The following is a 72089-nucleotide window of genomic DNA, read 5'->3' as shown; positions in this document are numbered from 1 at the left end:
AAAAAGATTGAGAATGAGTTTCTCAAATGTATTTGATCAAGGAATCCTTAATCCAAACAACATTAACTAAGTTAGTCTTTCGTACATTACAGTTTTGAAGAAGCTAGTATGCAAATACAGAAATCCTGCAGGCACAAAATACCAAAGAGAAAACATGAAAATTGCACCAGAGCCCTTCCTAGTGCACAAGAAAGTTTTCAGATGTCCAGGGCTGAGTGATTCCTGTAACTGCCTCTTCTGTCCCTGCCCCCAAGAGCTGAACTAATCAATTCTTCATGATTTTTCTTTAGACAACCTTGTTCATCTACACCAGTGAAAGGAACTAGTACAGATAATGCTAAAAACTGAGGATTTGCAAACTTCTAGCACCACATTTGTATGCCCCAGTTCGGTAATTCACAAAGTCATTTAACATTCCCATGACAAAAATTAAACTCGAATCTCATTGGAGAGATTGACCATCTTAGATTTTCTCTTGTCCTGCCAACCAACACTTTATCAGTAGATTTCGCCTAACAGGTTTTTGGGGAGTTTTCTTGCTAACATAGTTCTCTGCCACGTTAACATTTTATAGTAAGGTTATAGTGTGATGAATACACAAAACCTTTTAGAAATCTACAAAGAATTTTTTCATGAGTTCAGATTCCTTGTAAAATAGTGACAATAATCCATATCTCATGGGGTTTCTTGGGGATTAAGAAATGTGCATCAAGTACAATGACTGGGACAGAGTCTACTCAAAAAATGTCTTTCCTACCCCTTTTCCCTACACACACACATATTCCCCTTTCCCAGCTGGCCCCTTGCAATTGGTGCATAAGCATATCAGCATCAATAATGTCAAGGGACTTTATTGTCCCAAAATTTCTCAAAGCCAATTATCAACTGGAAATATTTCTTTTAAAATTGCACTTTCATTCTGAGTATTCACGTATTAAATATACTTACAATGCAGATTGAAAGTATTTAGGATATTTCTGGAAAAACAAAAAATGTAATGAGTAGTTTTTGGGAAGAAACACTAAACATGGAATCCTTTAATCATTTTTAAATAACATTAGACAAATGGAATTCTTAATAATGGTTCCAATGTCCAGTCCTATAAATTAGATTATTCATGTGGCTCTTTAGTTATACTACCACATTTAAGAATTTTTTCATGGCTACAGTGTAGCCTGGATCTTAAGAGACTGGTGTCTTAATCATCTGTCTGTGCTTTTAAGCAAATAGCTCCTCCAAGCCAAAGATTTTGTCTATTTAATATTGACATAATAATATAATGGAATAATAACACCAAGTACAGTAGTCCTCCCTTATCCACGGGGATATGCTCTAAGACCCCCAGTGGATGCCTAAAACCCTGGATAGCTTTTTCCTACATGTCCTATACACATATACCTATGATAAAGTTTAATTTATAAATTAGGCGCAGATTAGCAGCAATAACTAATAATAAAGTTGGCTTTGGGGCTATTCTTAAGTAAAATAAGGGTGACTTGAACACAAGCACTGCGATACCAAGAGAGTCAACCTGATAACCCAGATAGCTACTAAGGGACTAATGGGTGAGCAGTATGTATAGCATGGACACTCTGGACAAAGGGATGATTCATGTCCAGGGCAGGACAGAACAAGATGGCACAAGGTTTCATCACACTACTCGGAATGGCAGGCAATTTAAAACTTGTGAATTGTTTATTTCAGGAATTTTACATTTAATATTTTTGGACTGCAACTGACCATGGGTAACTGAAAACTTGGAAAGCAAAACCATGGATAAGGGGAGGATCAAATTAGATAATTGATAAGCTTATGAATCTAAAATTCCAGACAAAAGAATCTGATTTACACAACTTGATAAAGAGGACTACTTGTAGTCAAATCCAGCTAGTCTCAGGGTACAAGCATAGTTATTGGCAATGACAAGAAATTTTTCACATATTAAGGTATATGGGGTAGCTATTCTAGTTTAAAACCAATTCGACTTGAACTAAAGAAGCCTGACTTATGGCCTATCAAACATACATTGTAGGGGCCAGCCCGGTGGCGTAGCAGTTAAGTTCTCGAATTCTGCTTCTGCAGCCAGGGATTTGCCAGTTTGGATCCTGGGCTCAGACCTACTCACCACTCATCAAGCCATGCTGAGGCAGTGTCCCATATAGAAGAGATACAACTCTACAACTATGACACACAACTATGTACAGGGGCTTTGGGGAGAAAAAAAAAAAAAGAGGAAGATTGGCAACAGATGTTAGTGCAGGGCAAATCTTCCTAAAAAAATTTAAAAATACATTGTACATCTGCTTTAGCCATTGAAGTAAAAGAATGCACTCTTTTATAAGTGAATACGGTAAAGTTGCGGGATACAAAATCAACATACAAAATCAGTTGTGTTTCTATACACTAACAATGAAGTAGCAGAAAGAGAAATTAAGAATACAGTCCCATTTACAATTGCAACAAAAAGAACAAAATACCTAGGAATAAAGTTAACCAAAGAGGTGAAAGATCTGTACACTGAAAACTATAAGGCATTGTTGAAAGAAATTGAAGAAGACACAAAGAAATGGAAAGATCTGTGGCCGTGGATTGGAAGAATTAACATAGTTAAAATGTCCATACTTCCTAAAGCAATCTATAGATTCAATGCAATCCCTACGAAAGTTCCAACAACATTTTTCATAGAAACAGAAGAAAGAATCCTAAAATTTATATGGAACAACAAAAGACCCCAAATAGCCAAAGGCATGCTGAGAAAAAAGAACAAACCTGGAGGTATCACAGTCCCTGATTTCAAAATATACTACTAAGCTATAATAACTATAACAGCATGGTACTGGCACAAAAACAGACACAGAGATCAGTGGAACAGAATCGAGAGCCCAGAAATAAACCCAAACATCTATGGATAGCTAATGTTTACAAGGGAGCCAAGAACAAACAATGGAGAAAGGAAAGTCTCTTCAATAAGTGGTGTTGGGTAAACCAGACAGCCACTTGAAAAAAATGAAAGTAGACCATTACCTTATACCATATACAAAAATTAACTCAAAATGGATTAAAGACTTGAACGTAAGCCCTGGAACCATGAAACTTCTAGAAGAAAACACAGGCAGCACGCTCTTCAACATCGGTCTTAGCGACGTATTTTCAAGTACTGTGTCTGACCAGGCAAGGGAAACAATAGAAAAAATAAACAAATGGGACTACATCAAACTAAAAAGCTTCTGCACAGCAAATGAAACCATTAACAAAACGAAAAGACAATCTAAAAACTGGGAGAAGATATTTGCAAACCATATATCTGATAAGGGATTAATATCAAAAGTATACAAAGAACTCATATAACTCAACAACATAAAAACTAACAACCCAATTAAAAAATGGTCAAAAGACCTGAACAGACATTTCTCCAAAGAAGATATACAGATGGCCAACAGGCACACAAAAAGATGTTCAACATCATTAACTATCAGGGAAATGCAAATCAAAACTACAATGAGATATCACTTCACGCCCGTCAGAATGGCTATAATTAACAACACAGGAAACAAGCGTTGGAGAGGATGTGGAGAGAAGGGAACTCTCATACACCACTGGTGGGAGTGCAAACTGGTGCAGCTACTATGGAAAACAGTATGGAGATTCCTCAAAAAATTAAGAATAGAACAACAATATGATCCAGCTATCCCACTGCTGGGTATTTATCCAAAGAACATGAAAACACCAATGTGTAAAGATACAGCACCCCTATGTTCATTGCAGCGTTATTCACAATAGCCAAGACTTGGAAGCAACCTAAGTGCCCATCAAGGGACGAATGGATAAAGAAGATGTGGTACATATACACAGTGGAATACTACTCAGCCATAAGAAACGATGAAATCCAGCCATTTGTGACAACGTGGATGGACATTGAGGGTATTATGCTAATCGAAATCAGTCAGAGGGAGAAAGTCAATACCGTATGATCTCACTCATAAGTAGAAGATAAAAATAAACAAACACATAGAAACAGAAATTGGATTGGTGGTTACCAGAGGGGAAGTGAGGAAGGAGCAGGGTGAAAGGGGTGATTAAGCACATGTGTGTAGTGATGGATTGTAATTAGTATTTGGTTGGTGAACGTGATGTAATGTATGCAGAAATAGAAGTATAATGATGTACACCTGAAAATTACATAATGTTATAAACCAATGTTACTGCAATAAAAAAAAAAAAACTCTTTAAAAAAAAAGAATGCACTCTTTAAAGATAAGAATGCATACTTCCCCTCCTACAGCACCAGTAATGGTAATGCCCAACAATATTGGTAACACTTGTATCAGTACTCCTGAAGATAAGTTCCCTTTTCCAGACACCAGAGTCCTGTTGACCTGCTAATTTGCAACTGAGTACCTCTTTGAGACTTTGATGAATATGTATCCTAGGTGTGTTTGATGTCTGTTCTTTGTTTTAAAAAGGTATAAAACTGTACTGAAAACCATGCTTCTTCTGAACACTTTCTTCCTTTGTGGAGACTGCTTTCCCAGGTTATAATCCTCAGCTTGGTTCAAATAAAACTCACCTTATCTCTCCTATCTATAGAAGGGTTATTGGGAAATCGTGTTGATATTTCACACCCCTGATAAAGATGGAAGAAGACTCAAAAATCTCAGAGAAGGAAGGATGGTTTATAGGCTGCTCAGATTCTCCAGAAAGGATCCACTACACACAAGATAATAAAGAGCTTGGTGTGTCATGATAAGTAGTTTGGACCTGATTTTAAAGGCATGAAGAATGGAAATTATTGGAAAGCAGGTAAGCAAAATAGTCATAATTATTATTATTTTTGTGTGTGTGTGAGGAAGATCAGCCCTGAGCTAACATACGTGCTAATCCTCCTCTTTTTGCTGAGGAAGACCGGCTCTGAGCTAACATCTATTGCCAATCCTCCTCCTTTTTTTTGCCCCAAAGCCCCAGTAGATAGTTGTATGTCATAGCTGCACATCCTTCTAGTTGCTGTATGTAGGACACGCCCTCAGCATGGCCGGAGAAGCAGTGCATCGGTGCGTGCCCGGGATCCGAACCCAGGCCGCCAGCAGCGGAGGGCACACACTTAACCATTAAGCCACGGGGCCGGCCCCATAATTAATTTTTAGGAAGAAAATTTCACATTCAGTGTGAATGGTCAAAGTGGTGATCCTTTGGGGAACAAAGTGGTAGGAAAAAAACCAGCAAGACAGCTCAATGTCAGGTAAAACATGATACTACTTAGCCTGCAGTGTCAATTGCAAGGAAGAGCAAAATTAAAAAGCTTTGTACATGTTGGGACTCAACAGCTATCCACCATCTCTTAATCATAAGAGCAGAGAATGACTTGTATCTGTAAACGAATGTATCATTAGGCAAGTGAAGGTCAAACCACAGGCTTTTTCTCAGATGGTCTTAGTTGTTACAAATTTAATAATGACACTCTCACCTACTTGCAAAATTTACTCAGCATTATAATTGAAATGTTGAATTTCAGGGGTGGTAATAATCTTGTAAAGAATTACTGGTAGTGCTTATGAGAGTTGAATTATTTCCAAGGACAACGTTGTAATGTGATGGTAGACCATCTTCTATTCTTGAAATCTGCAGAAATTTTTCTTCTGAGGTTAGAAACATTAAAATCATTTTCTGGCCCTATGCTTACTCACCACAAAACAGGAATGTGGGAAGTTCCTAAACACATATACTGGTGAATGAGAGCAATGCCAGCCAATAGGATAAGTGGTTGATGTTGCTTCATTAGGTCAGAATGAACTGCTGTCTCAATTCTGAATTGAATTACAATCCATGATAGGTTCTCTTGACATACAAAGTCAAGCTGATTCAAAATATATTTACCTTTTAGTTGGACATAAACTGTAATTGGCTTAAATTAGTAGAGGACAAACAACCTTTCTTCACGGGCATGGAGGATGGGCTAAAGTGTTTAGGGAACATAGGAAACAAAAGCCAGTTGATACCTCTTTATTACAGCACGAAACCACAACCACCACACAAATCCAAGCTCCTTTTCACCTCAAGGCCTTGGAACATGAGATTCTTCTTGAAAAACTCTTCCCAATCATCACCAGTTTCTGATTAGTGCAATTAATAAGGGCTGGGAGGTGTGTACCACAAATCAGAAAAAGGGTAAGATCCACAGTAGCCATAGTTGGATCTTCTGGAGAATTCTACCTGATGAGAAATGCCATTATTTCTTAAGGCATCGCTAAAGGACGATTTTAATATCTGCCTAACCACAATTTGGAAAGCAAATAGCTATGTGGTACTTCTAATTTTAGCTTCTTTAATTCTCAGGACATTTTTGAGTTCTGTGTTTTTCATTTTCTTTTGAGTATTGCTCTGAGGAAATCACTAATCTTACAAAACCCAAATCGTAAAGAGATGACAAATGTCACAATCTTCAGGAAACTATATCCTGTTGCTGTTTTCTACTCTTCTATTAGTTCAAGTTTTACAAATTAGTATCTTTTGTGCTGATATTTCAGCATGATGTATTTAAAGAAGTTACTACTTGAAACATTTTCATCTGTGTTTATGTTTTTGTTTTTTTATTTTTTTAAATCTTTTTTTTTTTAGGAAGATTGGCCCTGAGCTAACATCTGTTGCCAATCTTCCTCCTTTTTTCCTTTTTACTCCCCAAAGCCCCAGTAGATAGTTGTATGTCATAGCTGTACATTCTTCTAGTTGCTCTGTGTGGGACGCTGCCTCAGCATGGCTTGATGAGCAGTGAGTAGGTCCATGCCCAGGATCCGAACCTGCAAATCCTGGCCACTGAAGCAGAGCGCACGAACTTAACTGCAAGAACTCAACTGCCGTGGCACTGGGTCGGCCCCCTGTGTTTGTCTTTATGTCCGTTGTACATCTCCCAGTAACCAATGATGTCTTATTCTTAAGAGGAGGAAGAATTTTTCTGGATAGAATTGTGTCTTGAAAAAGCATTGCTTGCTTTTGCTTCTGTAGTTTTTTTTCCCCCCTTACCCTATTATTATTAATTTTTATTGAGGTAACATTTGTTTATAACATTATATAAATTTCAGGTAATAAATACCACTTATTTGGACTTGTATAAAAGACTTTGTATTTTTAATGCCTTTAGAATGAGATTTTTTTCAACTATTTCTATTTAGTTTTGATCCATTTATTCTCTACTATCATTCTAATTATTTTGAATAAAACCACTGTAATAATTTACTTGTCCCAAAAGTATTAGTATTATATTTTATTTGGAAACTGAAAAAGTTTCATTAGCCCTCTGGAAAACCAACAGATTGACTAAAGATTTATTTTACTAGAGTGTGAAATTATTTTAAGATCAACTGGGCTCAAACAAGAGTAGAAAATGCAAGGATCAAAGAAGATTATAAACATTGGAAGTGTAGAAAAGAAAATATAAAATGAATCCTAATTGCCTTTTTTTTAATGGAAATTTATGAGAATTTGCCTGTCTACAGGAAAACAAAAGTCCTTTTGACACCAGTAAGAGATTTGCAGCCAACTAAACCATGGCCTCGTTTATGTCTGCTTTGTCTTTCTGTGTATATGATTTTTACGGTCAATCTATATCATCCCATGTTTTCCTAGCCCCTTTCTGCATAGCTCTTACATTTTTCTGGTCCAATTGGTTTGGGGTTGGAACAAAAGAAGGATTTAGGGAAGGAATTAAATTGCTAATACTAAAATAGTGGTACAATTTCACATCAAAAAGCTTCATAGTTCTTTGTACGTTTCATATTACACCATCTGTAGCTGCTTAGCCTAGTTGATTAGGCCAGCGGTGCTCAAAGTGTGTTCCTCAACCAGTATTGCCTGGGACCTTCCCCTGGGACCTTGTGAGAAATGTAAATTCTCTGGCCCCAGCCAAGACTGACTGAATCAGTCACTGAGGTGGGGCCAAGCAATTTAATTTAGCAAGCCTCCAAGTAAAAGAGATGCTTGCCAGCATTTGAGAACCACTGGATAATAAACCTGAGTGAACAGGCTTGATTCCTGTGTGGGCCAGTTATTGTAACTTTACCTCAGTGTCACAGACTATACTCTTGTTATGGGATGGATTGTGTGCCTCCAGAATGCTTATGTTGAATTCCTAACCCCTAATTCCTCAGAAAGTGCCTGAATTTAAACATAAGGTTGTTAAAGAGGTAATTAAGTTTAAATGAGGTCACTAACCTAACCTACTATTACTGGTGTCCTTATCAGAAGAGGAGATTAGACACAGAAGAAAGACCACATGAAGACAAAGGTAAAAGCCAAGGAGAGAGGCCTCAGAAGAAATCAAGCCTGCTGACACCTTGATTTTGGACTTCCAGCCTCCATAATTGTGAGGAAATAAATTTCTGTTATTTAAGCCACCCAGTCTGTGGTACTTTGTTATAATAGCCCTAGCAAATTAATACACTTCCTAATTAACCCACTTAACCATCTGGAAACTGTTGTTAGTAACCTCAGACATCTGGCAAAATAGGAAAATGACATTACATAAAACTATATTCTTGGGGGTTGCCAAAAAGGAGGTTGAGGTATTATTGTTAGAAGGGTGTGGGTGGTCGGGAGGATGGTAGTGTAGGAGAACTCTGACCTCACCTCCTCCCATGGACATAATAAATGTACAACTACCTGTGGAACAATTTTCCTCTGAGAGGGATCTGTAAACTGGATAAAAAGAACCCACACAACAAGGGACAACACTGACAGGGGTACACCACTGCTGAGGAAAAAAACACATTCTAGCCCTGGTGCTTCACAGCCAGGAGCAATCTCAAAGGTGGGAAACTTTCCTGGAGGAAGAGGAGGGATCTGAGCAGTGGATCTATGCCACAATAGGCATCCCAGCCTTTAGATTCAGCACAACTGAGATGAGATCTCGTAATACCTGGCTTTGCTGGCTCTGAGAACCAGTGGAGAATACCCCCAGGAAAACTATTGTACTTAAGAAAAAGAAAAATCTGTTCTTAAAGGGCTATAAACAGATTCATCCATTCTGGATATCAATACAAAAACACCAGAAAGAAAAGTACATAGTCCATTGGTAAAAAAAAAAAAAAAAAAGATTCACTTATTATGCACTGAGCACATCTCAGAGAGGCAGGAGGCAGCTGAGCCCACCCCCCAGGGACTGAGACACTAGCAGCAGCCATTATTATGATCTAGTTCAGTCGTGCTGACATAGACACTGGCAGATGCCATTGGATTGTTTCCTCTAGCCTGTTAGTGCAGGGGTTTGCCCCGCCCCCTAGAGCACTGATTTAATTGAGCACAGCCAGGACAGGCAGCAGGCCCCGGGGACTGTCTTTGCAACCAGCAAGCCAGCAGAAAACTTTTGGGCTCATGTAGGTGGGATATATGGGACCTCTGCTGCAAGGCAAGTGGGTCTGCCTTAGAGTAGGGGGGAGTATGGGCAGGCAGGCCTGCATTAGTGGAGTGCGTGGGCCTGCAGGCAGTAGGAACTATCAACCTCAGCACACTTGTGCTGTGGGCCATCTTAAACAGCCACATAAGGGATCTGCCTCACCTTCCCACATCTGAAAAGACTGTGCATTGTGTGCCTGGGGCCAGCCACACCCATCTGTACTCCTGAGAGAAAACACAATGATTGCACAATGCAGAGAGCTGCTCCGGAGGCCTGAAGCAAATGTGAACAACTGAGTCTAACAACAGCCACACTGGGGGCTTGACTCACTTAACAGTGAAACAGTACTAGTTCTGTGCTATTAGAACTCACAACCAGCCATACTGGGGCTTGCCCTGTCCAATAAAATGACAACAGAAGCAGCATGCAGCTGGCTTTACAACCAGTTGGCCAGGGGACAGCCTAGCCTACCCAGGTGTCCACAGCAACAACAACCCCACCACAAGAGAAAAGTACATGTAGCCCACACAAGGGACACTTCTGGAACATTTGGAATGGGTAACAAGAGGGAAGCACGTTGCTGAGCCCCATAAGGCATCTCTTACATAAAGGCCACATTTCCAAGAATGGGAGATGCAGCTGATCTACCTAATACAAAGATATAAGCACAGAGAAGTAGGCAAAATGAGAAGACAAAGGAATATATTCCAAATAAGGGAACAGGATAGATCCTCAGAGAGAGAACTAAAAGAAACATAGATAAACAATCTACCTCATAAAGAGTACAAACTAATAGTCATAAGGATGCTCACTGATCTTGGGAGAAGAATCAATGAATACAATGAGAACTTTAACAAAGAAATGGAAAATATGAAAAAGGACCAATCAGAACTGAAGAATACCATAATAGAAATGAAAAATTCACTAGAGGGAATCAACAGCACAGTAGATGATACAGTAGAATGCATCAGTGATCTGGCTGAAAAAGTAGGAGAAATCACCCAAGCTGAACAGAAGAAAGAATTAAAAAGAACAAGGACACTCTAAGAGAACTTTGGGACAATATCAAGCATACTAACATTGGCATTATAGATGTCCCAGAAGGAGAAGAAAGAGACAGAGGGGAAGAGAACCTATATGAATAAATAATAGCTGAAAACTTCCCTAATCTGAAGCACATAGAGCACCAAACAATATGGACACAAAGAGGCCCACAACAAGACACATTGTAATTAAAATGTCAAGAATTAAAGATAAAGAGAGAATCCTAAAAGCTGCAAGAGAAAGGCAACAATTTATACACAAAGGAAACCCCATAAGGCCATCAGCTGACATCTCAGCAGAAAACTTACAGGCTAGAAGGGTGTGGCATGATGTATTCAAAGCACTGAGTGGAAAAAACCTATAGTCAAGAATACTCTACCCAGCACAATTATCATTCGGAATGGCAGGAAACATGAACAGTTTTCCAGACAAGCAAAAACTACAGGAGTTTATCACCACTAAAATGGCCTTACAAGAAATGTTAAAGGGACTTATTTAAGTGGAAAAGAAAAGACCACAAATAGGAATAAGAAAATTATAAAAGAAAAATATCACTGATAAAGGCAAATATATAGCAAAGGTAGTGTGTCAACCACCTGTAAAGCTAGTATGAAGGTCACAAGACAAAAGTACTAAAAATATGTATCTCCATGTTAAGACGTGAAGGGATACACACAGACACAAAGAGGTTAAATATGATATCAAAAACATAAAGTGGGAGGAGGAGTAAAAGTGTAGGGCTTTTAGTAAGAGGTCAAATTTAAGAGAACATCAATTTAATATAGATTGCTATTTATATAGGTTATTCTATATGAACCTCATGGAAATCACAAACCAGAAACCTATAATAAATACACAAAACATTATGAGAAAGGAACCCAAACATAATGCTAAAGAAAACCATCAAATCACAGGGGAAGAGAGCAAAAGAATAAGAAAGGAACAGAGAAGAACTACTAAGAACCTCAGAAAAAAAGTAACAAAATGACGATAAGTACATACTTATCAATAGCTACTTTAAATGTCAGTAGACTAAAAGCAGAAATCCAAAGACATAGGGTAGCTGAGCACATAGAAATACAACCCAAATATATGCTGCATACAAGAGACACACTTCCGATCTAAAGACACTCACAAACTGAAAGTGAAGGAATGGAAAAAGATACTCGATGAAAATGGCAAGGAAAAGAAAGCTGGGGTATCAATACTTATCTCAGACAAAATAGGATTTAAAACAAAAACTGTAACAAGAGACAAAGAAGGGCACTACATAATGATAGAGGGAATAATCCAACAAGAGGACATAACACTTGTAAATATTTAGGCACCCAACATGGGACCACCTAAATATATAAAGCAATTATTAACAGACACAAAAGGAGAAATAGGAGAGGACTTTAACACTCCACTTACATGAATGGATAGATCATCCAAAGAGAAGAGCAATAAGGAAACATTGGCCTTAAATGACACATTAGACCAGATGGACTTAGTAGATATATACAGAACATTCTATCCAAAAACCACAGAATACACATCCTTTTCAAATGCACATGGAACATTCTCCAGGATAGATCACATATTAGGCCACAAAACAAGTTTCAATAAATTTAAGAAGATTGAAATAATACCAAGCATCTTTTCTGACCACAACAGTATGAAACTAGAAATCAACTACAAGAAGAAAACTGGAAAAGCCACAAATATGTAGAGATTAATCAAGTCATGCTTCTAAATAACTATTGGGTCAATGGAAAAGATCAAAGGAGAAATTGAAAAATACCTGGAGACAAATGAAAATGAAAATACAACATACCAAATTAGTTGGATACAGCAAAAGAGGTACTAAGAGGGAAGTTTATAACAATACAGGACTACCTCAAAAAATAAGAAAAATCTCAAATAATCTAACAATACACCAGAAACAACTAGAAAAAGAACAAACAAAGCCCAAAATCAGCAGAAGGAAGGAAATGATAAAAATCAGAGTGGAAAGAAATAAAATAGAGACTAAAAAAACAATATAAAAAAATCAATGAAACTAAGAGCTGGTTCTTTGAAAAAATAAACAAAAGTGACAAACTCTAACTAGACTCACCAAGAAAAAAAGAGAGAAGCCCCAAACAAATAAAATTAGAAATGAAAGAGGAGAAATTACAACAGACACCACAGAAATACAAAGGATTATAAGAGAATACTCTGAAAAGCTATATGCCAACAAATTGGATAATCTAGAAGAAATGGATAAATTCTTAGAATCATACAACCTTCCAAAACTAAATCAAGAAGAAATAGAGAAGCTGAATAGACTGATTACTTGTAAGGAGATTGAAACGGTAATCAAAAACCTCCCAAAAAACAAAAGTCCAAGACCAGGCAGTTTCCCCAGTAAATTCTACCAAACATTCAAAGACTTAATGCCTATCCTACTCAAACTCTTCAAAAAAATTGAAGAGGAGGATACATTTCCAAACTCATTCTACAACGCCAACATTACCCTGAAACCAAAACCAGACATGGACAACACAAAAAAAAAGAAAATTACAGGCCAATACTGCCGATGAACATAGATTCAAAAAGACTCAACAAAATACTAGCAAATGAAATACACCAATATATTAAAAAGATCATACACCATGACCAAGTGGGATTTATTCCAGATATGCAGGGATGGTTCAACATCTGAAAATCAATCAACATGATACATGACATTAAAATGAAGAATAAAAATCACATCATCATCTCAATAGATGCAGAGAAAGCATTTGACAAGATACAGCATCCATTTATGATAAAATCTCTGAACAAAATGGATATAGAAGGAAAGTACCTCAATATAATAAAGGCCATATATGACAAACCCATGGCTAACCTCACACTTAATGGTGAAAAATGGAAAGCTATCTCTCTAAAAACAGGAACAAGACAAAGATCCCCACTCTTATTTAACATAGTATTGGAAGTCCTAGACACAGCAGTCAGGCAAGAAAAATAAATAAAAGGGATCCAAACTGGAAAGGAAGAAGTAAAACTGTCACTATTTGCAGATGACATGATACTATATATGGAAAACCCTAAAGATTCTGCCAAAAATCATTAGAATTAATAAATGAATTCAGTAAACTTGCAGGATACAAAATTAATATATACAAATTTGTTGCATTTCTATACACTAATAATGAGCTATCAGAAAGAGAAATTAAGAAAACAACCCCATTTACAATTGCAGCAAACAGAATAAACTATCTAGAAATAAATTTAACCAAGGAAGTGAAAGACCTTACTCTGAAAACTATAAGACATTGATGAAAGAAATTGAAGACAGCATAAATAAAGGGAAAGCTACACTGTGCTCCCGGATTGGAAGAATTAGTTGTTAAAATATCCATACTACTCAAAGCAATCTACAGATTCAATGCAATCCCCATCAAAATATCAATGATACTTTTCATTAGAACTAGAATAAAGCATCCTAAAATTTACATGGAGCAACAAAAGATCCTGAATAGCAGAAGGAATCCTGAGAAAAAAGAACAAAGCTGGAAGTATCACACTCCCTGATTTTAAAATATACTACAAAGCTACAGTAATCAAAACAGCATGCTACTGGCACCAAAACAGACTCATAGATCGATGGAACATAATCAAGAGCCTAGAAATAAACCCACACATCTATGGACAGCTAATTTTTGACAGGGGAGCCAAGAACATACAATGGAGAAAGGAAAGACTCTTCAATAAACGTGTTGGAAAAACTGGACAGCCACATACAAAAAAGTGGAAGTAGACCACTATCTTATACCATACACAAAAATTAACTCAAAATGGATTAAAGACTTGAAAGTAAGACCTAAAACCATAAAACCCCTAGAAGAAAGCATAGGCAGTACTCTCTTGGACATCGGTCTTAGCAGAATATTTTGAATACCATGTTTCACCAGGCAAGGGAAACAAAATAAAAAACAAATGGGACTACATCAAACTAAAAAGCCTCTGCACAGCAAAGGAAACCATCAACAAAGTGAAAAGACAACCTAACAATTGGGAGAAGATATTTGCAAACCATGTATCTGATAAGGGGTTAATATCCAAAATATATAAAGAACTCATATAACTCAACAACAAAAAAACAAACAACCCAACTAAAAAATGGGCAAAGGATCTGAACAGCCATTTTTCCAAAGAAGATATACAGATGGCCAAAAGGCACATGAAAAGATGTTCAACATCACTAATTATTAGGGAAATACAAATCAAAACTACAATGAGATAGCACCTCACACCTGTCAGATTGTTTACAATTAATAAGATAAGAAATAATGCGTGTTAGAGAGGATGTGGAGAAAAGGGAATACACTGCTGGTGAGAATGTAAACTGGTGCAGCCGCTATGGAAAACAGTATGGAGATTCCTCAAAAAATTAAGAATAGAACTACCATATGATCCAGCTGTTCCACTGCTGAGTATTTATCCAAAGAACATGCAAACACAAATACTTAAAGATATATGCACCACTATGTTCACTGCAGCAATTATTCGCAATAGCCAAGACTTGGAAACAACCTAAGTGCCCATCAGTGGATGAATGGAAAAAGAAGATGTGGTATATATACACAATGGAATACTTCTCAGCTATAAAGAAAGATGAAATCTTGCCATTTGCAACAACATGGACGGACCCTGAGGGTATTATGCTAAGCAAAATAAGTTGGACAGAGAAAGTCAAATACAATATGATCTCACTCATAAGTGGAAGATAAAAACAACAGCAACAACAAACAAACACATAGATACAGAGAACAGATTGGTGGTTACCAGAGGGGTTGAGAGGGGGGAGGAGGGTGAAAGAGGTTATAGGGCATATGTGTTTGATGACAGATGGTAACTAGTCTTTGGGTGGTGAACACGATATAGTCTATACAGAAATGGAAATATAAGGATGTACACCTGAAATTTATATAATATTATTAACCAATGTTACCTCAAAAAAAAAAACCTATAATCTTTACTAGAAAAACAATTAACGGGCCTGTCCTACTGGTGATAGGTCTTAGTGTCATTGTTGAACACTAAGGGTAGTATTACTTTATTACTGTGTGGTCTAGACTAGTGCTTCCCAGTCTGAGTTAAAGGCCAAGTGAGCTAGGTTCCATATTTCAAAAAGTCTAATGGAACTCTACTTAACATAAGACTTCAGGGCCGGCCCCATGGCTTAGCAGTTAAGTGCGTGCGCTCCACTGCTGGCGGCCCGGGGTTCAGATCCCACTTCTCTGGCCATGCTGAGGCCGTGTCCCACGTACAGCAACTAGAAGGATGTGCAGCTATGACATACAACTATCTACTGGGGCTTTGGGGGAAAGAAAAAAAAAAACATAAGACTTCAAAGATATAACTAAAGAAAATTTTTTTTCTAAAACTGCTATCATGATGTTGGGCCTATTGATTATACATTTTGAATAAATAAAAAGTTAGATCCCCATCTCACATGACACACAAAAATTGAATTCCATGAAAACTACAAAATCTAAAGATAAAAAACAAAACTCTAATCGTAGAAAATGACATGGGGGATTTATTTATAATCTTTGAGGACAGAAAGTCTTTCAAAATAAGAAACAAAGAATCCAAAAAAGATTAGTTCTATCTAAGTAAAAATGTAAAACTCTCGTATGGTGAAAGATACTTTCAATGCAGAAGAAAATGGCAGCCCGAGAGAAAAGTATTTGGAACATATATAAAAAATAAAGGGTTAATGTCTGCTATGGACTGAATTGTGTCCCCCCAAAATCCATATTTAAGCCCTATCCCCCAATTTGAAGGTATTTGTAGATGGGGTCTTTGGGAGGTAATTAGGTTTAGATGAGGTCATGAGGGAGGGGTCTTCATGATGGGATTTGTGTCCTTATCGAAAGAGACCAGAGAGTTTTTCTCTCTCTCTCTGTCTCTCTTTCTTTCTTTTTCTCTCTCTCTCTTTCTTCACCATGTGAGGATACAGCAAGAAAATAGCTAGGAAGAGCGCTCTCACCAGATACTGACTGGCTGGCACCTTGATCTTGGACTTCTTAGCCTCCAGAAATGTGAGAAATAAATTTATATTGTTTAAGCCACCCAGTCTACGGTACTTTGTTATAACAGTCCAAGCTGACTAAGACAATATTCTTAATATACACAGTCCTCCTGAAAGTCAATAAGAAAAAGTTAACGTATTAAAAACAGATAAAGGTCAGGAAGAGGAAATTTACAGAGGAAGTGCAAATGAATAATAAAAGTAAGAAGCTCAGCTTCATTAGCAACAGGAAATACAAGTAACATACAAAGTATGATTTAAATATGATTTATTTTTGCCAGTCAGATTGGTGACAATAAAAAGATTGCTGTAATACACAGGAGACGATGTTAGGAACAGGCATTTTCTCTTAGAAGAGAACAGGAGTACACATTGCACAGTTCAGCAGTACATATCAACAAGGAAAATGAGGGTGCCTTAATCAGCAATTCCACAAAACACAAAGAAAAAAGTATAAGGCTGTGCATATTGAAATAGCATTATTTGAAAGAGGGAAATAACTGGAAACAAAAACAACTCTCCTTCAAGAGGAAAACTGTTCTTTAAATTATGGTACATTTATATTATGTAATGCTATTTGGCTATTAAAAAGAATATTCTGTATGTACTGACATGGACAATTGAAATAAAAAAGCTTCAGAACACAACAGTATGTCTACTACGAGCTCATTTTTTAGAACTAAAGCTATATAGGTGAGTACTGGTGTGGGATTGCCTCATTTAACACGAGAAAGTCAGCGCTTCAACAACTACAGAATGCATACTGTTAATTTGGGGTTTTACCAATCAGACATTGAAAATAACTCAAATGAAATTAAATACAAAACTCTAAGACTGAGTTTATATCCTTTTATAAGTAGAAAGTTAAAAGTGCACTTCAAATTCAAAACATGATTCCTTTAGATTTCAATAATTCTGCCTCTGCTTTGCTATGAATAAGATTAATATATAGTTGTATCTCCGTTATTCTTTCGTAAACTATCTAGATTAACTGAAAATATGCTTTCGCAAATATGGGATTTTTGAGGCATAAAACCTTCAAAGTACTTTCTCATAATTATATATCATATTTTTATCATATTGCTTTCAGTTGATATTTTTGCAGGGCGGAAAGACAGCTCTGCCAGAAACTCTTTGCAGTAACTCCCCATAGTAGATTTGAACAAAACACTTGGTATGTTTTAACTTACATCTCAACATTACTAAGATTTAATTTTATCCAAGTTTCTGATTTACTGCATGTGCTGTCACGTTTGGGTTCAAAATGAAGGGACTGTTCTCACTTGGAGAAAAAGAAATGTAGTTTAATCTTGCTCCAGTGCTATTATACCATTTCAGGTTTTCTGACAGTTTGATAGAATTCAATGGCACAGGATATATCAAGGTAAACACATTCTAACATAAGGAGACTGAAAGTGCAAAAGCAAAAACATATTTCAAACACTCTCATTTATCAGAAGAGCAATCATTTCGGACAATGCCACAACTGGCAATGCGTGGGCATGGTACGGAGATGTCTCACTTCCTGCATTTTTAGGAACCAAGTTTTTCCCTTTGTATTCCATAGTGGGTTTTTGTGTGTATGTGAGGAAGATCAGCCCTGAGCTAACATCCAATGACAATCCTCCTTTTTTTTTTTTTTGTTTTTTTGCTGAGGAAGATTGGCCCTGGGCTAACATCCATGCCCATCTTCCTCTACTTTGTATGGGATGCTGCCACAGCACGGCTTAACAAGCGGGGTGTCGGTGAGCACCCAGGATCCCAACCTGCAAACCCTGGGCCACCGAAGTGGAGAGTGCACACTTAACTGCTGCACCACCAGGCCAGCCCCCCATAGTGGTTTTTATCATCTCAAATTTCTATTAATTGCAAAAAAGCATGTGGCATGCATATGACATTCATTCTCTTATCTTTATGGATTACAAGATAGAAGAATGAGTCCTAAATGTTTTCATACTAAATGTTTTCATGATGTTTCTAGATAATTTTTTTAAGCATGGTTCCAGTTTGAATGCTATTAGGAAGGCAGGAATGAAAAAAATTTTGCCTAATGTGGAAATTACTAGTGCTGTCCACCAATTATTTTCAATTCTCCTCCTGGGCATATCATAGTATTGCAGTTACCTGCCCCCCTTGAAGTTAGTAGGGCCATAGCACTTGCTTTGGCCAGAGATGTGTGAGAAAAAGCAATACGTGTTACCTACGGGTGAAAGTTCTAAAAGCCAGTGCATGATTCACCATGCTGTGTTTTTCCCTGTAGTACGGCAAACAGCAACATATAAGATGGTGGCTGTTTTGTCACCTGAGGCCTCTGAGTGATTACAATGAGCAGAGCTCCTTTCCGAGTGGACAGGAGCCCTAGGTGAGATCCAAACCTTTGTAGGTGTATAGCACTGACATTTTGGGTTTGTTTGTTCTCACAGACATACCTCGGCTATCCTGACCGACACACCTGGGCCACTCTGTTCTGGAAATAATCAGATTCCCACCAGAATTATGATCTGCCTAGGTAAGGTGAGGCACAGGAAAAAGAAAGAAAGCAGATGTCATGGAAGTGTGAGCAGAAAAGGGAGAGCAACAGGTAACAAGAGAAAACAAGTTGAAATCGTTCCCATCTAATAGCAGATCAAAACGGGAGTTTAGATCCAAGGGTTCCAAGTTTTATACAATGGTCTTCCTAAAAATAACCACTCTTGATAAACACTAGTCCAAGTTTATTACAAAATCATTTGTTTGAAGTTTTAAACTAGTCCAAGCACTAAAATTACATGAGTTGCATACTGATGAAAGCAACAAAATATACATATCACTATTTAATCTCTTATACAATTCAACAAGTATGAAGAACACAAAATACGTTTATTCACATAACACATTTCATCTAGTGTTAAAATGTGTCAGTAACAAGTTGAAGTCCAACACTATCTACCAGGTGGTAAAATATTCTGACATCCAGATGAGGAAGTAAGAGAATGGACATTCTCATCCTTTATATTCTGACCTTAGTTTATTAATTTGGAGCAATGATGATGACAGCTAGGGGAAGCGAGCCACAAGTTCCACAAAAAATTCACTTTATGTGATTAACAAGTCCACTTATTTGGAGTCTAACTTCAGATTAGGCACAAAACTAAAGCAGATTTTTCTTTTTAAGTCTGAAAATGAGCAAACAAGGCCACTTGTTACATAAGACAGATATACGTGTGTGCGTGTGCGTGTCTGCTAACTTTTAGGTATTTTCCACTTCAGCAATACAGATAATTAGAAGCAACTTTCTGCCTTTAGAAAAAGAATTAAAAGAGCCTGTTTCTATCACCTAGTTAAATCCATTAGTAAAAAGGCTGATGTTCTGGGATGCATTCACAGTTAATCATGAGTCGGCATTACGTCTTTGTATTCATAATCAGAAACACCCATGTGCTGTCGGGTTATTTTTTTCAGTCTCATTTTTCTAAAAATTCACTAACATCAGAAAAAGCCTGGCATTTTCAAGTCATTTGCCTGGAATAATATATTTCCCAAGAAATAATACGTTCAAATAGTATATGAAGTTGCTTAGATACTCTACCCAATGAGAAGGGAAATTCAGTTACTCTATGGTCTAATTATGAATTTCAAAATAGAGCTTAAAACTTCAAAATTGGTAAACTCGTTGAACACCATTTGTACCACTTATTTCCAGTAATCCGAACAAATATACTTCCATTTTGAACATTTATATGTAAGTTATTGGTGGATGATCCACTCTATTATTCATTATACAATAAATTGCCCAACTACACCAAAATATATAACAGAAACAAAATTCTGAAGTCATAGATGTACATTGTTGTGTTACTTTATTTTTTTTCCTTGGGCAAAAAGCCTAAAACAATGTAAATTGATATTCTTCTACTAAATGTTTTTTTCAAATTTTGGAGCCTACTTGTTGAGTAGACATCATCATAAAACCAGTTTAGTTGCCCTAAACCTATGCTCAGATAATATAGATAATCCTTCCAGGATACGCGCAGGGTGACTCCCCTGTTACTCTGGAAAACCTTGCATGCTCATGCACTCCCACACATGGTCATGTCACAATATCTCCTCAATGCAGATGCACGTGGCCAGGGTGGCATCATGGCAAACAAGCAACAATTCTGCCATTTGACTAGAAGCCTCAAGGAGAAAAGGCCTGGAACTCTAAACGAGAGTTTCTCCGCTGTGCCTCTCCCGGGTCACAACACATGGACGTGTTCGCTGGAGCATCCTGCCCAGCGTGAGGAAGGATGGAGCTTTAGTTCCTTGTGCCTCGGTTCACAGGACATCAACACTCTTAAGTAGCTGTGAGAAATAGACATCTCCTCTAAACCATCTAAAAGTTCTTCTGGACTTGAAGTGCTCTTGAAACATTGAGAACATTTATGAAATGAACAGCAATCACAATTTGCAATGAATTTTTTTAAGCATATACACTGGATTTATACACACACACATATATAGGATATATATGTATACATATAAACATATATGTCACAATAACCAATACGTAATTGTCAGTTTAAATTAAAAATGCACAAAAACTTTGCAATTCCATGCTCATTTTGCACCAAGAAATTCTTAACTGTAATTCAATTTGGCTAGTATTTATCGAGCATCTTCTGTGTGCTCTACATATGAGAACAACCTAAATTTGTGTGATTAATCATTTACTGGCCTTAAATTAAGAATATCCCGAGCCAGTGTGTGTATGTGTGTTTCCCTTCTTTAAATTCACAGGAAAAATGGTTGCCTTTAAATCTTCAATGAGGCTATTTGCTTAATTTCTTCTAATTTATTCATGAGAATTTACCAAAATTCACAACAGTTAGCAAAGAGTTCCAATGTAAATTACAAGTCAGAAGCAAAAATTTGTGAACATAATAACTTAAGTCTAGTTGAACTGCACAGATTTCCTAGAGAATCTGAAATCAGGCAATCTCGCAGATTAATTTTAAAATGGACCCCAGTTAATGAAGGTAATGAACTCTTTCATAGAAATGCATTTCCCTATTATAAAGCAGAACTACCCGCCCTATGCTCTGATGAACCCAGGACACTTTGAATGATTATAAAATTCTTTGGGTTGAATTATACAAACAAAAAAAGAAAAAGTCTCAAGTATTACTGGGAAATTTGGGGAGAGATGATTATCCCCTGCCTTCATGGTTAACCGTCATAACGATCTCCAAACGCCTGGCTAATTGCCAGTCCTCCCCTTGACACTGGTACCACAGGCTTTAGAAGATGCCATTTTACAGATTTAATGAACCCACTATCAACAGAAATTTCTGATGTCCTTTTGTAGTGTGTATATATGTGTGATGTGTATGTGTGTGCCTTCATGTGTGTATGTGTGTAAGTGGAAAGCAGAAACACACTAGCTACAGATAGTCTTTGAATATTATATACAGATTGCATTTCTTTTGTTCTCTGACACAGAAATGATGGCTCAAAGTAAAACACCTTTGCCCATGTTCTTGACACCAATCACCGGGTTTAAGTTCTGTTTGTTTGCGTTATCCATGGTAGAGCTTCTTGGAAACTGCAAGTCGCCTCTATGTGTGCTGAGATAGAGCCTTTGTTTCTCTAAAGATTACTTATTGTGCGTAATGCACTAGAATTTTCAGAGGATAAGGGGATTATCTGAAAACTGTGCAAATCTATGACCTACTAAAAAAAACCCTTCAAACGAAAATTGACCTTCATAATAATAAATGCAAACAATCATATCTGTCAAATATGATGAGAATGGGCTCATTCTAAACAGGCTTGTAAGATCAGGCAACCCAACAGCAAGACCCGGTGTATGCAGAGGTCATTAGAACAAGCCACAGTGAGTCCTAAGTGGCATGACCACACATACATTGATTGAGTCTACATAATGAGGGGTAAAATAAGCCTGATCAAAAGATGAGGGCACTCCAATTCATTGAGCCTAGTCTATAAAGAACAGCTGCAGAGCAGTGACCCCCAAACAGCCATTTCACTGTGCAGGTAGCATTAAGACATTCTTTAGCAAATAGGCCAAGTAAATGCTTTAGGCTTCAACAGAGTCACTTCTTCAAAAGCATGACTAACACAGATAAGCCCAAAATTGTTTTCAATTTGACTCCCACCGCATTATTGCATTGTGTTTACGTCCAGTTGACAAAAGCAAGTGAAAATGTGCAATTAAACAGTTAATTTAACAAATTTCAAAAGCCAAATCTAACAAAAGTGCCCCCATACTACCTGCTGAGGTCTGAATTTTCCAGTTAGTCTTTATATATGTATCAAATTAACTGACATACTGCCAAAACTTTTTAAATTTTGTCCTAGATCTACACTGACTTACTACCCTATTAAACTAGGTGCTTGCTGATTTATTTTCTCTGCAACTGGTGACTCAGAAATAGCAGCAACTTTTAAGGAATTTTTAATGGAGCTAAGCTCCCAAACATGCAAGCTGATGACATGCACTCCACAACAGCGTCGGGCAAGCTTGTAGAGATTCTTAAGGACAGCCTTCCGTAGAAGAATATAGACCCAGGGATCTAAGATTTGATTCCATGTTGCCATTCGGAGAGCAAAAAGTATGGTTTCACAGGTCTCCAGAGAATGATTTCCGTTTATTCCAATGTTGGCCATTGTCACCTGCAAAACAAACAAATAGGAAAATCAGTTGATAACAGCTATTTTCTCGGTTACCTATAGTTTTTTAACTTAACTAGCTATGCTACATGGTATTCATTTCACTTTCCACAAAATTATGTTATTTTGAAAAACATCGACAAAAACAAATGAATAATAGCAGAGACATTGATGGAGACATCTGAATCCTTTGAATTCAAATTGACATCAGAACTACAGAATTGATAACTTTTATAGTAAGGCAAATGTGCATAAGCAGAATGACCTAAGAGAAGGCACACGGACATTAGTAACTGACCTTTGCCTATTTTTGGGAATAGTAAGTTCAAAGCCAACACACATTTGTATATTTAAATGAAAAAACTAAACTTTATTTATGTAAATAAATTATAGACAAGCTAAAGTATAGATAAACTTATACATAAGAGCTTTTGAGAATGAATTTAGAGTATCTGATGTTAATTCACACATGGTACCTAATGTTGTTCTGGAATGTGACTTTTAGAATTTTCTGCTTGGTAACTACAGTGACACTAGTGTCTTCTATTTCATATTCCCTTTTCTGCATCTCTCACTCTAGCCTTAACTTGACTAAAATATTTCAAAAATGCAATGAAATTTTCTAAGGGCTTTGAGAAAATGAATCCCCTTCTACACTACCATTGAGATGTAACAATAACAATGCAGAGTTTGGTCTCATGTGTCCATTTCCTGACCACTTGTAATGTTAAAGAGATGATTTTGTGGAATAAATTCCATAAATGATCCCAGCTACATATTAGAACTGGTCTAACCACTGAATCCAGCTTTGACTTCCAAATAACAGCCGCAGAAGAGACAAACAAGGGGTGGGGATGAAAACACTTTGAATATAAAAACAAATAAGAAATAAATGAACAAAAGGTGAAACTGAAAAATTAAGGGAGACTTGGGTCATTAAGCCACTAAGATTAAGAGAGGATGTAACAAAGCCTATAACCCAAAAGAAAAGAAAAACAAGTCTTCTTGGTCTTCTTAATGGACTATTATCAGAAAGAAATGTCTTAATTTGGCCTGCTGATGCTAATGGTTGAAGGATAAATCATCAAAACCATCATTATCTACACAACAAAGCACAAACTCCTTAGCTGGCTCCTTGATGATGCATCTGAAGTCTACCTCTACAATCTCCGCTCCCCTACAAATACCCTAAGCCCCAACCGCTGTGAAGGCCTCACCTGTCCCACATGCACCATGCCCGTCTGAGCTTTGGCTTATGTGTCTCTCTTTGTCTTGAACTCCTGGTCTCCCTTTCTCTCCCTGACAAACTCCTATCCACCTTCAGACCCCATGCAAAAATGGGCTCACCTCCGGGTAACTTTCCCCAACTTCACTGAGAGAAATTAGCAAGTTGCTCCCTCCTCTGTGCTCCCAGAGCACCCTGTCCAGACCCAGTTGTATCACTTACCACATTGAAGGATAATTATGCGTTTATCTGCATATCTATGAGCACCTCTTCTTTTTCTTTTATTTCTAATTCTCAGTACAAAGCTGACACCTAGGATGTATTCAGTAAGTGTTGGAATGAATAAAATTGTACTATTTTTTATTCATCGAGGCTATTTCTACAAGCACAGCAACTAGTCATCAGAGAAACATCTGGCCATCCATCACAATGGTCTAATATTTTGAGGCTTAAAATGTTCTAAAAGTTTTAATACAACAGCATCCACTAGTGAAGGATTTCAAAGTGGTTTGTTGCCACTAGTAGGATCAGGATCTTGCAGTCCACACAGATCCCTTGGGAAATGGTTCTTTCCCTTGGGTTCACTTCCTGGGACAATAATGTATCAAACTGCAGGCCTAAAGATTCTGTGGCTGAATAAGGCTGACCAAGTCTCAACCCAGAAAAAATTACAGTCCCCATACAATAGTACCTGGGTCAGATACAGACTCTTATATCACTGCTCCCCAGGTTACCCAACAGGATTGCAGAAGTAAACCTATATGGACCCAGCTCCTCTTAGAAGAAAGCAGGGCCAAGACCCAATTGGCAGTTGGATTGCAATATTTTCACTTTATACTTTCTTTACTCACCAAATATTTATTGATTATCTGCTCTGTGCCAGGCAATGTGCTAGGCACTGAGGATACAATGGCAAAGAAAGCAGACACTGTGCCTGCCCAGATGGAATTTACAATCTGTTTGCAGGGTTGGGTGAGGGCATTGGGTTCAAGGATGAATGAATAAATATTTCTCTTGCCTCAAGAGTATTAAACGAATGCATTTCCTATTAACTACGAGGTACGTTCCTGGGGGTCTCAGAGCCCAGCCAAGATACTGGCCTGTGTAGTTGGGAACAAAGATGCTCAATGTAATTGCATGAAACAGCTGGGCCTGGTTTAGAGACGTGCAAATTAAAAACGCCTGAGTTACATGGCACGCACTTCTCTGACTCTCTCCTGCAAACAGCAATGTGATCACCAGCCACGAAAAGACATTCAGTCCTCTGCTGAGGGAAGCCAGTGCCCAAGGTTCTCTCCAGAACACCAGGGCAGTGCCCAGGCACTCATTCTCTCTCTCCCTCCTTCGATCCCCAGCCCAGCCTGGAAAAGAGGTTACTCTAGAGCCTGGCTTGGGAGAAGCACTGGTTAGCCACCAATAAAGATTTGGTGGAGTATTTACGTAAAAGAAAGATCATTAGCGTATTTATTGATAATAATATATTATTGAAAATTTAGGACAACCTAAGTATCCAACAAAAGATAAATTATGGTAATTTCATGTATTGAAAAGTATGCAAATATTAATGTTTGGGATTCAGCGTTAACTTTTTAAAAAGTAAGTTACCAAGTGTATTGACTGTATGATCCCAATTTTGAAAAAAAAAACAAATATGTAACTTTGTGCACGCATAGAAAAAAGACTGGGATGTATATCAATGTCTTCATTGGTTAACTCTAGATAGTAGAATTAAAGAGGATTTTGATTTTCTCCTTTGGTTTGTCTCTAATTTACTAAATTTTTAGATAGATCATGTGTTGCTTTAGTAATTTGTGCTTTTTTCCCCCAAGTAATTTGTTGAAATATACTATTGTACCAAAGAATCAGAACTAATATGGATTATTTATGCATGTCTATGTGTATATGAATGAGGTGCCACAGAATTGCCTGAAAAATTTGAGCCCTTATAAGACTGGCAGAAGTGTAGGAGCCGAGGTAAGAACAAGGACCATCTGCCCTTTTCCCTGGGCTCTGTCAACAGTCACCTCACAAGCCTTGAGAATGGGCATTCTTCCCTGGCCAGTCCACGCGAACTTGAATTCCAGAGAGTTGTGTACAGACTCTCATCACACACACAGCCTTTCATCTAGTTTCCAAGAGCTACCCAGCACATGGAACTATTATGCATTATTTTCTAAAATTCCTTCCTTTGGACCTTGGCACATTACAGTTGTTCATCTTTGTTAATGATTAGCATTCTAACTGAGAAGTGGACAGGGCCAATGTTTGGATATTCTATGGAAAAATCAATTAATTAACCTGACACCTCTGAACACTCAACACTAAGATGTGAGAGAAAAAATGAGGTCAAAGAAGTATATGGGGGGCCGGCCCCATGGCTTAGCGGTAGGGTGTGCGCGCTCCGCTGCTGGTGGCCCGGGTTTGGATCCCGGGCAAGCGCCGACACACCGCTTCTCCAGCCATGCTGAGGCCGCGTCCCACATGCAGCAGCTGGAAGGCTGTGCAGCTGTGACATACAACTATCTACTGGTGCTTTGGGGGAAAAATAAATAAATAAATAAAAATTAAAAAAAAAAAAGAAGAAGTATATGGGAAGGAGAGTTTATGTTCATTGCCAGGTTGCAAAGAACAAAATAAGATAGATGACACAATAAAATCTCCATTTATTTGGGTCACATAATACAATTATATCAACTGTTAAGGTCACCAAAATTAACGAATCTGCCAGGCTACTTTACTCATAGATAACGCAGCTCATGTTCACTAAAGTTTTTTTCTGGAAATTACTCCTTCATCCCTTACCCTAAGTCAGTATATCTGTTGGCCAGTGTCAGGACTTTAGTGGCTGTTCAGAATTAAAAGCAACGGTAAATTCAAGAATTATGCTTCTGTTCCTTTGAGTAATCATAAAAGTAAATCAATCCAGCATGAGTAGCTTTTGAGTGTCCACTGTGTCTACGCATTGTGCTAGATGCTAGTGATGTAGAGATGAATATTTAGAGAAATCCTAACATATGATATATTTTGCTTATTTATCTAGATTTTATTCCTGTCTTTGACACTAAAATATAATCTTCAAAGTATATATTTTTGTCTAACTGGTTCTCTGCTGTATCCCCAACACCTGGCATACAGGAGGACAGTCAATATTTGTTGAATGAATTGAATAAATGAAGTTCCTATGAGAATAGACTGACAAGAAAGCAAACAGTTATAATGTTGTAAGTAATATAATAAAGACACATGAAAGGTGCCACAGGCAGGGCTATTTACTGGTACATGATCGCAGATGTGGTCATTAAAAATGATAAGTTTTTGCAACTTTTCTAGTACATCAAAACTTCAGTTATTCCAATTTGACTAATTTTGAATTTATGGTGATTCTGCTGCAGTTTTTCTGAATTTCTCCTTGGTACCATTTTTTTTAAGGAAATTTCAATGAATATATAATCAAAACTATTTCTGGCAGATTGTCCAACTTCTTTAGATACTAAGCCATTTTTTAGAATTTAATCAACATCTATTTTCATGTGAACAATATTTATGACAATTATCCATGGTTCTCATCTAGCCACTGAAGCAGGTATTTTCACACGTAGTTATCTTATTTCAAGAAGCAGACCACTCCTTTCCTCCTTTCTGTCACCATAGAAGACTAGTTCAGACACTTTCTTTGGGGAATGAAGGCATACACAGAAGTACAATTCATTGATTTGCAAGTTAGTATCCTTCATAACATTGTCATCTAAAGACTGATCTTTAGATTTGGCACTTGAATAACCACAGAGACAGGGAGCCAATTGTGATGACATGATTACAATCCAGCCTTACCAGATGATGAAAAAGGTCCATCTGGAAGCTTTACCAAGAGACCATTTCATTACATCTCCATGTTTGAGAAGTTTAACCTATGTGTTAATTTGGATAACTAGTGACTAAACAACTATGTATGGCTGACAAATTTTTAAATGTCACAGCATCTATGAGCATTTACAAATGAGAAATTTCATTGTAATTGAACCTTAATGGCAATTTTAGAAAAGGCACATTATATAAATCACTGAAGCCATCTCAGCTCAACAGGTAACTTTTAGAGTTAAATATACCTGTGGTGATTTAACCATACAGCATTTATTCTTAAAATAGAATACTTTATCTCTGCAACAGTGATTACAAGAACCTTCAGAAAAAAAACTTACTCTTGCGCAACTCCAGGATAACAGGCTTAAAAAAAAAGGTGTAACAAATTGAAACGTAGAGGCTCTGACAGGATATATCTCTTCAACTATAAACTTTTTCCATACCTAAATTATATAAATTTCTACATTGTTGGATGTAGAAGGTAATAATATTTCAATCACTTCTCATTTATTGACTATTCATTAAAATTAAGACAGTATTTTGCACATGGTGAATGATTCAGAGATAAGTAAGACAGAAATATTTTAGTAGGGGAAAAAAAGGACAAAAGCATATGGAATTTCTTATACCACAACTCTAGAACAGCTGTGAAATGTTGTCCACCGCCAAAGTATACTTCAGTGCTGCAAAATACAAACACTTGTACAGATAATTTTCTGCTTGATTTGTTGATAGAGGATTAACCAATGGTCCAATTGACAGCACATTCCTATGTCTCCCTAAAGACTTTGAAAGCTATAAAGAAATGAGAAAACAGGACATGCTATGTCGACATTGCTCCCTCTAGAAGGGAACAATCCCAAATCATAATACTTTATGTGCATCTTGGTTCCTTCACGCCAGCTGAGGAAATGATGTGTAACATGAACAGTGGGAAAAATTCTAAACTGAACAGTACATAAAGAAGAAAAATGTATACTATCTGAAAAACCAAAATGTTAATCTTTGTAGAGAAGGTACTTCTGTAGAATCCATGTATTTTCATTTTCTATTCCAGTCTCCTCTCCCAGGCCTGCACCTTTATTGTGTCTGTTTAGTGGGAAGATTTATGCCAGAACTCCCTGGAATAATTGTCCATACGGCCCCCTGCTGATAGTTCCTTACAAAATAATGTTGTAATTTCTTTTTATGACACTTTTCAAAGGAATAAAATAAAGTCATTTATCCCAGATACCAAATAAAACAAACATTTTAAATAAATTAAATTTATATATATAATATATAAAATATATATTCATATATATTAAATACCTATTTAACATATAAAAATCTATTTTATTATATTTATGTATATTAATACATAATATAGCTATATAAATATTTTTATTATATATATTATGTATATATTACATGTGATCATTCCTTTAAGGAAAAAAATAGGAAATGTAAAATGAATGCAACCAAAAGATATGTTCTACAAACCAAATAGAGATTGTATTGAGTTAAAATGAAAGTAAATTATTCATAACTGAATGAGAACAAACTACACAGTTAAGAAAATATCCTTATTACAAACTGCAGTCTCTATCAGAGAACTTGACCACTATCAAAACACAGGCTAGCGCTAGTCCATAAGCACTGTCACTCTGGCAGTTATGGGATCCTGAATCATGGGAAAGGCAGAAAGTCTCCTGTAAACCACAGCAACGTGCTATACCACCTAGCGGGGAGAGACACAGCCATGAATAACAACAACAAAAACTAGAACTGAGCATTTCCCTGCGCTAGGAAGGCTCTTTTTATATATGAGGTCAAATGATCCTCATAACAACCCTGTGACATATGTACTGTCTACACTTTACAGATAAGGAAACTATGGTCCATCAAGAGAAGGAGCCGGCCCATGGCAAGTGTCAGGGCCTGAACAAAAGCCTGTCCAGCGCCTGTCCTTCTAATTACTACACTAGACTGCCTCGAGGCCCTGCAGTTTACTTGCTCCATCTTCTTGCCAAACTTGGCCCAGGAGAGTAAAGAAAGCTTCCTAAAGAGTGGGAGACACTTAGAGAGGCACTTGTCTGAAGGAACAGAGATCTCACAGAGGAGGAGGCCCTAGCAATCTGTTGCAATGTCAAGAGCTGGTGCTCCTGTCAATGTCTCTCTCCACCCTGAGGCAGAGATCAGATGGAAGGAGAAGGCAGTGCAGAAATGACGCCCTGATCCAGTTGCAAAAATGCCTGAAGACGCCCTTCTCTTTCTCCCTTCGGATTAACACAAATACATACACAGGCCAAGGATGATAACGCAGGGATGACCCAACAAGGTTTAGGATTGATGTCTCCAAGTCAGAGGGGTCCAGGGAATTCTGTTCAAATTTCTCAGCCCAAAGCTAGTCATGATCTCCAGTAAATGATTTTGTGTTCCGTGTGCTCATGACCACCAAGACCCACGTTGATGCTTCAGAGAGTAAAGCAGAAATGTAATTGAAGGGATTCCGAGAGCAGGGGGGAAAAATCGTGCTTCATATATTACAGACACACAGAATTCTCCCCATCACTTCACATGAGAAGACAGAATCACAAAATCTTAGAGGATGCAGAAAAGTTTCCTTTATTTAGTCCAGTCTTCTTCACAAAGCAGAGATTCCTTGCAAGTGTTGTCAAGTATCTGGTGGAAAATACTGAGCAATACTCATGAGACAATCTCTTCTATTTTACTTGTGTGAGCTGGTGACCATTCTGTTATCGTGAGCTAAAATTTACTCTACATATCCTAGTTTTGTTCTCTAGAGCATGAGGGAAGAAGTCTACCTGCTAAATGTCAGGCTTTCACGTACTTTAAAAATAACACTAGTTTTGCATATTTCTCCATTTCTTCAACTGTTCCTCATACAATGTGTTTTGCAAACCCCTAGCTGTCCATCTCTTAGACTCTGGTTTCTCAATCTTCCTTTAAAAAAATGCACTGGTCAGAAATAAACTTAACAATGTATATATGGTCCAATAAGCACAAAGCTCAAAGGAACAATCACTTTCTGTGATCTGGACAAACTGCTACCTGTGCCTCCAGGATGATGTTAGCTAGATTCTCCTTTGCATACCCCCTTGTGAATTGATCCTACTTCCTAGTACATTACAGGAAATAAGCTTCTTACATATTAATTTTACTCATAACATATATATAGAGCAAGACAACCTTCACTTTTCCCTGCTTGTTTCCAAATTATTCAGACTTGGATGTGTGGATATATAAATATTTAGAAATAAATAAGCAGAATTGAAGTCCCATATCTGTGACTCTATACTAATGGATTTACTTTACGGAATAAGCATCCAGTTCTGGAGCCTCAGACGTCAAACCTGAGCCAGCACCCATGCTCACGCTCTTTGGTCCACTTTTATGACGTCTCTCAAACCCACAGCCTGCTCCCTCTTGTTTCCTATCTTATCGCTTAAAAAACAGATCATTATATTATAGCCTCCTCACTGGTCTTCCAAACACAACTTATTTATTTATTCATTTATCTTATTTCAACTCGTTTATTCTATTTATCAAATATTTCATAAATGCCAAAACATGTCATTTTTCCTCTCCTTTCCTCCCTAGGAATGACCTATCTAAATCCTTCCATCATTCCTATCTCATCTTCTCCCGGAGGTCTTCCCTAATCTCTCTACAGCTCAGTAATCTCTCATTCTACACCCGCATCATGCTTGGCACCATTCCTTTAGCATTGATAGACACAGTGCCAGTACAATATATAAAATATAATGAGTTGATGTCAGTACATGTACAGTAGTCCCTCAATTATACTGTAAGTGCCTGACAGTAGGAATTACGTCTTGAACATTCTCAAATCCTTCTCCTCCACTTTACACAGGATAATTGAGAAAAGATTCCCACAGTTGGGGTGAGACAGACAAGAAAAAACAGGCAATTTCAAGCACAGAAGTTCGGAGGGTTAAGCAGAAAGCAGGCCAGGCAACCCCAGATCCAAGAAATCAAAGATTTAAGGTGAAAAACAACAGAACTGGAAGAAAGCTTAAATGGTCTTGTGTTTCAAGGAACGCCTCAGACCCGTTGAGACCATTAATCTCTAGTCTGCCCAAAAGTGCCTATTCAGTTAAGAGTAAATGTACCTGGCACAGTTAAAGTGAGTTTTAAATTTTTAATTTTTTTAAGGTGATAAAGCAAACATCTCCCCAGAAGCCGTTACTGTCCATGGGGAAGGCTCACAGTCTTTGGTCAAAATGGAGACTCACTGGGGAGGGTGAAGACAAGAGACACAGATGCAGAGACTCCCACCTGGCCAGATCCCAGAGGGCTTGGGAGATTGGAAACGGGGTCAGGGGAAGGCACATTCAAAGGTGCTACAACAGAGACTTCTCCGTCCGGGAGGTCTTTATTTTGGCTAAAGGACTTCTGCCATCCCTGCACCTTCTGCATAATAAGTTATTAGATTCAACCGCTGCTAAACTCACTGGCTAATCAATTAGTTTCATCTAACTTAGAGAAGCTTTGGCCCGCCTACTGCTGGCTATTGACTATTCCTGTCAGCTTCCGACGCCTCCAGCCACGGGGGCAGTGCAGGAAGATCAGGTCCACCAGGGTGGCCTAGGCACAGCAGGAATCATGGAATTCCTTTACCCCAATGTGCCTTCAAGGAAGCAGGAAAAGGGAGGGGAAAAGTCATGTTGGCACTTTATGTATTTTAACTCATTTCATCCTTGCAAAACTCCCAGGGATAATTACTATTTATTTGATACTGCAGATAAGAAAACTAAATCACAAAGACGTTATCTTGCCCAAGTTCACACTGCTGGTAAGTGGCAGAGGCAGAATTTAAACCCAAGTCTATCTGGCTTCAAAGCCCATGATCTTTCACTACACCATTCCCAGTAATGAGACCAGTGGTAGTATGTTATATTTATGAGCAAGATGATAAAAAAAAATAATAGCTAACATTCAGTGAGTACTTACTATGTTCCAGGCACTGTTTTAATACTTCATATCTATTATCGTATTTAATTCTGTGAACAACACTTTGAGGAAAGCAGTATGATCCCTATTTTAAGAAGAAGGAGCTGAGGCATGGAGAAGTCAAGTAACTGGCCAAGGTCACCCAACCAAAATGTGAAAAGCAGAAGATGGTGCATAAGGATTCATGTATTGACCTCCTTGGCATCAGCAGATCTCATTTTTAACTCTCTAGGTTTCTATTTCTGCCTGCTTATGTCTAGTGGTCTTTCCAGCTGATTCTAGCTCTCCCTCTCACCCAGGATTTCTATTAATATACTTTCACTAGTGTCTCTTTTTTAAATCAGGAACCTATTCTAATAAATGCATTGCTCCAAATCTCCTGTGCCCATAACAGATGTAACTGACAGGTGAGTCAGATGAGTTGCACACCACACAACTGAAGGGTCCTTCAGAAGAGTGGTTGTCAAAAACATGAAAGGTCAAAGGATAGCTGTCTGTCCCCAAATGAAAAGGTATATATTTTTTAATATTAAGTAATAGATGTAAAGTGATAGATAGAATGAGACAAAGCTCAGCACCTTTTTGTTCCCTTATTCATATCTACCCCATGATGAATAGCATGATTTTCATTTTAGCAGTCTTTTTCCTCTCAGCTTTTGACATTTAGCTGGTCTTCAGATATCATTTTGGATCTTGTTTATTATTTTTTTTCAATCCAAACTTCTCATTAGTATCCTTATTCCATCATTTCTGTTCTTTGGCGATGATGAAAATGAAAAATCAGTAGGTAAAAATTTTAGGTCTTAGAAGAAGAAAACATGCTTGAAAATATGTATGTTTGGGTATATGTCCTGCCTTGTTATAAAAGTGATTTGAGGCATTTTACTTTCAACTATGCTCTTAACAGCATTGTAAACTCGGGCTCTTTCTAGCTATGATTACCTACCTCAAACTCATAGTTAGGCTAACTAAATATCCGTTATGCTTAAACCTTGGCAATGATAGACGCATAAGACATTTTCATCCTAATCAAGAAATATTTATCTAAAATGTCATAACTAAAGTAATTATTAGCAACTCATCTATAAATTAAAGAGAAAACAACTAGTTGGAAATCAGTTGCAGTATTGGAGGCGCACTGTTTCAGGAACAAAAGACCACTTTGTTTGACTGCTGGCAACACTGTTTTAATAACAAAAGGAGACTAGCTGTAAGGTCTTTCGGTAAAACATCTGCCCTGAAACACATTATGTTTTTCCAAAGAGAAATTTCCAACTGGCAAACTTAGTTTATTATTACAGAAATTCAGAAAGATTTTCTGATGCCTTCTCTAAGCTCTAGTAGAATAATTTATTATTTAATGGGAATTTTTAACAAAATGAGTGTCCCTTTATAGATAAAAGATATCCATAATTTTTAAGAGAAAATCAGTCATTGAAAAAGCCAACCTAAGCCCACAGACCAAATGCAAAGGCTCTTAGCAAGTTTATGGGTAGGTGTTATTATATCCTCCTTATAGATGAACAAATTGAGACACAGAACACATGGCTAGGAAGGGTCTGGGTCAGGATTATAGCCAATGTCTATTTAACTCCAAAGCATAATATGAGTATAGTTCAAAATGAAATCAACATATATGTCTGATCAGGGGGAAAAATCAGACCTTGCAGATTATCCAGTCAACTTAATTAAAAATAATTCAGTTTCACAGTGTCATTTGAGTCAATTTGGTTGTTTGGTCACAAAGATAAAACAACTTGTTCATCACTGAGTTTTGTTTTTTTTTTTTTAACTTTCTGAACTTATTTCCCTGGAATTCTGTAGTTACACTTTTAATTTTTCTTCAGAGTATCTAAGTAGCAAACTGAAATTCACCTTCTTTGATATAAGTCAATGTATACTCTAGTGTCCTCTAGATAACAGCTACTGGCCTAAATCTCTGATCATATTCACCCTCTACCAGCCTTAATTATCAGCCCTTCAAATACATATGTTATCTCATGGTCTAAAATACTAGGCACAAAGCTCAGTTCCAAACCTATTTCCTCTACGAAACAATCTAGTGCAATAGCTATACTCCACCTGGTTCTCTCTCTTGACACTTTATGACATATTATCCATTCTCCACCGTTTCAGAATACCATGGCTCCACTAAGCCATCAACTCCATCAAGAAAAAGACTTTGTATGTCCTGTGGACTCCTTTATCCCCAGTGCATGCTCAATACTTGGTACATCACTAGCACTCAATAAATACCAAATGAAGGAATGAATGAACGACAAGAAATGTTAGGGTGCGTGGAGGCCACAAACCATGACTCTAATTCTACACTAAGCACATAGCGGGTACCTAACTGTTAACTGGCGTACAGCCTTCTCTGTAATGCACAAAACTATCCCAATTTGCTTCAGTGGCCACATCATCATCAGAAACAAATGAATAGCCAACATTCATCAAGTTCATAATACTATTATGTTCAGCATCCAACAGAAGACAGATTTAATGGGTTGTGGGGCTTTGGGGCATCTTTTTAAATTTTTTTAATTTTATTTATTTATTTATTTTTGGTAAGAGACTAAGTTATTTGAAGTGGTAAACTTAGGCCTTGAAAGCTTAACATAAGCATGCCACTGATGTACCTCTTTGGCATGATTTGTGGGATGCAATTCTGATGACATTTTTACAGTCCGTTAATTTTTACTTCCCTAAACCTCAGACAGGATGTCATTTACTGGTATGTTATCATAATAATAACAATCGAACATTGCCATAAATTCTTTTGTTAGTTTAAGACATAGTTATGACTGAGAAGCTATCAATTATTGTCTAAAAATCAAGCAATTTTGCTACAATATGAAAACGTATTGCCTTTATACCATTTAAACTTTCAAATAAAGATTTCCATAGCTTTTTTAAAAAATCACAAAAATCCAACTTTGAAATAAAATCAAAAACTTTACAATACAATATATATAGTTGTTAGGTTGAGTGGATGTTCTTTCCGAAAAAAGTACTAATTGTCAGATTTCTGTCTGTCTTTTATGAAGCATTTTATCTTACCTAAAAATTCATAGGTGGTAATATCAATTATATCTGCTGCCACCGTAGCTGAAGTCTATGGCTTGTGGTAAAGCATAAAAAGAGAACTTTGAGAATGTGTCAAAATGGTCTACTAGAAAGTGAGGGAGATCAAGATTTGGCCATCCTGAAATCTCTCTCTTTACCTTGGTTGTTTTCTCTGAGGACATTTGACCTCCCCCACTAACTGCCTAAAGAATTTGACATAGTAACTCCTTCTTGGAACAGATTTTCTATCTGATGGCTGTAATATAATGTAAAATAGATGTTAGAATAGGAAAGGCACCAACAAGCCCATCTTATCAGAAGTTCTGTCTCTGGCCACATTCTTTGGATGGCCCTGCAAGGAGTTGCCAGACAGACATTTACATTTATAAGGGAAATCTCCATTTGTAAAGGTATCTCCCTCTCTGTATTGGGAAGAGGGGGGATGGCCTCATTTCTAGAGACTTATCAATGTGGAAGGTGAGGCCTTAAATCTGCATAATAACCTTATTCTTGTTTACTGTGCTTTAGTGGTAATCTCCTGTAACTGACTCCCCCCCAAACATCCTCCTTTGTCATTGGCTGAACATGGTATTTAAGACGAGAATTCTGCTATTGTGTTGAGAAACGCAGTGTCCCTGCTTCCTCCCATGTATACATGTTATTAAACTTGGTATTATTTTCTCCTGCTCACCTGTCTTGTTAATTATTTGGCCAGCCATAAGAACCTTAAGGAAAAGGGCAGAGGGAGATTCTCCCACTCTCCCGACCAAAGGAAACATCAGCCATGGTATCATTTATCCTTAACAAGGGCTACAAGGCCCTGCAAAATCTGCCTTTTATGAAGCAGATTGAGTCCTCTATCTATTTTATGGATAAGCCATGGTTTTTCTACTACGAGCACAAGCACATTCTATCCCTTTTAATGAGTGACTATAATCCATCTATGAAATGTCTCCTTGATTCATTATTGACCACAAACTTCTGCTCCACCAAAGGCACCTCACTCCCGCAGATCAGTGTCCCTCATGAATATTTCCTTGCCATGCTACAACTGAGGTATTGCTTACTGCTCACTTGCAGCTTGCTAACAACAATACACATGGTGATCCTATTCTTTTTATTCGTCCAAACTTGAGGACCTATTTTAAAAAGAGCATATAGAAACGCTGGTGACCTGGCTTCATTCCAGTAAAACCACTGGTGTTCTTGCCCTGACCTTCAATGTTCAGGAGACTCTGTAGGTGAAACTGTTTGGAAACCTGGATGTCTGTGGCAAACGGGGTCTGAGAGTTATATCCCTACTCTGTCAACTTACACTGCACATTTCAATCATTCCGTGCTGACAAATGACACCAAACAAAGCAAAAGGCAAGAGCACTAGACATGCCCAGCAGAATTCAGTCATCTCATTTCAGAATCTCTCTAGAAATGCCTCATGCCTGTAGAGTAGGTTCAGGAAAGCTCCTGCCTCCTTGGCTCTCCATGTGGTCTTAAACCTAATGTTACATCAACCTTATACTTCAGCAGCCTCTCAGAAAAAAGTATTGGTTGCTTTCAATTTTCCATCACTGAATAGGACACCACTTTGAAGAAAAGAACTAGCAATAATTTTTTAGTTCCAGTGAATAACTTAAATTGTGTATAGTTTTGCAATACAGGGCAGGACCTGGGTTTTCCTGTTTGTTTGTTTTTGTTTTTGTTTTTAAAGGCATATTGTCAGTCCAGTATAAATAAGTCTATTTATTTATCCAACAGACCAAAATCATCTTCAGGTCTCCATGGTGCAATCATTATGTGAAGAATTATTATGTAAGCACATCACTAATTCCAGAAGACTGCTGCCAATTTATAACTATTGAATTGGAACTGTTTCTAAGATTTCAGAGCAACAAACAAAATTATTGTAATACCACTTTTAGGTCCTGTGGTATAATAAAAAATTTGGCTGGCCATCGTCCCTGGTTCCTAGGAAGTAGCCTCTAAGCTCTCAAAATTTCCTGAATGATAAGTATGTCTTTATTATTCATGGTGGGCCCCTGGAATTATGCCTGAATTTATGCTAATGAGGTGACTCATAGTGGACCCCTGCATAATTTCAGGATGAAGGCCGGCTATGCCAGAAAGACCACGCACATGATTAGTGGGTTGGGGCTTAGAGCCATGTGATTACAGCCTGACCTCTTGAAGACTGATATGGTCAATGATTCAATTAATCATGCCTAAGTAACGAAACCCAATTAAAACTCTGGACATCCAAAGCTCAGGTGAGCTTCTCAGGTTGGTGCTACATATTGATGTCATGGGAAGGTGAAACATCCTGGAGACATGGAAGCTTGGCGTTTGGGACCCTCCCAGATCTCACCCTATGGGGTTCTTCTGGCTAGCCTGATTTGTATCCTTTACAATAAAATGGTGAATGTAAGTATAATACTTTCCTGAGTTCTGTGAGTCATTCTAGAGAATTATCAAATATTAGGAGGTAGTGGGAACCCCTGAATTTGTAGCCACTTGGTCAGAAATGCAGGTGGCCTGAGAATCTCCAAGCTTGCAGTTAGTATCTGAAGCGAGGGCAGTCTTGTGGGAGTCTGTGCCCTTAACCCGTGAAATCTGAAATAACTCTGGGCAGTCAGTATCAGAATTGCATCGCAGGTCCCTTGTTACATCTTTGAGCATGTCAGTGTGACAAAGGTTAGGTAAGGCTGGAGGTATTACAATTGCCCTGGACTGCTTCAGTTTAGGCATCCTGATATCAATCTCGTATGTTGGAACTGGGGATTGGGATACTATTTTCATACCATTAAGAAGCAGTTGGAAGATATGTGCGAACTTTTCAAATAAGCAGTGGTCGTTATCCTAGGTGTAACCAGTGGGAAAAAAATTCTTGCATTTGCTCAAAGTGTAGAGTTTTGGATGAAGTTATTACAATCCCCCTCTGATTGACACAAGACAAATATTTTATTATGGAAAGGTAGAAAAGGTTGGAACCTGGAAAAGACCTTAAAAATCCTGTAGTCTAATTTGGTCATTTCTCAGGGAGGAAAATAACTAAGGCCAGGGAGACAGTGATTTGCACAATAGCTATTTAGCATCAGAGCTGGGACTAGATAAGATGTGTAACATCTAAAATCATACTCTGATTCCCAAGCTCCTTGTGGTAAGACATTATTCAGAAACAAAGACAGATAAATTCTAGTCAGGTTGTCTTGTCCGTGAGAGAGAGAGCGAAAAACAAGCAGCATATAATCAAACGTCCTGTCTTTCTTCTATTGATCATTAAAGTAGCACTTTTAATGTCTCTCTACATTTCTGCTGACCTACGTTATAAAACGGGTAGCCAGTGCAGATATTCACTTATTCTATAAGCATTTATAAAACATCTATTATAAATCAGTAGTAGGCATTCGGAGATGTTAAGATTAATTATTAAGCCCCTCTTTTCTAATGGAGGGAACTTCATCCTTCATAAAAAAATAAACGCAACTGTATAAATCCTATAGTCGAGGCCATGAGAGAGCACAGCGAAGAAAGCTGGGGATACCATGAAAGGGTCTTCTCTGCCTGACTAAGGAATTTGGCCATTATTCTGTGGGCACGTCAAGCCATTAAACGATTTTAAGCAAAAAAAAGAAGAAAAGAAAAACCCAACTTCCCTATTGCGTACATGGGACATGACCTTGCCAAGTTGCTTGAAGCTCTCAACAGGAATGCTTTATTTTGTTGCTTTTCTTTCTACGTAGCTTAGTACGCCTCTAACCTAGCATTCTTCAGCCTCTATTATAGAAGCCTTGTGACAAAGAACGTAGAATTGATTCTTTGTCTGAACAGTTAAAACTCAGTTCAAGTGAGGGGTTCAAGTGAGGGGTTCAGGTGAGGGGCATAAAGAAACCAGATAGAGAGTGAAGGAATCAGGCACCCACAGCTGAGCGTGTAAGCACATTCAAAGAGAGCCCCCACAGACCTCCAGCCCACTGAGTGGCCGAGCACCATCCGAGGGGAAAGCAAGGAAGAGATTCTGGGCCAGAAGTCCTTCCCACATGATGTTCTCCAGTTCTCTAAGGAACAGCTGGAGGAATGCTGCTGCTTGTGCAATCCTTGTGTAGCTCCTCAGGATTCCAGGGACTGAAAGTGACCCAATCCATCAAAACAAACACACAAATATAAATTAATTATACAAAAAAATAACATATTTCCCTGGAAAACGCAATTAAATCTTTGTTAAGAGGCCTAGCAGTTAAGAATATCAGTTTACTATCAGAAGGCAAAGCCGAATTAAGGCGATCCTACAAAATAATGACAAGAATTCTTCAAAAGTGTCAAGGTCATAAAAGACAAGGAAAGACTAAGGAATTGTCACAGAGCCTAAGGAGACATGACAACGAATGCTGTCATGACAATATAACACTGGATCATAGACTGGACCCTGGAACAGAAAAAGGACAGAAGTAGAAAAGCTGATGATCCAAATAAAGTTTATATTTAAGTTAATTATATTGTACCAATGTGATTTTCTTAGTTTTGATACTTGTACTATGGTAAGGCAAGATGCTAACTTTAGGGCAAGTTGGGTGAAAGGTATATATATGGGAACTCTCCTTAATATTTTTGTTACTATTCAGTACATCTAAAATTATTTTTTTAAATAAAAGCTTGTATGTCTGTTTGTTTAAAAAAGAAAAAAAGAATATAGGTTTTAGAATCAGAATCCTGGGTTTAAAACATGGTTCTATCACTTAGCAACATTACCTTGGGCAAGTTCCTTAATCTCTCTATGCTTTAGTTTCCTCATCAGTAAAATGGCAATAATAAAAACAATTTTATAAGTGAATAAGGTTAAATAAAATAATATATTTATATTAATAAATATTTATTTATGTATTATAAATATAAATATATAAATAATTTATATAGTATAATACATAAATAATATAAATATATATAAATAAACATATATAAATAAATAAAATATATTTGCTTATGAACATTACCATAATTATTATATTTGTCATTGTTGTTATTCTTATCAGAATTTTCTGGTTCTGGAGTTACTTCAAGAACTAACAAAAGTCCAGTTAGACTGTAGACAGCATGTATTTATCCTCTTCCTCATTTTGTTGGAGTCAGATGGAGTAAACTGGCTCCAATACATTCTGGGGCAAACTAACTCATCAAGCCTGTGTACATGCAGTTGCTGAGGGAGGGGGCGGAGGTGCAAGAGGACAAGTGCAGGGATGGAGAAGGTTTCACTAGCCTCCAACAACTGCCCTCATCAAGTTGTATCATTCTCTTTTAATGAGAGATGATTATACTCAATGAGCTACTACACCAGCTGCCTGAAAAGCACCATCAAGATGAAGCAGTCCATACACTGTTGTGCGCTGTCAGTTACAACTAGATCTTTGTGTTTCAAAAGAGTTGCTGAGATTTTCTTTTTCAGAAATCTGGTATTGATACTTTTGCTGTATTGGAGGCCACTTTTAGACATGCTAGGTGTATAACTCGTTCCCAAGAGTTAGGAGTGTATCAGGACGTTTGAACTAATGAATTACCAGAGTACTTGAAAAACCCTCCAGATCTCTTTAAACTATGAAAGACAGACAGTTCCCTGATTTACAAACTTTTACAATATAAGTTACCATTTGGAGCACAGAATATAGCTCACCATAATAAAGTAGAGTCTGCTTATTGTATAAGTTAGTTTAAAATACTGTGCCATTGACACAAAAAATTAACTAGAATAAAATTCTGTTGCAATGTTGGTAATCCTCACAGCAAAAAAGTAAGTTATTTTCTAAATTGAACTTCATGTCATATATGAAAGCCATGTAGAGTTCTGACTCCCAGATTCCCTATTTCCTTGTTAGTCCAAAGGTACTTATACTTGTCTTTCACATTCTCCTTTTCCCCAAAACCTGTTCTCCAACTTAGACTTCTACTCATGACCAAATCCGCATGAGCTTTGAATTGAACTATTTCTCCTCCCACTGCTCCAAGAACCCTTCCCTCGGGTTCACTCTCTAATGGTACTATTCCATAATTTAAAAAGTGTTTTTCAAAAGTAAGTTAGACTTCTTGGGGAAAAGAGAGCGAAATACGCAAACTAGTTCAATTTTTCCCTAGGGCAATTTGGTAAAATATATCACAAGCCTTCATAAGGTAGTTCCCCTTAAAAGTATCAATTCCATGTCTACGAATTTATTCTAAGGAAGTAAATGCAAATAGTGTGCAAAAAACCACAGGATGTTGGGGCCAGCCTGGTGGCGAGTGGTTAAGTTCATTACGCTCCTCTTCAGCAGCCCAGGTTCGCAGGTTCAGTTCCCAAGCACAGACCTACACCACTCGTCAGCCATGCTGAGGCAGAATCCCACATACAAAACCGAGGAAGATGGGCACATACGTGAGCCCAGGGCCACTCTTCCTCACCAAAAGAAAAAAAAAATCCACAGGATGTTCACCTCAGTGTTGTTTATAAAGCAGAAAAATAGAAGCAACCTCCAACAATCAGGGATTTATAAAATAGGTTATAGTATACCTACACAATGGAATAGTCTGCAGCTATTAAAATGATGTTACCTAAGAATGCTTACAGATAAGACAAAATATTTACATTATAGTTAATAAAATAAACATTACAAAATAATAGCATTTCAGTTTGATTAATGTAATAATTATTACAATAGCTAAAACTTACTGCATAATTACTATGTACCTTCTGAAATAGGTACTGCTAATATTCCCATTTTAATGATGAGGAAAGAGAGACAAAAGTAAGTTAACTCGCCCAAGGTCAACAGTTAGTAAAGAAAATCTGGCTCCCAAAGTCACGCTCTCAACACAGCTTCTCTATTACATGTGTACATGCTTTGAAAGAAGCATGAAAGAAGATAAACAAAAATATTACGGTACTTAGAGGCTGAGTATGTACTTGTGGTCGGTAAACAGAATTTCTAAAATGATGCCCTAAAGATGTCCCAACCTAATCCCTGGAACCTGTGAACATAAGCTATAACTCCCACGATTATGTTACATTATATGACACAGTGGACCTTAACACAGTGAGATTACCCAGGTGGGCCTAATATAACCACATGAGCTCCTTTAAAAGCAGAGAATTTTCTCCAGCTGGTACCACAAGAAGCCAGCGAGATTCCAAGCGTGAGGAGGATTCAGTGCACCGGTTCCGGTTTGTTGACGGAGGGGACTGCAGGAGTAGGGAGGTCGGCTGTCCCTAGAAGCAGAGAACAGCCCCCCGCAGACAGTGAGCCAGGAAATGGGAGGATTCTGCCAACAACCTGAACGAGCTTTGAAGACGGTTGTTCCTCCAAGCCTCTAGGTTCGAGGCCAACCCCGCTCCTATCTTCATTTCAGCTCCCTGAGCAGCGAGCCAGTTGAACCCACCCCGACTTCTGACCTACAGAACTGCGAGATGATGAAGTGGGCGCTGTTTCATGTTGCTAGGTTTGTGGGAATTTGTTACATAGCAATAGAAAACTAATACAGTACTTATGAGGGACTTAAAATTAGAAACAGTAAAATTTACATACAAAAACCTACAACAGTCATTACACCTAATGGAGAAAATATAGATGCATTTTAAGATCTGGAACAAGACAAGGATACCCATTATTACTACCACTGCTTAACACAGTATTGTCATTTCTGGCTAATGCTGTAAGAAAATAAGATGAGGTATATAAGAATTAGAAGAAAAGAGATAAAATCTGGAAATGATTAGAATCAATAAATGATTAAAATCAATAAAAGAGTTCAGTAAGTTGCTGAATACATGACCAACTTAGAAAAATCAAAAACACTACACTAACTCTCTACAACACTACCAAGTATAGAATATAATAAAATATCATTCAAAATAGCATAAAAATTATAAAGTACCTAGAAATTTACTGAAGAAATAAGACCTTTAAAGGGGCTCAAATTTTTAATTTCTCCTTTTCTGTGTTTTTCAAACTTTGTATAATGAACATATATTACTTCCCTAATAAAAATATACCATTATCAACGGTGACATTCAAAATATTTAGAACCCTGGCACCAGGGTTCAGAATGGCCCAGGCAGTAAGGAAGCCATTCAGCCGTACAGGCACGTGCCAGGTGAAGAAGAGCGTTGCACCTCATAATTGTTAATTGACTATTATATTTCTCTCTCTGAACTGGCTGGGAAGGACAACCTTTAGCCTTCCACTTTCTCCGAGGAATTTCTCTCAATTAACTATTTTTCCCATAGTCAGGAGAAAGAGAACAGAGAACAGTTAGATAAATAAGGCAAGATGGTTTACTTAAAAGATTGCAGGGAGCAAAAAACAGCTGGCATAGAAGGAGAAGGGCGTGTCTACGGAGCTGGAGAATGGGACAGTGAGAAAGGGAACTAGCCCACGTGGTCTGTACCTGACAAGCAGGCTGACCATCCTGTCCTGCCCGAGGAGATAGAACAAAAAAGTGGAGCTCAGATTGCATCTCCCTGCATGAACTCAGTGGTTCCAAGGCGGGGACTTCGCTACAACCTGCCTTCAAATTATGAAACGACCAAGTTAAAAAGCCCTCATGGAGCTTGAGTCTCAGACCCTGGGGTAATAAAAAGATAATAATTAAAGCACAGAAACATACTTAGTAAGTACTTTTACCAAATCCAATGGAGCAGTATGTAAATTTTAACATAAAAAGCAGCTTGAGAGGTCAAATTATTTTCACTTTATAAACACATTCAAGGGAGGCAGTGGAGACACTGTCTGAATACTTTAACCACAATCAATCCCAAACTGAAGGCCAATTGTCATCGAATTGCACTAATGATTCGCTCAAATCACTAAGAAAGGTCTAAGTAATCCTTTGAGAGATCTGAAAATGACTAGTAAAGGCAGCAAGTGCTGTTCTTCTCTTAGAAGATGGTCAGCAAAAGCTCAGGAAATTTCTTCCTTGCACTACTGTAAAACTGCAGCTCCAAATCCACTCTCTTCTTTCCAGTGTATAAATTCTCCGTAATTTTTCCATCAAGCTACCAAGTTTTGTGGTATTATTTGCAACATCAGAAAGCCAAGTCCTTCCTCTGTGGTTATATAGAAGACATTGAATTCCTAAGAGGTTTTGCAAACAATACCACAAAAATGGCCTCACTTAAAAGAACATGACTTTTCCCAGAAATAAACGAGAGGAGATAAACATATGTAATCAACAAGAAATCACGCTTTGCATTCAAGTTAGTGATTTGATAAGGAAGATGGACTAAACCAGCCTTCAGATTTCCCTGGTTGGGTTAACCAGTGAAAGATACAGGATCCAAAACCCCTCTAGCCCTGAACTGCAAAGGTCCAAAATTCCAAAAGGTGAAACGGTGTCTGGTTGGCATCTTAGAAAAGAATTGGCCTTATTAAACACATTCATATTAAGAAGCACATCATGAAAAGAAAAGAAGCTGTATAAACCTAAAATGGCATCTACTATAAGTTTATGGAAAAGAAATCAGTGTGAGGAAAAGATGAGGTCATTTAACCCAAGGAAGAAAAGAAAATAGAAAGTTTATAAATCAATGATTAAATCAAAAGACAAGAATTGCATTTCTAGAAGAGAACTCAGTCTCATGATTGGTAGTTAAGAACCTACTTCACTAAACCCAAAGACCACCAGAGACCACCACGAACGTGAACTCAAGGGGACTTTGGTCAAGAACTCTTGGCAGAGACTAAACACACGAAGTTTCTCAGCAAAGCTGCTCCTTGGAAGGCCAGGGGCACTTGCTCACAGGCTTCTTTTGTAATAGAGCTGGTTCTGTTGACGCTTCCTCAGACAAACTACAAATTCCTTTGAAGTTAGGATCCCATTTTAGTCACGTTTATACACCCATGTAGCACATGTGCAAATGTCCATGGTAGGCACTCAATAAATGTTTTTCAAATTACCACTGAGTTTTACTCTGGTACCAAATGGAGTGATGGTCATAATAGTAATAACAATCATCATGCGGCACCTTTTACTGGATGCTTGCCAGGTATCATGTGAAAACTCACATGTTACTTGATTAAATCAGTGATATAGTCAGTAGCCTTAACAAGATCCTTAATAATTTGCCAAATGAGAAGTGGCTCGTACATCCAAACTCAGGTAGTGGGAAATTTCTGCCCACTACAATAGGCTATAGGAACTCTCCTAATTAGAACCACGGATTCGAGTATAGGCTAAGGAGATTCAGTAGAGTCATATATTGTGGAGTTAACACTGAGGAAGATACTCATTGACATAGACAACATAAGTCAAGATATCTTTGCATATAGTAGGTGCCTGCTAAATATTTGGTAGGTGAATGCAGAACTGAAGCGGGAAACTCAAGCAGTTTTCCAAATTAGGGGATCCTATTGAGGTCTCAACTATGCCATTCGACTGGGAATGAATACCGATCCTTTCCCAATAACAGAAGCTGGAGACAAGTTAAGCCTCTTGCCTCAGAAAGCCCAGCCTCTTTTTAAGTCAGAATTTGCTGAGGCCTGTGGGTGGAGCCAGCTCTCTTTCTCTGCCCAGAAAGATTCACTTCTGCAGGACATTTATATTTTTAAATATTTTAAGGCCCTGCAAAATAAAATGTTATGCCTTACTCATATTTGACACAGGTGAAATGGCGGGAGCTATAATATTAAAATCGGTAGCAAAAAAAATGTTTTTCATTCCAGAGTCAAAGCCTAAATAAACCCCAAACAAGGAGATATGTAAACTCCTGGCCCCTGGTCTGTCTGACAGGTAATACACGCTTTCCTATAAATGTATGTACATGGGTGTCCTTCATATTATAATCACAAATGCAGTAATGACTGAACATTTCTCTTTTGTAGTAAAATAATTATTAAGGCATTTCAAAGCTGATTTCTCTAGAGTCAAGAAACAGAAAACCATTTGTAACTAAAACATGGAGTTACCTAAATGTGTGTGTGTGTCTGTGTGTGTGAGATGCTGTGCAAAACAAAAAATTAATAATAATAATACAGAGAATTAAAAGAGAGCCAAATAACTTCATCTCAAAAGCAAAATGCAGATGGATAATTGCGTATTCTCAGCCAAATTAATGCCCATCAAAATGCCCTTTGCTAAACCAGCAGAGAAGATACGAGATTATTAATCAAGCAGAATAGATAAGGTATAACTAAATATGTTTCCTTTAAAATTTTTGCCACAAAATATAACTGTACTTTAAGCCTGAAGGAGAATTATTTTCAAAGTGTTTCCTTTATTACTCACAAGCTAATCTTTATTTAATAGTGATTTATTATTTGCCTTACTTCCCCATATAAGTTCTAGAAAATTAATTTATTCATTACTCATGTGTCCAATGAAATTTCAAACAAAAAACTTTCTGCTAGATTCCTACTCTGTTGTAATCCATTCTCTATGTAGCAGCCAAAATGATCTTTTTAAACTAATTATCAGATCATATCTTTCCCTTGTTAAGAAACTCTCCAATGGTTTCCAACCGAATTTTAACCCAAAGCCACCATGGCCTGTAAGGTCCTCGACAACCTGACGCCTGCCTTCCTCTCCATCCTGAAATCCTATGACCTTCACCCGTGCTCCCCTTGCTCCAGTGGATGACCTTTGTTCTGTCCCTTATTACAGAAGGCTCATCCCCACCCTTGCGTTTTTGTGCTGGCTGCTCCCTCTGCCCGACCACCCTGCCCACACATCTCCCCATGGCTGGCTCCTTTTCATCATCCAGGGTTAACCTCATCGTGAGGCCTTCCTCAACCACCCAATCTAGAAGAGCCCCAGCTCCACCCTCAGGCACAGCACTCACTGCTATTTGAAATCATCTTAATTTATTTGTTTACTCATTATCTCTCTCTCTCCAAACAGCCCCTAGCCCCAGCCACCACCACCGCCAGAAGAATGTCATCTCCATGAGAGGGGGAAATATTGCCTGTCTCGTTCAGCACCATAGCCCTAGCACACAGAACAGTGTCTGACACACGGAAGGCACTGAGAAAGATACTTATTGAATATAGGAAAGAGCATTTCTAAACATATTATGTTTATGGATATGTTTTGATTGCTTTTTTGTAATGAATTCTCACTAAGGCCATATCTCTGGCTCTCTATAAAAATCAAGGACGATGGCATCCTCCAGATGCAAACACGCCTGGGTATGATGGCAAAAGGTAGAGTCCTGACAGCAAAACCATCAGATTTTGCAAGACATTTGGAATAAACACACTGTTCAGTAAGAGATGAACACACTTGCAAGATAAAAGTTTGTTTTGTTGTAATCAAAATTCTCAAACCGCCTCCTCATGGCATCCTCTGGTTTCAATCAAAGACTCACTGGTCCCTCAAAACAGTCAGCAAGGACTTCTCTCCCCTGGATGGGACTCTAACCTTTCAGTGACAGAAGAGAAGAGAAAGAACACTTCTCAAAGGGCAAAAAAATGCTGCACAAAATCTAGGTTATTTTTAATACTCAATACCAACTAATAGAGCTGCCATTTTTTTTTTTTAATTTGCAAATTTTAATCTACACAGATAAATCAGGACACATTTAGTTGGGGGACAGGGGAAGGTAGGAAATTAAGGGCATTGTCAATGCTCTGGAAGGGAGAAGAGAAGCAAAAAAATTTTTTTTAATTTATTGAAGGTAGCCTTTTTAGCAAATTTGTTCAAAGACTTACTTTCATCAGGCCTATGTCAGTACAACAATATATTACAAAAATAATCCTCCTTTTAATCACGTTTATCTTTCTCCACAAATCACCACCAATTCAATGTCTTCGAGCTGTCTTCATGTCAGAGCTCTTCCCCATGAATGGTGATTACCTCTGAACACATTTCAATTTTAACTAAAATTTCAGTTATAACACACGGCCAATGATGTTGCATGACTGCTCATGATGCTAAATGCAAATAATCTCAAGCCTAATATGATTGTATCCTTTGGCTAAACCCTCTGAACATAGAGAGTCATAAATATTTTCCATATCTGAGGAATTATACAGCTGAAAATGTAATAAGGATTCAATGGGTTAATATCTGTAAAGTGCAGGTGGTAGGAGTTATAGATGAGGTTTTTAAATTAATTAATTAATTCTTACACTACAAAACAAAATTGCTAAGCAAGAACTTTATATATAAAATGATCATCACAGGGGCTGGGCCGGTGGTGTAGTAGTTCAATTCGCACACTCCCAGGGTTCGCAGGTTCAGATCCCGGGCATGGACCTATGCACCACTCATCAAGCCATGTTGTGGCAGCATTCCATATACAAAATAGAGGAACATGGGCACAGATGTTAGCTCAGGGCTAATCCTTCTCAGCAAAGAGAGGAAGATTGGCAACAGATGTTAGCTAAGGGCCGATCTTCCTCACAAAAAAAAAAAATGATCATCGCAATTATAGTTCTGTAGTTATATTTACAACATTTTAAAAATAAAATCCTTATGTGACAGTCATATGCATTTAATAACCATAACTATAAAGATGTTGTTTCATTCACTAATTTCATTTGTGATTACAGGATTCTAACGGATGAGCTGTATTTTCCTTGAACCTCTCCAAGTTGTGTACCAGGCACCACAGGAAACAGAGTAGAAACATATGATGTTGACTCTGTCTCTAAGGGGCTCCTATCCACTGACAGATTAGACAGTCACTAAACAAACAGTGCAAATTTTATGATCATAGAGAATTAGTTGCTATATTTTATCCATAGAAAGAGAGAGAAATGTGGGCTAGAATAATCAGAGTAGGTTTCATGGAGAAAATTATTACAAATGTAAAGGAAAACAAATCAAGACTTTCAGAATGTAATTCCTCTAATAACAAGAAAATTAGATTTGAATCAGTGTAATGTGCTATAGCAACATATACTTCTTAGAGAAATGATTTTTAGCCACCAGCCATATATACATTTGACTACACTTCATGCTAAACCATGCAATTCTGGCATTTTAGTTATGAAACATTGGAGTTTCTTGAAGCATCTTGGAATAAAAATTACCTAGTTACTTAACCAGCATTCATATATAAGTGTTCTCATTTTAGTTATAAAAGCATTATTTAGTTATCCATTTTTACTTGTTTTACCTTAAAGTCATGATAGCACATTCATCTCCCATACCCTCTTCAGGCTGGGGGCAGTTCTGTCACTGAGTAGGGAGGCCTGAGGCAGAGTTTCCCCCTCTACCTACCAGAAAGAAGGCTCCTGACTGTGTCCCACAGATCCTAGTGGCTTTCAGTGGACAGAAAAAATGAGGTTAATTCCAAAATAGAGAGCTTCATCCTTCAAGCCGAAACATTTTTTTGAGTGTTTTGGCCTTATGGGGGGAGGGGTGGGGCAGGTGGGGGTAACAGAGAGATTCCTCAGGACTCACTGGGTTCTATTACTTGCTCAGTACCTGAATATACAGGGCATCATTGAGAAACCACTGTGATGCATATGATTTTTAACTGATTGCTTGCTTGTCTCTTTATACTGTTTATCAGGTAAGTAATCTCTGGGTGAGTTGAATTGGTTTGAACTTGAGTTTTGGGCAAGCATGTAAAACAAACCAACAAGTCCAAGAGAAAGGTGGCACCAACGCTGTGGTTACATCTTAATGTCAACTTATACACAAAGGAGGTATTAGAGACGGGGCACTGATATAAGTAAGACAGGTTATTTACACATCTTGATAGCCAAACATAAAATGGCTTGCTAAATCAACCATGTGGAAATCCACATCGATGTAAAACTATCTAAATAAGCAGACTGGCCTTGTATTATGACCATTTCGTTTATACAGACAAACCTAAAGCGGGCAATTAGGAGAAGGTCAGCAGCGCACAATGGCAATTTATCCTAGACAGACTGCTGTCTTCTCCACCATCCTGGAAAGCTTTTAGCAAGCTGGCTTCAGCATCCGTATCCACAGACCAGCCTGCTGTGACCTTAGAGAGATGAGCTAAAAAGGCAAAGATCACCTCCAAATGCCATGCATTGAGAACTGCTTGGCATTTTTTTCTTGACTGAAAGCAGCAATGCTTTATATTCCTTTGAAATAAAAAACAATCTGCGTTAGCTGTCTTTGGACTTTCAGTGGAGAAAAGAATCACCACACATCCTATAATAGCTTCAAAACCACCTAATGCTATCAAAGTTAATAAAGACTAGGGAATTTTAAAAAATTATTTGGTATATCAGGTACTTGATTGATTCAGAAATAGTATATAAGAGAAATATGGAAATTGTCAGTCACAAAAATATATCGTTATAGAAGCATATAAAGATAAACTGTTTCAGAAACTAATTCTCTGCTCACTGCAATGAACACAAGCATAATGATAGAGAGATATTGCTACTTTTGTGTTGCAATTTGGAAACAAGCTTTTATACAAGGAAATGAGGAGTAAGAAGGTAGTCACACAGTTTTTTCTTTCTATATGCAGTTCTAGTCCAGTTTTTCCCAAAAGAGTGCATTTCTAATTTAAGCAGATCCAAAAGATATGATAGCTTGGAGGAATATTCTCAGAAGTTTCTTCCTAGTGCCTAGGTCTCACACAATTACAAACAAAAGCCTCGAGCAGGACCGGATGAGGGACAGGCCAATCACAGGTGCTGAAGTCCACTGTTGTCTGCAGCAAATTCCTGGGACTAGGCAGAATTAATGGGCTTTCCAAACTGGAAATTTAGCCACGCTTTTCCATTCATTGACTCCCTTCTCATTTAACTTCACACTTCCTACATTAGCAGAACTAAAGCAGTTACCAGAATACAGACAGCAGAATATAAGAAGAAAATTTACCCCCCACAGTATATTTTTTTCAGTGTCAGAATTCTGGAGTCCAATCAACAGGTATTGAGGGCATGACAGAGAGGGAAAGAAAAGCTCTACTTGTTCTGTTGGAATGGTAGGATGCTGTATTCCAGTAATAAGAATGGCACTAAGTTTCTTAGACTTTACCAATAATAGTAAATGCACAACAAAATCCAAAATACCCGTCTGTTGCTATTATTGCAATAATAATGCTCACTTTCAGTGTGAGATAAAGAAGAATTCAAGGCAAAATGTTTTAAAGTGGAGAGGGAAGGTTGCTTTATGTTGATAAAAGGAGTAACTTCACAACAAAGATATAACAAGTATGAATTTTAACCCCTGATGGCATTACATTGAAATCTAAATCATCAAAATCCATTGAAAACCACTAGAAATACAAACATAAAAAAACAAAACACAAATGTAATAAAATTCTAAGTTCTATACACATTATTTGACAGAACAATTAGAAGAAAAATAAGCAAATAGGATTTTATAAACAATAATCTTAATTTAATAGCTAGGCAGTGAACTTAAAAAAAGAGAATGTAGATTCTTCTCAAATGCTCATGGAACATTTACAAAATCTAATAATAAGTAAGCTAATTTGAAAACAGTAAGACACAAATCAGTATAAGAAATTTTTTAACTATTAAACTAGAAAACCCTCTGAAAAGGCTAATTTAAAAGGAAATAATACAACTGTTATAGAAAATATTGGTAAAATAAACACATATATAAATGCATATATACGTAATTTGTATATGTCTAATAAATATAAATTAATAGAAAAGAATATCTTTGTTATAAGCAAATTCTTGGCACAAAATTTTGCTGCTAAATTTATACTCTCAAGGAAATTGACTAAATTCTATTAAAATATACCAATATTGGCTCAAGAAAAAATAGAAAACTCAAATCAACAACCAGGAAAAAAACCTAAAACTCTATCAAAAAAATACATTGAAATGTTGCCAGATCATCACAAAACAACTAACATCCAAGTTACTTAAATTATTCTAGTACCTAGAAAAATAATTTCCCTACTGTTTTTTAAAACTAGTATAATTTTAGTATTAAAAGCAGAAGAATAAAATAAAAGAAGGAAATTATAGACCAACATAACATTTTTAAACACAAAAATATGCATGAAAGATTTCTCCAAAAAAATATAAAAATGCCCAACAAAGCACATTAAAAGATGCTCAACATCGTTAGTCATTAAGGAAATGCAAATCAAAACTATAATGACATTCACTAGAAGACCCATAATAAAACAAACAAAGAAACAAAAAACTCAGAAAGTAACAAGTGTTGGCAAAAATGCAGAGATATTGGAACCTTCATGCACTGCTGATTAGAAAGTAAAATGGTGAGGCCATTGCAGAAAACAGTTTGGTGGTTCCTCAAAAAGTTAAACGTAAAATTACCGTAAGACCCATCAATTCCACACCTTGTTATATACTCAAAAGAACTGAAAACAAGTGTTCAAACAAAAACTTGTACACAAATGTTCATAGTGGCACTATTCACAATAGCCAAAAGGTGGAGACAATCCAAATGTCCATCAACTAATGAATGGATAAACAGAATGTGGTATAGCCATATGAATGAACATTTTTCAGCCACAAAAAGGAATGATGTACTGATACATGCCGTTACATGGAAGAACCTGGAAAACATAATGCTAAGTGAAAGAAGCCAGACATGAAAGGCCACATATTGTAAGATTCCATTTACATGAAATATCCAGAATAGGCAAATCTGTAAAGACAGAGAGCAGCTTAGTGCTTGCCAGGGGCCACAGGGAATGGGGAATGGGGAGTGACTGCTTAATGGATATGGGATTTCCTTTTGGGGGGATGAAAATGTTCTCAACAAAACAATGGCAATGGTTGCACAACACTGTGAATGTACTAAATGTCACTGAATCGCACCCTTTAAAATGGTTAAAACAGTGAATTTTATGTTATGTGAACTTTGTCACAATAAAAAAATAAAAAATAAATGTATAAAGATTGGTGTTGTCTTACATACTTCTATGACAAAAGAAAATAATAATAATATTTTATTTACAGTAGGAAAAAAGATTTTAAAATCCTAGGATAAAAATGATGTGAAGCACTGTCATGAAGAAAACTACAAAGTTATTACTCAAAACATGACTTTGACAACACGAAAGATTAACCACAATAGTGAAAGGAAATACTCCATATTGTAATTGATAAATTGAACACAAGTCTAAATAAAATGTGAAGAAGATGATAATTGTACATAAAGTTAAAGATAGATCAACAGAATGAAATAAAGTGTCCGGAAAGGTCCAAACACATTTAAGAATTTCACACATAATAAAAGTAGAAATTTAAAATAGCTGCAGAAAGATCATTCAATAAATGATTTGGGGACAACAGGCTAACCATTCTAAAGAAAATTCATATTATTAATTTGCAAACTAAACCCAAATAAACTATAAATGTACTAAAAACATAAATATAAAAAATGAAAGAGTAAAAGTACTGGAAGAAAAAAGAGATGAATACCAATATGATCTTAGCCCGAGAAAAGTATTTCTTAACATGAAACAGCAGTAACCACTAAAGACATTGTTGATTCATTCACCACTTTTATAAATTAAAATACTAAATTAAAAGGCTAACAATGAACCTAGGAAAACAACTGCTTTTATAACAATTGATTTTATAATTATTTTTATGTATTAGCACTATCTGTTCTTTGTTATCCAAAGAGTTTTGGAAAATCATTTACAGATACCCACATATTCACAAAAGAAAGGAGATGATGCCCAATAATATAAGAAAAAAAAAGTTTAACTACTCTATTAATCAAAGAAATTAAATTAACATATTTTGTTCATCAGATGAGTAAAAGGATGCACCCAGAATGTTAACAGTGGTTCTCTCTCGATAGTGAGATTTGGAAGATTTTTTTCATTTTAATTTGTAGTTTACTGTATTTTTTTACAATCAAATTTTACAATTAAAGAAAACATTATATTTTTTTAAAGTAGCTTGAGGGAATATAATACACAAAATTTAATATTCCTCAACCAGGAGAAGATGTCTGTGGAAATAAAGGAAGGTCTCTCCTTTCCAACGGAGTTCCTAAAACCTGAGAGTGCCTCTCTCCACCCCACACCCCACACCCCACACCGCCAGCTTCCTGCATCCTTCACTACCTTGTCCCTGCCCCTCTCCCCACTCCTCATTCTGTCTCTGTCATTCATGTGGCTTTTATTTTCCTTGTTTTCTGGTCCTATGCCGTTAACCTAAGTGCAAGAAGCAAAATAAAAGAATACATAATCATAATAATAATAATAACAATTACTGCTGCTGCTGTCACCACTACAGCCATGTTATTATTTAATACTTATTGATGCACCTTTGGGCCCATAGGTTCCTCCACTATCACTAAATCCTCTGCCCTGCTCCCAGGCAAGGCCAGAAAATTACAATTGGTTGTATTTATCCCATATTAAAAGTGGGAAAAGAAGAAAAAGGAGGATGCACATATGAATTAGAGGTTGGAGAAGAGAGTGCAAAGATCATGGATGAAATGAGGGAGCTAGAAAGTATAATTCTAGAATTTGCCTCAGGAATATTTTCTCAGGTGTTGTCTCTGCTCCATGGTTTTCCCTCCACCTAGAGAGACACCCAACATTTTGCTCAGCAAAAGTCTGCTGAAAGAATAAATCAATGAGTAAATTAACGAATATGAATTTGCTTTATTTTCTTCATTTCTATTATTAATGTTCACAGCAATTTGTTTTTCTTTATTTTCAGTCCTTTCTAACACTTTCTTAACCTAAATTCTTAGAAAGAGATGGTGGTTTTTGTAATGCTTCATTTCACCAACATTTATTTCTCTTCTACATCCTGAGTCATTTTCCTTATCAAAATATAGTATAAAATACTAATTTGAATTATTAAATTGTTATTTCTGATTTAATTTTTCTACTACTCATGTTTCATTGCTTGAAAATTCTTCTAGCTTTTAATATTAATTTATTACAACCTGCTGTACTCTACCCTTGTTCCAGCCTGTCCCAAGTACTAAAGAGTTTCTTATTTGTACATCTTTATGGCTCCAGCAATTATACACATTCTAATCTCTTTTCTCCTTGGTTTTTATAATTTACATTACTTGACTTTGGATCACATTTATTTCCAGTAATTTTTCCTTCTAAATGATATACTATAGAAATCTTTCCCTTTTATAAGTTATCAAAAATCATCTCATCCACATACAGAAAATATAACTGAATATCTTCATATTTCAATTTCCTACACATGTCCTCGCTTCTCATTGTCTATAAGTACTGTTGCTTAAGGCCATAGATATTGTGACCAGTTAAATCACAGAGATTGTTCTTCTAGGATCTAGAACACTGCCTGGTATGTGGTAGGTGCTCAATAAATATCTGTCAAATGAATGAACAAATAATGACTTGTGGACCACCAAACTGGAAGTGACCACTCCCTACTATAGCACAATTATTCATTTTATAACTAGTTAAAAAGTGCCTTTGATCACCTCGTTGACAAAATTATTGGCTGGCAGCATTAATATTTAATAGTTACAGCAACAATAATGACAATAGTATAATAACTGAAGCATACGGTTCTTACTACGTCAGGCACTATTTTAACTTACATATGTTAATTTATTCAGTCCTCATACAACCCAATGAAGAGGATACTATTACTAGACCTACTTTACATATGAGGAAATTGAGGGACAGGGTGGTTACCATCACACAGCCAGCAAGTGGAAGGAACAGGACTTGAACTCAGACTCTTAACTACGACACTACATTGCCTCTCCAAGAGCTAATATCTTAGCTCCTGGACAGGTTATGTCTTTTACTCCAACGAAGTTATAAATTCTTTAAGGAAAGAGCTTTATCTGGAACCACTCACAACCCCAAGCATAGTGCCTTATACATAACGGTCCTAATAAGTTTTTGCTAATTTTAACTTGATTCCAATAATTTATAAATGAATGCCTTATAGATTATTATTTATTAATTATTTATTATTATAAATTATTAGAATATTTGAATTTGAATAAGATGCAAAAGATTAGCAGGCAACATCTTTACTTCTGGTGAGACAATGAAACAAGGAGCAATAATCTGAAATTTCAAGTGGAAACGTCCAAGAAAGTTTTCTGAAGCTATGAGCTCCCTCTTTTCCCTTCCACTGCAACCAAACCGTCTTACTAGAGGAGAAAATGGAAAACAAGTGAACTAAACACAGATGATTATTTCTAACTGAGATGGTGGATGGCAATAAGCAACAAACTTTTTAAGGATTTCTAGATTTTGTTGAGTATTTACTCTGTGCCAATCACTGTATCATGAGATTGTAGGGAGGTCAAATTATTTTCTTCTGCTAGTACTTTTAAGCAAGCACTATTATTATAATCTGTTCACAGTTGTGCAAAATTGGCTTAGAGTAACTCCAGGTCACAGCTAAGAGGTGGTAGGGCTGGACCCTGCCCCCGGCCTATGCTTGAATAACCACAGTATTCTAAAAGGAAGGCTTGATTTGGGACTATGCACAAAAAGCTAAAATAAATCCTTTTACATAATCCAGTTGCCTCTGTCTCCTCCACCATCACACCACAGCCACGCTTCATGTTGGCATTCCACAGTCTGAATTTTATTTGGGGATTCAATAGCTTAGCACGAGTGAGAAAACTATCTCCCTGAGTGTATAAAGCCACAATTATATCCACTCCTCTGTGGCATTACCATCCTTATACCCAGGACAGAGGACAGACAGAATGACAAATTTACAAAAGCTTTGAAAGATAATATTTACAAATATCAAAAGACAAATTTCTCCTATTGGATGAAGTCCTCTCTAAATACAGATAAATGGCATTGATATATCAGGTGAAGTTTGGTGTGACTATAAATGCCTTCCAAAGCAAATATAAATGGAATGCATTTTCTATATCTCCTGTAAGGATAAGACTAAGCAAATAAATTTAAAACTGGCAACCCAGAGAGATTTGAGGCCAATCAACATCTTGAACTGTTCTTCAAATGTTTTGGGGCTTAATAAAAACTCCAAAACACAGTAAGCCAGAAGATTTTTATATCCATGACGGCATAAATTTAATCCACATGTTTCTGATTCGTTTACACTTGAATCATTCAAGCAATGTTTTGTAAGTGCCGTCTCAATGCTTATGATATCTTTGGGCATTTTTATAAGTCTTTCTCCTTAAAAACAGGAAGTCATGTTTTGCCAAGAGTAAATGAACTTAAAATGCCAATTTTAACTGGCCAAGTTTAATACCAGACCATCGTGGACATCTGAAGCAACAGATTTTTGTGTAAATTCTCAACCTAGCAGTGTCTTTTTTTAATTAATTGACCTTTGCTGGACCAATTTTACACCATACACTTTCATGAAGGGAGATGATATACTCAAATGAGTTCAATTCCAGAGGCCTATACAAAGCTCAATATAGTTGTCAAACCACACTGGAAACCTGCGTGTAATATGTCTTCTATTTAGATAATGTGTGAACAAATGGACTTCTGGAAGATTATCGTAAGCCAGACTCTGCAGGAAACAGACTTTGAGACAAAGATCTACATGCACGAAGCTTTCTGGGGAGTGTGAGGCGGTGACGGAAGCAGGGTTGGGCAGAGGGAGAAGCAGAGATGCAATCCAGTTGCAAGAAAGGCCTCAGCAAGCTCTGAATCATGGATGACCCTTCAGAAATGTCCCATGTGAGGCAAGGAGGTAAGTGCTCTGTACCCCCACATCCACCTGTCACTGCACACAGAATGACCAAAGAGAGGGGGGTACAACCATGGGCTGGGGGCAGCTCCCTTTGGCAGAGGGTAATTTCCCTGAGAGCTAGACTCACCCAAAAGGGGATGTGGGTGGGGCATCACAGTGTCCATGAAACAGGTCTGTTGGAATTTTCTAAGAATTAATCCTCTGTGAATATAAAACCTACCTAATCTTTTAGTCTGATTAGCAATACAAATTGAGCCATGTATTCACTCAATCAGCTGCTAAAGACTTGAGGTAAGCAAGCCCATTTTATAGAAAAATGTCAACATTTACCGTAGAGATTTTATTTATGACAACGAACGACAAATATCTGTAGGTCTTTACTCAAAGTAATTTTCTCTTTCTGTCTCCTGACACGACTCCCTCAAAGATAAAACACCAATAAAAATAAATACATTTGGGGGGAAAAAAATGTGTGAGTGTAGAGAGAAAGGCAGTGCTAAAGATAATGGGGCAAAAATGACTTTGAATAAGTTATATCACCTACTTTTTTCCTTTACCTTCAACACCTCCCATTCAATACTTGGTTCCTCAGTTCATCCATTCAACAAACATTGGTTTATGACCTACCGCTTATAGAAACTAAAACACAAACCAGTAATATAGAACCTAAGCACCAGGGACCACCGACACTAAGAGAGAAAATTGGCATGTAGACAAATAATTGTAATAGCATCATAATAAAATAATACCAATCCTAGTTTACCCACAAAATTTCTCTGGATGCTGGCAAAATTTCTAAATTCTAGCACCAGGTGGAAACTGTAGAATGTTCAGGATTCTCCGGGACTTCACTTTCAACTGATACTCCTGGGGAACCTCTGAACACACTTTCCTCCTCTCAGACCTCTCCAATCCAAATCCCAATTCGAGATATTAGAAGTATCCCTGAGGTCGACCACGCGAGTCCTGACCTTGTCAGCAGAGGGCTCCAAAGTGGAAACGAGTGCCATCGCCAACTGAGCCCTCTGTACATGAGATTCATTTAGCAAATACTTATTGACCCCAACTCTGTGCCAGGCATGGGTCTAGGAACTGAGGATATAGCAATAAATAAGGTTCCTTCCTTCAAGGAGCTCATAGGCTAGAGGTAGAAGCCAAACAACAACCAAATAAACAGAGAAATGTATCCTATGTTATCGGATACTGCTAACTGCTATGAGAGAAATACAGTCGAGAAAGGGAAGAGAGAAGAGAAAGGGTACTTTTTAAGATAGTCTAGATAGAGGACGTGATATTTAACAGCGAAGTAGGGGAGAGAGCCACACGGACGTCAGGAGGAAAGTGCTCCAGGCAAGAGAACGCCAAGGTTCAGGGACAGGAATGTGCTCCCAAATCTTCTAGAACTGCTCCTCTGCCAGCCACTGTCATTGACCTCACGCAGCTTACTCCATGCCCACCCAAACACAAAAGCAGCCTGAGTTCCCCTAAGGTAAACTACATTAATATATCTCTAAAGTATACCTTTTCTTCTGGATATGAATTTTGAATTATACGTGTCTGAGTAGTTAAAGAATTTTGTAGAAGTAGATCCTAAGTGTCATCAACCTTTTATCCAGACAACGTCATTGCTGCTTCCATATTCCAAACAAGGGAGCACTCCCACTTCACAAAGGAAACCAGCTAAAACAATTTATGAGAATACCACCTCTAAAAGCAGGAGCAATCCAAAAATAAACCCAAAAGACCTACTTTCCAGGATATGACATAAAACTATGAGTCCATTTTGTTCTTAATTTTAGAATGAAAGCTATTCAAAACCCTTTTATTTAGTACAGATACAATGGTGGATTGGTTAATTAATTTTTGTTTAATTTGGGAAATAATTTACACCTGTACACATTACATATGTACATGTTTATACATTTTACACATTTTCTTTTCACTTAAAACGTGTAAATGTACATCCATTCACCACTGTTTTTGTGTAGTGGCAAGTGTACAAGATGCGTACACAAATTTTCATTACGTAGTTCTTAAATATGATAATGAGGGCCAGCTTTTCAAAGAAAACCATCTTCACTAACAGTCAAAATGTTCTATGATGTTGTGTTGCTCCATCATTTGCCACTAGCCCTGTAAGACCTGGTCATTATGATACCAATACCTTTAGTAATTCAGTCAAGTTCAATTAACCGTACAGTTCTTTGATTTATATCTGACAAACACCTTAGTAACCAAATGTTTAACTACATTGATTAGAAATACTAGCATAAGAGTAACAATCTTAGAAAAATCAAATTCAAACTCTACACATGCAAGAGAACACATTTCTTGGGTAAACTCACCTACATAAGAAATCATTTTGCCCTTCAAATACTTTATGCTTCTTTTCCCATTCAAAATGATCCTCTATCCCTGAAGAGAAGGTAAACAAACATATAGCAGCCTTCTAGTAAAGGATCACTGAAGTTTAATAGTGTCATACGTCTACAGTTGCTGCTTTAGGGAACAGATTAAAAATTACCATTTGGTTTCAGTATTTGCTTAATTAACTCTTACCTACAAAACTCAGAATCCACATTCTGGTCAATCATTTCCAATCTTTTGACATTCATACCACTTAAGTTACAGTCAACCAGTCAACAAGTATTTATCGCTCTGCCAAACTAGTGAAATAAGCATAGCAATAATAATAGATTTCTTTTAGGGTTACATACTCTAGAAAGAACATTAAAAAGAATCATTACCTGTATAAAGACAGAAACAAAGAATATTAAGAAAATGTTACCTGAAAGTGCTGAGAAATGTCTTTTTTCCCCTCACTCTAGAAACATCAAAAGAATGTCTTCAAGATTTATTTATTTAGGAAAAGAATTCACCTAGGAGGCACACAAGATGATTTTATAATTGCCATTTGACTTTCAAAAATTTTTGTGTTAATTTATTGCTAAATGGAACTGTAAACTAATAAGTGTCTATTATAGTTTCCTGTATTTTTCAGTTGGGATTGTAATTAAATGAATTTATATGAGTCAACCATATTTAAAACTATAAAATAGAGATATTGTAAAATTTAAGAAGTCATTAACAAGTTATATGTTAAACTAATATTATGATCGTACTACATTTCTAAATCTCAACTCCTAAACATACACACACACACTTTTCCCCCTTGGGGAAAATAAAACACATTAAATTAAAATTTAAAAAACAAAAAAACACCACAGGGGATTTTTAGGGCAGTGAAACTATTCTGCATGATACTGTAATGGTGGACACATGTCAGTCTACATTTGTCCAAACCCACACAACGTAGAACACAAGGTGAGAACCCTAATGTAAACCAAAGACTTAAGTTAATAACAATACATCGGTATTGGCTCATCAATCGTAACATATGTCCCACACCAATGCAAGATGTATTAACATCTTGGGGACGCCTGGGGGGTTGGGGGAGACATGAGGAGGTCTATATGAACTTTGTGCTTTCCACTCACTTTTTGGTAAACTTAAAACTACTCAAGAAAAATAAAGTGTATTAAAAAGAGAGAGAGAATTCAAACAAACATCATGAACATCTTACCTTTGTATTGGTTAGAATTCAATCATCAAAATTAATAAAGTATCTCCTTTGTCATCAGCTGCAAATTTAAATAGTTTTAGAAATTATGCCACTATTGATAAGCCCTGATGCAATGCATCCTATCATGTACAGACACCATCATCTGCCTTGCTCATTTCCTCCTTTTAGCGTAGCCACCTGTACCTTTGCTTCATTTTGAGGCTTGAAAATGACAGTGAGCACAGGTCACAGAGTGTGTGCAGATGTTCAATTCAAATTACAAATCCAACAATTTGTGCTTATCAATCATAGAGAGAAGGTACACGGTGTAAAGCAGGGCATTGACCTGGAAGCTGTCACCATTATAGTACATCTATGGGTACATCTGCAGTAGTATATAGTACTACATCTATAGTACATATAGAAGCTTGGTTTCAGAGGTATTCTAAAAAACTAAGAAGCTTTTAAAATATAGGATGGGCAGGAGAATGATGGCTCAGTCACTAACATCAAAGCAATTCCTCCTAGGCATTTAACAAAAAAAGGAGAAATGTTTCAACTGAGGTATTAGTATTGGGTGTTATTTTGGCATTCCAAGCCTGAGTGTTTTACTAGGTTTCCACTTAGAACTGTCTGATGGCCTTACCTAAGGCCGAAGGCCTTGTGTTCAGCCCACAGAAGTTATAAATTCTTTGGCCAGAACTTGCCATGAAGACCCAAGTCTCCACAAGAGAAACCAGGAATGCAAAGAATGCTTGAAACAACTCAAAATATCAATCCATCAAGGAGTGTCTGTGGTACACCTACTACACATCTAACACAGAAATAATTTTCACACTAAAAAGCATTTGAGAAGTACTGATATATTGATGTCACAGACGTATCAATAATTCATTGTTAAATAGAACGTAGACCTCAGAAAATGTTGCACAAAAATAAAATTATGTTCCCACTAGGAAATATGTTCAAAATATGAATTAAATGGTAATATCTACTTTAACAGTGAAGCAAACCAAAAATTCAGGAAAAGAAATTAGAGGAAAACATAAATTCAAAATAGCCATGGCGAGAGTGAAATTTTGCTGCCTTCCATAGTCTAGTAGTTAACCCATCATTCCTAGCTCTCCAAGTCAAAAAGCAGAACTAAGCAAAATTTTAAAGGTGACTCAGAACAAACAAAAACCAAAGCCCCAGTGATTACCTCAGTTGTCCAGACTCTCTGTCTCCCACTCAGTTCACGATTTCATTATTTTCAGGCTTTCTTCAGGATTATGAACTTCACTTTTAAAATGTCTTTAAATATTTTCAGCTTCCTTTTTTCTCTCCTTATTCGTATTCCCTTTCCAACCCCCAAATTAATCTTAACTCTGCTCAGACTCACTTTGCATTTTGAAAAGCTACTCTATTTCAAAGTTTAAGAAAAAAAAAAAGAAGCATTATTCTAAGGAAATGCCCTCTGTCAAGTGGCATCAATTAAACTCTTCAAGAATGATCACTGAAATGATTTCAAGTGTTGAGAGAACTGGCCTCTGCTGTTCAGACTGAGACAATTATCTTGTGAGCACAGGTCAGATCCCTGCGTGGGGTCATCTAAACTGACAACAAGCAGGCCTCAAAGTGTTGACTTGCCTAGACAGACCCAGCCTAGCCCCACCGTGGTTCAGTTCCTAGGACCAGTTCAGGAACACCATGAAAAAATATTTAAATGATTTAACAATGCAAGAAGCTAAATTCAAATGGTGAGGAAATAATATGAAGGGAAATAAATAAATATTCAAAAAGCAGAAATCCTTTTGCAAAATAAAAGCAGCTATCATAGGATCTGTCTGCAGCAGCAGCTCCCACAAACTTTTCTGTGCATCAGAATCATCAGGATTGTCTATTAAAACTCCACTGGCAACAATTCGTGGGCAATGGGCCTGTTGGGGGCTAAGAAAACTGCTTTAGTAACCAGTACCTTCATACTACCATGCAAGGTGTGACCACGACCTTTGTGTTATGTCTACCTTTGTCTCACCCCTTTGCCTCACCTCTCCCTGTGTATCACCTGGACACCAGCCCGTTTCCCCACTGCTACAAAAAAAAGAATGAAAATAATCTTTGCTGCCATCATTAGCTACGCACAGAAGGATTTTTCTTTCCTGGCATGTTGTTATTCTTTCCATCATAAAGTAAACTGCTGGAGGGAGTTAAGGTCAGACTATCAATCATAAGCATTTTTTTTCTTGTCTTCTACCTGGAAAGTAATATACATGACTTATGTTTGCTGCTCATTCCATAATTTTAGGCTTCATTTCCAAATAAAAATGCCAAGCTGTCAAATATAGCTGCTGGCTAAATTAAAAAAAAAAAAAAAAAGGAACGAAATGATAAGGGAAGAATCCCTGGCCCTCCTGGCCAATCAGACCTCTCCCTGCACTCCTTGCATCGCTCCTGGGTTAGTGAACTCGTGACTTCCTTACCTGGTCTATCCATATAGTTCACCTGAACCACCCAACTATCTCGACTCATCACCTCCCTTTGCAAGCTGAGACCTGGTCATTGTGTTTAGAAGAACCTGGTAGCTTGACCATAAATTAAAAGTCTGGATAACTTTCTACCAAGACTTACTGGAGTCCAGTCCAATATTGTATTATAGCTGGTCATTTTTTTCACATTTTAGAAACTAATCATATTCAATATATTAAAACTATGTTATTTCTGTTAAAATTACTTTATACTGCAATACAAGCAGGTAACACTACCATTAGAATTGTTTAGCAAGGCATTTCCTTCAGTTCAGGGCTTGTGGGGAAATAACCATGTGTGGCATAAATGGCTTAATTCTAAGCCAGAGCTCAGCGCTGAAGTAAGGTGTAAATTGTAGCATTTAAAAGACTGAACAGTGCTGCCCATCAAGACTAACCACTTTGAAAAAGACAACAAAACTTGTATTGAACATGAATTAACCGAAGAAAGCAGAAAGTGTCAAAATGTTAGGTTCTTACCAGAAATGGACTCCAGCAAATGCAGGAGACACACATTATAGCCAGGAGCTGGATGACCATTTCGAAATGATGAGATCTGCCTTGTCTGTGCTGCTGACTCTTAAATTTAACTCGTACAAGTGTAATTCCTGTGATGGCATTGCACAAGAAGGAAACACCAAGGGCTAAGAGCCCCAGAAAAGAAAAAAGTAGAAGATAAAACCTATCTTCCCAGTCTTTGATGTGTTCTGTGTTGTAGAAACACCAGGTCCTCGAGGCTTGAATTTTATAGTCGCGATGCCCAAGGATGGGCAGTAAAGCTACGAAAATGGCAAACAGGCACACGCCACTCAGGATCATTTTCACATGTTTGGATGTAATTTTCGTAGAATGAAATATTGGTTTGGTGACTCCGATACATCGCTCAATGGCCATCACACTGCCTAGAAGAAGTGGGCACAGACCAGAGAACACCATGCAGATACCAAAAATACTGCAAAGGATGTTTGATTGGTCAAAGCGGATCCAATCTTTATCAGAAGCATATACAAAGACTGCTATAGCTCCATTGATGAGGTGGCCAAAGAAGTCTGTGATGACCAGGGCACTAGCCAAAAGCAGAAACGATGCCTTGGACTTCTGTCTAAATCTCTGATATGCCTTCATGAGAATAGCAATGGCAAGGCTGTTTGATAAGATTCCCACTGTCATGAAGATTATTGAAAAAAACACTGAGAGCCGGTTTTCCGTCTGGCAAGTTGTATTTGAAAGGAGCCCAGCTGCAGGAGACACTGGCTGTTTGGAATTGTTCATGGACATTGTTGTGGAGATAAAAGCCGGCCACTCAAGTCATCTCCCTCTCAAAACAGTGCAGGCTTGCCGTCCAGACATCTGTAGCATAAAGACAGAGGATTTATGAGCACCGGTAACTGCTCATCTGACATTTAAGACCGAAGCGCTCCAGCACCCCGTGGTGGGAATCAAATTTATCTGGCCTATCAAAAGCAAGGTTGCATCATAGTGAAAACAGCACACATCTGCCTGTGGTTCCACGACTCATTTTCAAGGTAAAGAAGCTGCCAAAATTGAGACCCCCTGGTTAACCTCTGTGGCCCCTCTGCACAGGGGCACCTCCTGAATCTCCTCCTGACACTTCACTGACACATTAAAACTTTTACAAAAATCACTAACAAGATTAGATTTAAACCCAATAAAGTTCTTAAAGGCATAATAGTCTATTTAAATAACTAGATAATATTTTAAGGTTTTCGCTTTTTTCTTTGATGGGCTTTGTCCCCAAACTGCAGATTAGTCCTTAGGTGAACTACCTGTTTGTCAGGCAGACAAAACAGTCTGCTCCAAACTTTGGGAGGGGGTACAGGGGACCAGCAAGCTCATTGATGTTAAATGGGGCTTCTCTGAATAAGTTCTAAAACTATTTGATTTAGATCAAATATCAGCAAACCACACGCATCAGTGACCCATGGAAGGCAGAGCGGTGAGGCTCTAGAAAGGTTTTCTGGTCCAGCTACCACCTGTGCAGAAACCCTGGCTTGTGATAGGAAAGGAGGCGAGGCGTTCACCATGAGCACATCTGCCTAGATGCTGTGAAGTTACGGCTTCAGGGTAGCAACATCCAACACAAAGTATTTATTTGTCGCTCTTTCCCTAGTGAGTTGAGGCCTGAGTCACAGACCCTCAATACCCACGACCACAGCCACCCCGCCCCGAGCTAATTCGCTTGGCGTTTCCCGAGCAGCTTTCCGGGAGGCTGGGAATTCCGGAGCCAGCCTTTCCTGGGACCCGCCCCAGTGGGGCCGCCCGGGTTGCCGGGAGGGCGGCCGCCTCCTCCAGGTCTTACTCACAGCCCGACTTTCTCCCGTTACGTCCCCGCCGCCCGCATGCCTCTGCTTGCAACATCCTTCCCAAACCTCCTAACTTGCTGAAACTTTCTGCGATTGCTCAAACGCCAGAGGGCCGTTTTCCCTCCCACCCCCGGGGGCGCCAAAGGCCTGCTCTGGCCCAGGTGCGGGATTCGAAGTGTCGCCGGGAGGGAACCACGCGGCGAAAAGGGGATCGCTCCCTTTGCCCGTTTCCCTCCTCTGAGACCCTCTCTACCCGGCCCCCGTGCGGGTAGCTCAGAATCGGGACGGGTCAGCCCGAGTACCCTGCTCTCTGCGAATCTTCCCAGCTTGGGGCATCTGGTCCAAACTTGTTGCCAAGCGCAGGCTAAGGTGCCCTCCAGTGCGGCCGGCTGCAGCTGCCGCCGGGCGACCGGAGGTGGGGTAGCCAAACCTCCGTCGAGTTGAGCATCCCGAGGCCGACGCGTGGGAATCCAGCCGCTGGAAGGGTGCTTACCTTGGCATCGCGGGCCGCCGGCAGGGCTCTCGGCGGAGAAGCAGAGCGCGCCGCTCGGTGCGCCATCGCGCCCGGCTCCGCTCCGCCGCCGCCGCGGGTTCCTCGGGCGCCGCGCTCGGCTCCGGCCCCGGCTCCGGCTGGGTCTCGCCGCGCGTCCCTCCGCGCGCTCCCCCAGCGCGGAACCTGCCGGGCGCGCTCGGCTCCTCCGATCCCTCAGCACCCAGCGGCGCTCGCAGCCTGGGCGAGATGGAGGGCGCGGGTGACCTCCGCCTCTTTCTCGTCTGCCTCCTCTCCGCCCCCTTTTCCATGAGCCCAGAGCCGGACCCGGAGAGACGAGGGCATCCCGCTCGGATGCTACGGCACCCCCAGCAGCTTCAGAGCTGCCCTCTCGGCAGCCCGACCACTTAGGGAAAAGTTTTGTTTTAACTCATTTTCAAGCTAAAGGCGCCATCTCTAAGGCTGCAAAATAGGAATCTGGAGAGCTGAGGAAAGCTTACAGACAGCTGTCTTGATAGCGTGTTGGACTGTCAGACTGCAGTTTGCAGAGCGAAATCATCCCAAATCCAGCTCGAAAAGGATAAAGAAACCAGGTAGAAAGAAAGAGATGGTGTATTTGAAGAAAGGCTTAGTGGCTGATATCCCCAGGGGTTAAAAACAGGTAGTCAAGCCACGTGTTGTAAATGGAAACAGTCCCTGCCTTAGGGTTCGCTGTCACTTAGAGGACAGGACTATGTTTCTGGCTTTCTAAGGAATGTGAGAAAAGGGGTGAGAAGTATTCTTGAAGGGCACCTGCAGATAAGGGATTGTAACATTTTAATGATTAAAAAAGCCCAATGGTGAGAGAATTTCTAGATATATTTACCCAGAGATGTGAATCTAAAAATTTTGTGCAGAAAATTTCGTGATCAAGTAGAGAAATATCCACTACTTCATAAGAAACTGTGATTTGAGCCGTTTTAATACTGTAACTGTTTTTTGCTAATATCATTTTGACCCATACCTATTCACTGTGTCTCATTTTTCCAGGTAACCACGTATGGGAATCTATTACTGATCTTTGCTCTTTTCATTTTAGTAAAACGTTGTTACCACCTATGTGAAAAACCAGTGCCACATGGAAATAAACCCTCTTTTCTCCATTCTAAAATCAGAAGAGGCCTCTAAATTTCTGGAAATTGAAAAGGATCATAAAATGCTAAAGCGAGATAAAATAAATTAGTCATTAACTACAGAAAAGAACGATTGCACAGTTTTCCCTTGTGGTAGATACTGAGGTTTTTTTTTAATGATATGATCATGACTTGTAAAATAAACTGTTACTCGGGTATGGTCAGGAAATTGAACAAGTTAGTTAATCAAATGTTCTGGTTAGTAGAGAAACATTATGTCTGGATGGCCAGTATCCAAAGAACAACTATGTGATAAACCACATTGAAAATGTGACTGACATAGAGTACCACTTTTCCTTTAATGATTAATAGCACTTAATCACATTACATTGCAATTATCTGTTTACTTATGTCTCTCCCACTGAACTGAATTCCTGTGGAGATCTTGTTCATCTCTCCAACCTCACCTGGAACTATGCCTGGTCACCTATCAAATGTTGCTTGAATTTATCAATTGTACAGTCAGCATTTCCAGTATTATAGTTCAAGATCTGGAAAACTCTCCTTCTCTCACTGGAACCCCTAACTAATGTCAGCTGCTCTATCTACTGGGTAAAAAAAGAAAAAAAAATCTCATTAATGCAATGTCAAATCATAACATTCGTTATGTAATATATCAAAACAATAGTAATTTATTTTTCAAAGTACTAGATAAATCCCATTTTTTAAAAACTTATCTACTTTGCATGTATTCTTAGAGTTCCTTTTTTAGAATCTATTCCTTAATCAAGGAATTTCACCTGAGTATCAATAAAAGATTCTAAAGTACCTACATGTCTTCTCGTAAATATAGAAAGAATATCTTGCTATTAGTAGAGCAAGCTATTAATTTGTATGGAAGATTAAACAGCTAACTACTCTTAAAAGAAAAAAATAATAGCACACACGTGTGTGTATGTATCTGGCCTTATGGGACCCAGATCTGATCCCCTATTCAAAGTTCCTAAAGAAAGTCTTTGACCACCTGTATAAGGAAGAAGAGCTGGTGACTCAGCGGATGAGGAAACAAGCAGATCAAAAATTAGTGGGGATGGGGGATGGCTGATAAACTCTTTTGAAAAGTGGTAGCTTGTATTCTGATATCTGAGAAGTGGACCCCCGTAAAACTATTCACTCATACATTTCTTCAGCAAAGGTCTTCATTGCCTACTTCATGTCAGGTGCTGTTTCTAGAAGGCAGAAGTACAGCTGTGTGAACAAAGCATACCAGTCTCTGCTCTGGTGTGGCTTCTAGGCTCGGGGAAGGCACGCACTGTTGTGGCATGGGTGCCTGAAACCTTGATGTGATGTTAGATGCCCGGGGCTCCCTTTGTGTCAAATGGATGCAAAGCTGACGTCAGCCTGTCTCCAGGGAGATAACATCCTATGACAGGTGTGTGCTTGGCAATCACTTTCATTCAGGATTAGATGCAGGACGCTTCCCTCCGAAGATGTGCACACTATAAATCAAGTCAGAGAGACAGGGACTCAGTGACACGGAGGTTGAACTAAAAACTCCATAAAAATCAAAGGGAGTGTTGGAAGTTGATTTTTATAGTTTTAATAAAACTGTCTAGAAAGGCTTTTCTGGAATTTCCCATAAAGATTAATAATAGAAACATGCCTCAGTTTGGTAGTAATGAACATAATAATACCTTCTTTTGTCTTTTTATTTTTATTACATAACTATTTGATGAAAACCGTACTAATAGCAGCAGAGCATTGTCTGATATGGCGACAGAAAATGAGAGGATAGCACGAAAAGACTGGGCAGGGTTTCCCTCTGCTGTAACGTAGGGTCACTAGGAGTCCGAGTATGGAAGACACTAACAACAAAACTATTTGATACAAAAAAAGTAACATATGTAACACATTTGTAAGTTGTGAATTATAATATAAATTAAAACATCCATGCACCTACTACCTAATTTAAATCCACTAAGGGATTCCTAGGGCTGCTATAAGAAAGTATGTACCACAAATGTGGTGGTTTAAACAACAGAAATTTGTTCTTTTACTGTATGGAGGCTAGAAGTGCAAAATCAAGGTGTTGGCAGGGTTGGTTCCTTCTGAGGGCTGTGAGGGAAAATCTGTTTCACGTCCTTTGCCTACCTTCTGGTGATTTGCTGGCAATCTTTAGCATTCCTTATCTTGTAGATGCATCACTCCAGTCTCTGCCTTCATTTTCACATGCCATTCTCCATGTCTCTGTCCTCACATGGCCATCTTATAAGCACCCAGGTCATATTGTAGTAGGGGTCCACCTTACTCCAGTATGACCTCATCTTAATTAATTACATCTGCAACAACTCTATTTCCAAATAAGGTCACATTCCGAGATACTGGGGGTTAGGACTCCAACATACGTATCTTTTTTGAGGGAAGAGCGATTCAATCCATAACAAGGACTATACTCGAACATTTCTGCTATTGTTACGTCTATCGGTATGTTTCTTCCCTCATTCCATTCCTCCGTATCCTGCCTCCAAAGATAACAGATGTAACCACTATCCTGAATTGTATGGTTGTCATCATTCTCTTGCATTTTATTGTTTTATCACATAAACATGCATATGAACCAATATATTATTTAATTTTCCTTGTTTTGTAACTTAATCTTCTGTAACTTGCTTTTTTCGTTCAGGATTTATAAGATTCACGCATATTGTTGTATGCAGTAGTACTTTATTCATTTTCAAAGTTCTACAATACCTTAATGTTTTGGTATCCAAATTTTTTAAATATTATTCTGTCAATAACCATTGGAATTATTTCCAATTTTTTGTCCTTAGAAAATATTCTACTATGGATGGTCTCATACTCATCACCTTGTGTGGGAGTTTCTCTAGGCTATATACCTAGAGTGAGGTTAGTGGGTCATAAGGTATGAGAATGTTCAACTTTATAACACTAAAATCTTGTATAAATTAATTCACATTCCTTCAAACTGTACTTAAGAGTTCCCCTTCAGCCACATTTCTGATAATGCTTGGAATTGTCTAGCTTCTTACCAACCAGATGGTTGTAAAAGGAAATCACATTGTGGACCTAAACTATATTTCCCTTCCCATTCATGTTTCTTCTGTGAAATATCTGTTCATCTCTTTGTCCAATATTTTAATGCATTGTTTTTCTTCTTCTTACTGATTTTTTGTGTGTTCTAGATACTAATCTTCTATCAGTTATATGTTTGCAAACATCTTTTTCCAAATCACAGCTT

The 72089-nt window shown here is 37.8% G+C and overlaps 1 protein-coding gene across 1 annotated transcript; it reads right to left on the bottom strand.

Moving 5' to 3' along the window:
• Nucleotides 1-21009: 21009 nt before the first annotated feature.
• On the bottom strand, nucleotides 21010-68307 carry PTGFR (prostaglandin F receptor). Its single transcript, XM_058538365.1, has 3 exons — nucleotides 67722-68307; nucleotides 65385-66254; nucleotides 21010-23147 (listed from the first exon to the last, which is right to left on the bottom strand). Exons 2-3 carry the CDS (start codon nucleotides 66180-66182, stop codon nucleotides 22848-22850), a joined length of 1098 nt encoding a protein of 365 aa, XP_058394348.1. The 5' UTR covers nucleotides 66183-66254; nucleotides 67722-68307; the 3' UTR covers nucleotides 21010-22847.
• Nucleotides 68308-72089: the final 3782 nt, after the last annotated feature.

This window comes from Diceros bicornis, chromosome 4 (assembly GCF_020826845.1).
Source record: "Diceros bicornis minor isolate mBicDic1 chromosome 4, mDicBic1.mat.cur, whole genome shotgun sequence".
Lineage (NCBI taxonomy): Eukaryota > Metazoa > Chordata > Mammalia > Perissodactyla > Rhinocerotidae > Diceros > Diceros bicornis.
The sequence above is the reverse complement of the archived record's forward strand: the minus strand, read 5'-3'. Positions and strand labels throughout refer to the sequence as shown.

What these genes read in the sequence shown, in the direction of transcription:
- PTGFR (XM_058538365.1), bottom strand. Translation starts at nt 66,182, where the DNA reads ATGTCCATGAACAATTCCAAACAGCCAGTGTCTCCTGCAGCTGGGCTC. An exon ending in TTTGCTGGAGTCCATTTCTG is followed by an intron (nt 23,148 to 65,384) that starts GTAAGAACCTAA and finishes TTTGTTTTGCAG; the next exon opens with GTGACAATGGCCAACATTGG.